The sequence below is a fragment of the Aulostomus chinensis genome, chromosome 1 (genome assembly GCF_037954235.1).
Source record: "Aulostomus chinensis isolate RoL2024-O1b breed Wild chromosome 1, RoL_Achi_v1.0, whole genome shotgun sequence".
Taxonomy (NCBI): Eukaryota; Metazoa; Chordata; class Actinopteri; order Syngnathiformes; family Aulostomidae; genus Aulostomus; species Aulostomus chinensis.
The window spans coordinates 11,603,235-11,675,323 of NC_141320.1; the positions used below are offsets into that span (position 1 = coordinate 11,603,235).

At 45.7% G+C, this 72,089-nt stretch overlaps 6 non-coding genes across 6 annotated transcripts; 4 read left to right on the top strand and 2 right to left on the bottom strand.

Moving 5' to 3' along the window:
• The first annotated feature begins 5,327 nt into the window (after positions 1-5,327).
• On the top strand, positions 5,328-5,410 carry trnal-cag (transfer RNA leucine (anticodon CAG)). The gene has a single exon. It is a non-coding gene; the product is annotated as a tRNA-Leu (tRNA).
• A 5,993-nt stretch (positions 5,411-11,403) lies between these two features.
• Positions 11,404-11,477, bottom strand: trnan-guu (transfer RNA asparagine (anticodon GUU)). Its single transcript has one exon. It is a non-coding gene; the product is annotated as a tRNA-Asn (tRNA).
• Positions 11,478-14,964: 3,487 nt separating this feature from the next.
• Positions 14,965-15,037, top strand: trnar-acg (transfer RNA arginine (anticodon ACG)). Its single transcript has one exon. It is a non-coding gene; the product is annotated as a tRNA-Arg (tRNA).
• A 2,079-nt stretch (positions 15,038-17,116) lies between these two features.
• On the top strand, positions 17,117-17,188 carry trnaq-uug (transfer RNA glutamine (anticodon UUG)). The gene has a single exon. It is a non-coding gene; the product is annotated as a tRNA-Gln (tRNA).
• A 16,841-nt stretch (positions 17,189-34,029) lies between these two features.
• On the bottom strand, positions 34,030-34,101 carry trnam-cau (transfer RNA methionine (anticodon CAU)). Its single transcript has one exon. It is a non-coding gene; the product is annotated as a tRNA-Met (tRNA).
• Positions 34,102-49,423: 15,322 nt separating this feature from the next.
• On the top strand, positions 49,424-49,497 carry trnan-guu (transfer RNA asparagine (anticodon GUU)). The gene has a single exon. It is a non-coding gene; the product is annotated as a tRNA-Asn (tRNA).
• Positions 49,498-72,089: the final 22,592 nt, after the last annotated feature.

Here is a 72,089-nt window from a genome sequence, read left to right on the forward strand (position 1 = left end):
AACTCTTACTACATGACTGTCAGCATCACTTTGAGGTTATTTGAAACGTTCACTCCATTACTGTTAGCATCATTTTGAGATCATTTGCAATTCTTCTAACATCACTGTCGCATCATTTTGAGATCTCTAGCAATTCTTCTGACATCACTGTCGCATTATTTTGAGGTTGGTAGCAACTCTTAGTTCATGACTGTCAGCATCACTTTGAGGTTGTTCGAAACACTTACTACATTACTATAAGCATCACTGACTTGATTAGCAACTATCACTCCATTACTGTTAGCATCATTTTGAGTTCATTACCAATTCTTCCTACAACACTGTTGCATCATTTTGAGTTCATTAGCAATTCTTCCGACATCACTGTCGCAATATTTTGAGGTACGTAGCAACTCTTACTACATTATTGTTGCATTATTTTGTGGTTCGTAGTATCTCTTACTACATTACTGTCAGCATCACTTTGAGTTTTTTAGCAACTATCACTACATAACTGTTAGCATCATTTTGAGTTGTTGAGCAATTCTCACGACATCACTGTAGCATTAAATTGAGTTCATTAGCAACTCTTACTAAATGACTGTCAGCATCACTTTGAGGTTGTTCGAAACTCTTACTACATTACTGTAAGCATCACTGAGTTTCTTAGCAACTATTACAACTATTACTGTCGCATTATTTTGAGGTTCGTAGCAACAATTACTACATGACTGTCAGCATCACTTTGAGGTTATTCGAAAGTTTCACTCCATTACTGTTAGCATCATCTTGAGTTCATTAGCAATTCTTCCGACATCACTGTCGCAATATTTTGAGGTTCGTAGCAACTTTTACTACATTACTGTCGCATTTTTTTGAGGTTCGTAGCAACTCTTTGTACATGACTGTCAGCATCACTTTGAGGTTATTCGAAACGTTCACTCCTTTACTGTTAGCATCATTTTGAGATCATTACCAATTCTTCTGACATCACATTTGCATCATTTTGAGATCTTTATCAATTTTTCCGACATCACTGTCGCATTATTTTGAGGTTCGTAGAAACTCTTACTACATGACTGCTTGCATCACTTTGAGGTTCTTCGAAACACTTACTACATTACTGTAAGCATCACTGACTTGATTAGCAACTATCACTACATTACTGTTAGCATCATTTTAAGTTCATTAGCAATTCTTACTACATTACTGTCGCATTATTTTGAGGTTCGTAGCAACATTTACTACATTACTGTCACATTATTTTGAGGTTCGTAGCAACTCTTAGTACATGACTGTCAGCATCACTTTGAGGTTGTTCGAAACTCTTACTACATTACTGTAAGCATCACTGAGTTGATTAGCAACTATCACGAAATTACTGTTAGCATCATTTTGAGTTCATTAGCAATTCTTCCGACATCACTGTCGCAATATTTTAAGGTTCGTAGCAACTTTGACTACATTACTGTCGCATTATTTTGAGGTTTTTTAGCAACACTTACTACATGACTGTCAGCATCACTTTGAGGTTATTCGAAAGTTTCACTCCATTACTGTTAGCATCATCTTGAGTTCATTAGCAATTCTTACTCCATCACTGTCGCAATATTTTGAGGTTCGTAGCAACTCTTAGTACATGACTGTCAGCATCACTTTGAGGTTATTCGAAACATTCACTCCATTACTGTTAGCATCATTTTGAGTTCATTAGCAATTCTTCCGACATTACTTTCGCATTATTTTGCGTTCATTCGCAATTCCTACGACATCACTGTAGCATTATTTTGAGGTTAGTAGCAACTCTTACAACACGAATGTCAGCATCACTTTGAGGTTGTTCGAAACTCTTACTACATTACTGTAAGCCTCACTGAGTTTATTAGCAACTATCACTACATTACTTTTAGCATCATTTTGTGTTCATTCGTAATTCTTACGACATCACTCTCACATCATTTTGAGATCATTAGCAATTCTTCCGACATCACTGTCACATTATTTTGTGGTTCGTAGCAACTCTTGCTACACGACTGTCAGCATCACTTTGAGTTTATTAGCAACTATCACTACATTACTGTTAGCATCATTTTGAGTTCATTAGCAATTCTTCCGACATCACTGTAACATTATTTTGTGGTTAGTAGCAACTCTTACTACACGACTGTCAGCATCACTTTGAGTTTATTAGCAACTATCACTACATTACTGTTAGCATAATTTTGAGTTCATTAGCAATTCTTATGACATCACTTTCGCATCATTTTGAGATCATTAGGAATTCTTCCGACATCACTGTCGCATCATTTTGAGATCATTAGCAATTTTTACAACATCATTGTAGCATTATTTTGAGGTTATTAGCAACTCTTCCTCCATTACTGTTAGCATCATTTTGAGTTCATTAGCAATTCTTCCGACATCACTGTAGCATTATTTTGAGGTTTTGAGATTCCTTTGTTTGTAACCGATCTGCTGACCAGCGAGACGCCACCACGCACGGCTGTCAGCTCTGTAAAGGAGGGAGAGGAAGTGGAAAGGACGGAGAAGGGTCGGACCAGGTCTACTTCGAGGTGACCACTCACTATCGTCTTCCACACTGCCCCTCATGGTGGGGAGTGTAGCGCCATCCTGCCACAGTACATTTGTTTAATTCTTTTGCTCTTTCACTTTAATTAAAATGGACTTGACTTGAGAATGTTTTGTTTCAAAATATAGATGAATTCCCAGATTTATAGCTAGCATGAGTATGAAGTTGCACTTGCACCCGGTGGGAAAATGTCCTCTGCATTTGACTCTAACTATGTAGGAGCAGTGGTAGCAGTGTCAGCCTGGGGGCTTGGTCAAGATCAATGACAGGAGTAGCAGACAGGTAATATCCATAGCATGCATGTTGTTTGAGAGGAGTAAGGGTACACTGTTGGTCTCTCACCTGATGCGCTGTCATCAGCACAAATGATCTGTTCCTAGACATCAAAATCTACCATCCCCCCTGATTGTTTTTTACAACTGGAGTATTGGTTGACACTTTAGAAAGCCTTCATTCAGAGCTGTGAAGAACCTTGAACCTGATATCCCAGACATCAAAGTGGGCCACTAACTGGCCAGATGAAGCTATGCTAGGCTGCTGTATCCTGAAGAGCTAAAGTAGCAGCTTCTGAGAGGGATGCTAACCTGGATGTGTTCATCTCCTACTTTAATATCAGCGGCCCAACTTGGAGCTCTGACAGCCTCCAGCTTGTTGTTCCTGTTTCTGCTTCAGTCAACAGGGAACTCCAACCTGCAGTAGAATCTTCAACAACAATGGAATAGAAAAGTGAGGAAGAAAAACTAGAATAAACTTACAAAGCTGAGAAATGTTCATGAAGAAGAAAGGCACACGTTATGATTGAGGCCAGAAACTAAAACTCCACACCAAATGTACTTTGACTTGTAGGATAATGAACTTGAATGTGTTGAAACAGCAGATCAATGAATCCACTACCACACAACAAGATGATGACCCCCTACCACAAGATGGCGTCACAGATCCTGACGCTCTGAGCAGGAAACACCGAGCAAAACATTACAACAAAGCTCCTGTTGTTCCCTCCAGGAAAAACTGTGGCTCTGATGAGAAGAAGGATCCCAGCCTCCTCTGAGGATCCATGGCCGCACCATTGGGTAGAAGGACGATGGGGTCGGCACCAGGAGGAACCCTGGTGTCTCCGATGCAGGGAAGATGGAGCAGTGAAGAGGCCACATTGTGGCGTCCTAAAGAGGACATTTGGTGGAGCCTGAGACAGCAAACATCACGCCCCCTTCATCAGAAGAACCACAGCACCAGAAGAAAGAATCCTGGCAGTGACGACAGGGAGGATCAGGGTGACCTCCTCACCTCCACCTTTGAACCTTCAAATGAACTTTAAAAAGCTTTAGAGTGGAGAAGGTTTTTAAAACAACCTCAAAATGTTTTTTTCCTTTCATTCTCATTTGTGCGATTGTCTGATTTATTAGAAATAAACACTGTCTGCTGGGACTGTGATTGACTGTGATTCTCTTTTTGCATGCAAGTTGAAAGTTCTGCCAATAAAAACCACAAGTATTTGAAGACCAAAGGAAGGACCCCCAAAGTCAGGACCCTGAGATCAAAGTGAGCGCTCTGATCTCAGAGGTCTGGGATATTTCCCATCCCATGGCCCTTCAAATAAGAGCCCTGTGTCTCTGTCTCAAAGTTTTCAACCGTATTTGTTTGTTAAATTAAAACCAGACGACCACTGTGGTCCTTTTTTACACGGTAAGTAAAGCACAGATGCCCTGGTGGACCTGTTGGCACCCTGGACTTTGAATCCAGTGACCTGAGTCCAAGTCTCAGTTCCAGCAGGTTTCCTGCAGCCTTCAGCAGAGCTGCCATGTTTCTCTGTAGAGAACTAAGTGATGCTCTCAGCAGGTTGAGGGCACCACCAACAAGTGAGGTATGAACCTCTGACTTCCTTCTTGTCAAACAGGAAACTCCTAATACGTCATTTGAGTAAAGTACCTCATATTCCTGACATCCAAGTAGTAGTGAAGTGGAGGAAGAAGGGAGGAGATCTCCAACAGGATCCTTCTTTCCTCTGTCCTCCTTGATCTCATGGATCACCACAGTCAAGGGGAGACCCAAGCTCCCGGATGGATCTGGCACTCAGGAACTGCTGAGTTTTCCAGTGGACTTTGTTCCATCCATGGTTCAGGAGCAGGACTCCTCCTGGTTAACCTGGTGTCTTTCCACCCAACTGTGGGTTCTTGGAGAATTTTTCATGTCGTGTCAAGAAATCAGGCTGGTGGGTTTTTCAATGAGAGAAATTCTGGTAACTTAATTAAGTGGCATGTTTGTTGAAGCAGTAATTAACTGATAAATTAAGAAAGGCCTGGCCAGTCTTTGCTCCCAGGTCATACGATGGAGTTAGAAAGTCCTGAATAAATCTGGAGTTCCTTGATTTCCTTGTGGTTCATGATCCTTTTGCCAATGTAGTCTGGAACAAGAGCAAGATGAACCTCCAAATATCAACAGGTTGATTGCAGGTGATGTCAAGTGGTATTTTGAGGAACCTCCTCCTTGTGTTTGGTTCCATGATGGAAGGGTGAGAACTCTGGATCCAGTGATCCCAGTTCAAGTCTTGGTGGGACCTTCCTGTCTGGAAGGTGTCCCATGTAACAAACTGATCAAGAGATGCAATGTGGTTCTAATGTTCTGGTTCATTTCTTGTCCTTTAGAAAAATGAAAATCATTTCTTCCTGCCATGAACTCAGACTGTGTGTTTAATGTTAACAATTTAAAAAATTCTACTTTGTCAGTGAATTAATTCAGTCTGCAACTGTCAGTTTCTGTCAGGATGGCCGAGCGGTCTAAGGCGCTGCGTTCAGGTCGCAGTCTCTCCTGGAGGCGTGGGTTCAAATCCCACTTCTGACAAAGGACATTTTCTCCACATTCCTATGCATCCACAGTGGTAAATTCCAAACCCAGTTGAAGCTGCTCTCCACTGATGGGAGTGAGTGGTTGAACTGGCAGCAGAGGAGGCAAAGGAGCTTCCCTGTGATGTCCCAACATCGCCTGGTTTCCTCCAACATGGAGCAGCCACCAAACTCTAACTTCAATGTTGGATCAAAGTCTACTGAAGGAATGTGTTTTCTTTCAATTCACGTTTTGTCCATTAACTTCATAATCAGAGACTCCATCTCATCACATGACTAAAGTCTGGGTTCTGTATTGGTGGTAAACATCCTTCCGTGCCCCTCACTAATTTGCACACAGAAAAGCATATTTTACTGGTTTCAGATCTCTTAGCTTGTTCTCTCTCTTAAACCAGCTGAGGCAGCTTTCATTGTGTGATTGATTTAAAATATAAATATGGAACAGAACCATTGGAATCAGATGTCAGGACATTTGAAGGAATGTCAATCTCCTGTTGAAATGTTGCAGTGTGCAGCTGAGGCTCTCTGGCAGTGGCACCAGGAGCCCCAATGGCAGAACCTGGACCCTCCTGGAGGAGAACCACAGGTGAGGGCCTTCTTGGCTCCAGATTGATGGAAATCAAGTGTCTGAGGCTGTTAGCAGCCATGAAGTTGATCTGGTTGGCACTGGTATTTGTTCTTGCTGCAGCTCAGGAGTGATTCAGGAGAAGAGTTTCAGAACAGCCAAGGTTGGGGACTGGAATTCTAAAATTTCCCCTGGAACCAGACAACCTTGGGAGGTAAAAGCTCCAATCATAGCCACTCAGATGCAGCAGCAGAAAGAAGCTGTCATCTACCCTGACAGTCAGAGCATCAAGTCAAGGAAACATCACCATCTTGTAGTTCCAAACCTCCGCCTGTCAGATTCAGCTACTTCTTATTGTGGGACTTTAAACTTGAACACAATGGAATTTGGACAAGGAGTTTTCCTTCCAGTCCAAACATCATCGTCCAGCCTCCAACCAGAGGTCCATCAGTTATCCTGGAGCCACAGGTGGAGTCTGGATTCTTTTCTAGAATGAGACGGCAATGACAGTCCTGCCAAGTGACATCACTGACATGACTGGATGACTTCAGTCACATGACTGGATGACAGTGTAGATACCAATGTAGAGGTTGGGGAAATAGTCTCTGAGAATCCAGCTTGAAGCCACAGCCTCCTTGTTTTCCAAAAACCCAAACAGCGACCATCAGTCTCCCTCCAATCCTGTACTTGGGTAAACAACAGAAACAGAGTAAAAGTCTCTGGCAACATATTTGTTTCCTGTAGGGTTTCTTCATGTATGTGTGGTGTACCTGCTTTCCCAGAGGACTGCCATCTTTGTTCTGTGGGCTGACATGTTTTAGTGTCAGCACAGGTCATAGCGCTGAGACTGAACTCTCATTCTCCTCCAACTATTATTTCCACCTCACACTCCTGCAGATATTCAAGTGAACAGGGAACACAAATTTATGCTCAACTTCTCCTGTGTATTCATCCACAGTCACTAAACAACAACCAAACCAAACAAAAGAGGTTTGCTAGCATGGCGATCAGCTGTAGTTCACCATCTTATCCAGGTCACATGACTCAGGAGTAGCATGGCCGTCTGGCAACCAAAGGGTGGCTGGTTTGATCCTCACTTTCTCCAGTGACCATGTCAAAGTGTCCTTGAGTAAGATACTGAACCCCTAAATACTTCTGATGAGTAGGTTGGCTCCTTGCATGGCAGCCTTCAGCATCAGTGTGTGAGTGTGTGAATGAGAGGACATTGTTCAGCTCCTTGAGTGCTGCTGAGGTAGAAAGGCTCTGTACAAACTGAGTCCTTTTACCATTTCTTTCCTGCTTCTAGCAGCGCTGTCGTCACTTCCTGTGACCGTGGAGGAAAGGGGTCCCCCTTCAGAATACGTTTGATATCATTGTTACTTCCTCTTCAACATGCCTTTAGCAGACCAACTCAGAGAGCAGCACAGTGAGGTAGTGTGGCCGAGCGGTCTAAGGTGCTGGATTAAGGTTCCAGTCTCTGAGGAGGCATGGGTTCAAATCCCACCACTGTCATCATGTCCCAGGTCACTGGAGACGTGTGGCAGGTCTCTAACTACCTCTCCTCTCTCTTCCACTGAGGTCTTCAAACCTGTGACCAAAAGAAGAACCCTCCTCTGAGTCCACAGACCTGAGCATCGCTGCTCTGACTACCAGGTTACCTCCTGGTGATCAGGGTGAAGTCATGGTGAGGTAGTCAGTTGTTCCTTTGTTTTTTGACAGAGGCTTCATTGTGAATTAAATAATTTTAATTCTTTACTTGTAGTTTCATGCTGTTTCGATTGAAAAAGACCAGTTCCTGGAGAAGATCTTCTAGGGGTCCAGGTTAAAGCGGCGCCCCAGCTGGCACCAGGTGCCGACCCAGGTCCTGCATGGGAGATACTGTCAGTTCTGTTCTGCCCTGCTCACAACCACTGGCTGGTGTTGAGGCCTGCAGCAACCAGGGCCCCAGTCACCAAGAGTATAAAGGCTGGTCATTGTGGCAGTGGGAGGAGTCAAAATGAAGACAGACCAATGTGAGCAGGACGTTCCTGGAGAAGTCAGAAGAACTTGACCATGTTTCCTACAGTACCCAGGAGGCCTGGTAGTTGTTGAAGGAAGCTCCAAAAGCAAAGAGCAGACAGCAGGACATCAAAAGAAAAGATCCAGACACTAAAACTACAAGTAGAAACTAGAAGAAGTACTAAAAGCTTTGGAAAGATACTACAAGGTTGGATATACATTATTATATACACTACTATTCTCACTGACTCCTAAAGAGGGACAGGAAACATTAGAATGTGGATCAGATCAGCTGATTTCAGTGTTGAGTCCATCCCTCCATCCACTTTCTGTTCTTATCCTTTAAGGGTCATGGGGGGGGGGGGGCGATCCCAGGTGACATTGTTCAAGAGGCAGGGTTCACCCTGGACAGGTCAGAATTCCTGATGATGTCATCAGGGCTTTGACAGTAGCTAGAATTCTGTCTTTGATGTCAGGAGGACATGAAAGAAACCCAATTGAGGAAAGTAGAGGAGAACATTCAGCTTCATTAGAGACACTTGAACTGTTGAACAGTAGAATTTGTTTGAAACAGTTTACAACACTGAGTGACAGGATTGAAGAGGGAAGAGTTTTCTACTTTAAACTTAATTCTAACTTTAAACTGTGGATGAACATTTTTAGTAGTTCATATTCTAACATACAGAGGAAGTCATGTCATTCCCTTTTTAAAAAAATAAAAACCATGTGAAGCTCCTCCCCCCAGCTCCAGATGGACAGACAGACATGAGAGTGGCCAGGAAGCAAAGAAGTGTTGTGCTCCTCTCCAGTGCTCTGGTGTTGTTGTGTTCTTCTCAGCTCCATCATGAAGACCTGCTGGCACTGGGCGCTGGTGGAAGTTTGCAGCTCTCACTGGAAAGTCCTGAGGCTCCTCCCACTCTGAAGCAGGCAGTTGCTCCCAGCCAGCCCACACTTTCACTCTCTGGTGTAGGAGTGAAGAACAAAATCAGAATCAAGAACCATCTCTCTTTCATTGGGGCTCCTTTCTCCTTGTTCTGATCCAGAAACTCAACAGCTTCTATCATTGATTTGACAGGAAATGTTGATGACACACTGGGATTTTTGTTCTCCTGCTGTCACTGTCAAGTGCAGCTTAACATGAGAGGTAGCAGGATCATTCATGTGTTCATGTTTCCAGCTGACAAGGAGGAAACCTGGGAGGACTTCAGTGACTTTGATCACTGGTTCTCACTTCATCTTCTCAGTATAAAGTTCAAAGCGAGCCGGCCAGGAGTTGAACCTAGAATCTTCTGATCCGTAGTCAGACGCGTTATCCAATGTACCACCAGCCCTGTGAAGAAGCGGCTGTGTTCATGTGTGCTTGCTTTTACAGAAAATCCCAACAAGGTGGTGGCATTTTCAGGGGACACAATGGTGCAGTGGTCAGCACTGTGGCCTCCCAGCAAGAAGGTTCAGCTCTCCTCCTATTTGGTTGCTAGGAACCTGAATCAGTCCTCAGTGGAGCGGTGCTGCTGAGGCTGAGTGAGGCTGAGTGAGGGACTGAGCAGGAGCCAGCAGGTCCAAGCAGGTTCAGGCAAACTCCCCTCAGTCCACCAACATCAAAGCAGAGGAATTGAGTTCATCTAACAAAATGATTCATATCATCTCCTCTTGGAATGTTCTGGAACTACAAGTACACTTAAAATGGCCGACTTATGACAACAGAAGGAACTTTGAAGTAGATTTGATTTATTTAAGTCAGTGACAGTCATTTTTTCAAGAATTTAGTTCAGGTAACTTGATTGTTTTACTAAGATGAGCTTTAATGTTATACCATTGAAAAAAGACCTTCATGTATTTATGATGACATCACCAATAGGAGCCTTCAGTCTGTCAGGGGGTAGAGTTCAGTCACCACCAATGACATCAGAGTCAGAGTTCAGAGATCAAACACAGACATTAAAGTCTCACATTAAAGCCTCTCTTATTAAAAAAATTAAAGTGTTATATCTTTGAAAATATACTGCAATACATGAAATATTATATTTCCATGAATGGTAACCTCGTTCTTATATTCTTTAATATACTGCAATAGTAATGGACCCTCTATGACACTGTAGTGATGAATCTATCAAGGAGTACAAATGATTATAATCAGAGAATTTTGAAGTAAATTTTGAGATCAGTTTGATCCTCTCTCTCTCTCTCCCTCTCTCTCTCTCCCTCTATCTCTCTCCCTCCCTCCCACCCTCTCTCTCTCTCCCTCCCTCTATCTCTCTCTCTCCCTCTCTCTCTCCCTCCCTCTCCCTCTCTCTGTCTCTCTCTCCCTCCCTCTATCTCTCTGTCTCTCTCTCTCCCCCTCTCTCTCTCTCTCTCTCTCTCTCAGGAGCTTTTAAATGAATATTTTAATAAAACAGAACAGGAGACTGAAGAGTGATCACTCAAACCCACAAGCTGAATGGGACATCTCTTAAAAATATTGAACCACTGAGTAAAACCATGGAAGCGCTCCTGTCTAGTCGGTGCTAACAAGTTAGCTGTTGCGTGAGTCCAGCTGTGCTGTCTAGGAATCCTGGTCAAAAGCCTCCACACATCAAACAGCTGGTGTGTTGGTGGATCTGTGGATCCTGCTGGAAGAAGCAGGGTGGAGCTCTGAATGGTTCCTGTCTCAAAGAGCTCCTCTGTGCAGCTCCCATCAGCTCCTAAAAACAGGAAACCAGCAGATTCACTGTTGAACGGTGGCATTAAAATGTCTCAAAAGCTGTCCTGTCCACCATTTGTTGGTGCAAAGACATTTAAAAACACCAGTTGAACATTTTCCAAAGTTGCTCTCACCTTCTTTCAAACACCTGGAATGATTTCCTCCAAACCAAAAGAAACTGGTAAAAAAAACAACAAAAACTCCTGGAGAATCAAACTCCACCCTCTGCTCCAACTGGACTTGGGACTTCAAATGACCCCCATTAAAAGCCTGCCTGCATCCCCATTCACTGACTGTTGTGCTGTGGGTCTCCTGGACAAACATGGCAGGATCCTCTTGATCTCCAGGAGAATAAAAGAGGGAACCCTAGAAAACAAGTCAGCGTGAAAGAGGAGCAGATTTTAAAACTCCTCATCATTTCCACCTCCAGGAGTGAAGCCTCCCGGGACCCAAGAGGCTCCAGCTGGCAGAGCTCTCACTGGTTTCTCCACCACCTCGCTAACCTGAGGTGGAGCATCTGAGAACCAAACAGTGACCCCCTTCACTCCAGAGCTGACTCCACAAACTCTGAGCCCCCACTTTACCCACAGCCAGCAGGCCTCCTCAACACTGCATGACACACGACGACTAAATTTAAGACTTCTCATCCAGAGATCAGTCACAGGTGTCTGCTGTGGAGGGTCAGTCTGTCCGTCCACATTCAGATCATTAACACAGCGACTCCTAAGCACCAGTAGAGCCTGTTCATCGTCCCTGGGTGGGCTCGAACCACCAGCCTCTCGGTTAACAGCCGAGCGCGCTGACCGATTGCGCCACAGAGACTCTGAGTCTCCTGCTTTTCATGAAGAGTTTTCAGGCTAAATTCAGTGTGTGAGGTCCACACTGCACATTTGAGGGACCATGAAGGACAGAGGAGAGTCTGACTGTTATAATGAAAGCCTTCAGCACTAGAACTGAAACAGCCCCACCATCTTAACCCCCCCAGACCAAACAGGCTTCATCAGAAACAGACCCCCTCCTAGAACATCCAGAGATCATCAGTCTGATTAATAGAACATGACAAACAATCAAGAACTTGTTATTGTTTGATCAGAAGCTGAAACAATGTTTCTATGTTTGTCTGTTCTGGTCTGAATGAAAGAGGAGGTTTTCTTGGTCATGTGACGTGGATGAGAGTTCAACTAGAACTTCCTGATTCAACAGGATTTGAGTTTGTTGGGATTTTGTCAAAGACACCAACCAAACCTCTGAGTGGTGCAGATGTCTCCTGCCTCCTCAGAGCAGACTGGAGCTCAGCCTCACTCACCTGTGGGAGCCCCAGCAGAGCCACCGTGTGATGGAGTTTCAGTTTAGGATCCAAGGTCCTGGATTGAGTTGGTGTTTTGTGTGTTTTTAGGCCTCCTGGCACCGATGAATGAATGAACCATTGTTCCAGAGGGAGCTGGTGTCAGGTCAGTCCCTGTTTCTACAAGACCTCCTGCTGCAGAGCCAAACTGGGAAACATTTGTAACTCAAAATCCTGTTCTTGTCACAATCCTGCTCTCCTAAATCAAGCACTGTTCAGTCAATGGTAGAGCAGAGAGGTGCAGAGGAAGAGAGCTGGGACCAGAACCAGAGGTTGATGGATCAAAACCATCCTCTGCTAGAAGAAGAAAAATAAAATGAACCTGCATCTTTAGAAATGTGTGTCTGTTAAAAAGAGGTTCGTAAGGATTTTTTCTTCCTCCAGAATCACCAACCATTGTGAGAGTTAACAACAGTCCACTTTCTGACTGAAGCAAAAGTAGACTTCAAAAGGTTTTTCTGATTCAACATAGCAGCTAAATTTCCATTTCTCCACTGATTATCTGTTAAGGTTCATGGGGGGGTGGAGCCTATCACAGCTGACATTGGTCGAGGGGCGTGGTTCACCCTGGACAGGGCACCAGTCCATCACAGGACCAACACATAGAGACAGACAACCATTCACACTCACAGTCACACCTACAGTCAATTTAGAGTATCAATCAGCCTCGTCCCCTCTTGATGTCTTTGGACTGTGGGAGGAAGCTGGAGTACCAGAGAGAACCCACACAGGAACAGGGAGAACATGGAGACTCACACAGAAAGATCCTGTGCTCCAGCTGGGACTAGAACCTGGAACCTTCTTGCTGTGAGGAGACAGTGCTGACCACTGCACCACCGTGCTGGATTTTCTGTAACATCAAGTACATCTGAACTGGCACTTGACAGTGACAGCAGGAGAACAAAAATCCCAGTGTGTCATCAACATTTCCTGTCAAATCAATGATAGAAGCTGTTGAATTTCTGGATCAGAACAAGGAGAAAGGAGCCCCAATGAAAGAGAGATGGTTCTTGATTCTGATTTTGTTCTTCACTCCTACACCAGAGAGTGAAAGTGTGGGCTGGCTGGGAGCAACTGCCTGCTTCAGAGTGGGAGGAGCCTCAGGACTTTCCAGTGAGAGCTGCAAACTTCCACCAGCGCCCAGTGCCAGCAGGTCTTCATGATGGAGCTGAGAAGAACACAACAACACCAGAGCACTGGAGAATTACTGTGTTCTCTTTTGGTGTCCCAGTGTTAATTTGAGGATCTAAACCTGATATTTAGAAAATCAGACAGCACAAAAAAAGAAAATGCCACCACATCATTGAAATTTTCTGTTATACAAATGAACGTGTTGACTCTTTTTGTATAAGCCCTGCCACTGAGGTCACCAACATGAGCTGGAGTTGGGAATCTTGAACTGAACCTGGTATCACAGCGACCCCTGCTGCTGCAAAATGGAAATGCAACACTGAACCAAGTACAGGATTGGAGGGAGACTGATGGTCGCTGTTTGGGTTTTTGAAGAACAAGGAGGGTGTGGCTTCAAGCTGGATTCTCAGAGACGATTTCCTCTGCTACTCTTACGTCCACTTCTGTCAACGTGCAGACATCTTTCTCGTTTCTGCGTACTTCAGGTGACAGCAGAGCTGCTGAGATGGCTGGTTGCTGCTCGAGGAAACGGTCCAGCATCTCCAGTGAGCTATTCCAACGTGTCACCACGTCAATCACCATCTTGTGCTCAGGAAGCTCCAGCACCCTTTGCTTCTCTCTGAGGATGCGGCTCGCCGTAGAGCTACGATGAAAAAATGCAGCGATGCGTCTGACTCTGCCGAGCAAGCGTGCAGCTGTAGGGACTTAAATTAAGAAGGTGTGCAAAGCAACCAATGTGCAACAAGCCCGTCATCTCCGCAGCGCGGACAATATTTGCTGCTGAGTTTTCTCGCTGTGTGGCTGGTTTCCACGTCTCTGGTTTGAAGAACATGGCATGCGAGGATCCAGTCGCTAATGTAGTGAGCTGTAATGGTCAGATATGAATGATGATGTCATCAGGGCTTTGACAGTAGCTAGAATTCTGTCTTTGATCTCAGGAGGACATGAAAGAAACACAATTGAGGAAAGTAGAAGAGAGCATGGCAGCATGGTGGTGCAGTGGTGAGCACTGTGGCCTCACAGCAAGAAGGTTCTGGGTTTGAGTCCAGGCTCGGGTGCAGAATCTTTCTGTGTAGAGCCTGCATGTTCTCCCCATGAATGCGTGGGTTCTCTCCGGGTACTCCGGTTCCTTCCCACCGTCCAAAGACGTGTAATTTGGGACGAGGCTGATTGGACACTCTAAATTGACCGTAGGTATGAATGGTTGTTTGTCTCTGTATGTTGGCCCTGTGATGGACTGGTGACCTGTCCAGGGTGAACCCTACCTCTGGCCCGTAGATGCTCGGATAGGCTCCAGACCCCTCGACCATCAATGTGGGTCTTTTGTTAATTGCATGCCACATGAAATTATTGTTGGTCAGTTTTCTAGCGACTGTCTCACAGTGGCAAGACAAGAACAAAAAATGAACAAAAATGACTGTCACTGACTTAAATAAATCAAATCTACTTCAAAGTTCCTTCTGTTGTCATAAGTCGGCCATTTTAAGTGTACTTGTAGTTCCAGAACATTCCAAGAGGAGATGATATGAATCATTTTGTTAGATGAACTCAATTCCTCTGCTTTGATGTTGGTGGACTGAGGGGAGTTTGCCTGAACCTGCTTGGACCTGCTGGCTCCTGCTCAGTCCCTCACTCAGCCTCACTCAGCCTCAGCAGCACCGCTCCACTGAGGACTGATTCAGGTTCCTAGCAACCAAATAGGAGGAGAGCTGAACCTTCTTGCTGGGAGGCCACAGTGCTGACCACTGCACCATTGTGTCCCCTGAAAATGCCACCACCTTGTTGGGATTTTCTGTAACAGCAAGCACACATGAACACAGCCGCTTCTTCACAGGGCTGGTGGCGCAATGGATAACGCGTCTGACTACGGATCAGAAGATTCTAGGTTCAACTCCTGGCCGGCTCGCTTTGAACTTTATACTGAGAAGATGAAGTGAGAACCAGTGATCAAAGTCACTGAAGTCCTCCCAGGTTTCCTCCTTGTCAGCTGGAAACATGAACACATGAATGATCCTGCTACCTCTCATGTTAAGCTGCACTTGACAGTGACAGCAGGAGAACAAAAATCCCAGTGTGTCATCAACATTTCCTGTCAAATCAATGATAGAAGCTGTTGAATTTCTGGATCAGAACAAGGAGAAAGGAGCCCCAATGAAAGAGAGATGGTTCTTGATTCTGATTTTGTTCTTCACTCCTACACCAGAGAGTGAAAGTGTGGGCTGGCTGGGAGCAACTGCCTGCTTCAGAGTGGGAGGAGCCTCAGGACTTTCCAGTGAGAGCTGCAAACTTCCACCAGCTCCCAGTGCCAGCAGGTCTTCATGATGGAGCTGAGAAGAACACAACAACACCAGAGCACTGGAGAGGAGCACAACACTTCTTTGCTTCCGTGCCTCTCTCATGTCTGTCTGTCCATCTGGAGCTGGGGGGAAGAGCTTCACATGTTTTTTCTTTTTTTAAAAAGGGAATGACATGACTTCCTCTGTATGTTAGAATATGAACTACTAAAAATGTTCATCCACAGTTTAAAGTTAGAATTAAACTGAAAATACAAAACTCTTCCCTCTTCAATCCTGTCACTCAGTGTTGTAAACTGTTTCAAACAAATTCTACTGTTCAACAGTTCAAGTGTTTCCAATGAAGCTGAATGTTCTCCTCTTCTTTCCTCAGTTGTGTTTCTTTCATGTCCTCCTGACATCAAAGACAGAATTCTAGGTACAAATAAAGACACCATCAAAGCCCTGATGACATCATCATCAATTCTGACTTTGATCTGTGTCTGTCCAGCTTGTCCTGAGTGGATCCAAAAGTTTCCCATGGGTGACTCTGTCATGGTCTCTCTCCTGCTGCCTGCAACTCTCAGAGTGCTACTACTGGTTTCTCTCCATCGTCCCTGTTGCTAGGCAGAGCACTGGTGAGGACTGAGGCCAGTGATGTCATCACCTCCAGCTGAGACCTGCCAGGTGGTCCTCCTTCATTCAACTCTGCTGCCTCTGCCACTGCCCTGACTGGTGAGGCTGACAGCAGGTTCTCTCTCATCTAAACTCTCTGTTTACAATAGAGGCTGAAATCCTTGTGATTGGTGGTTCAATCATCAGGTCTGTTGAACTCCCAGGTGCCATCACCTGCTGTCTTCCTGGTGCCAAAGTTGTGGACATTATTGAACGTCTCCAGGACTCATCGATCTCCCCCCCCTCAGCTCACATCCTGATTATACAGGTGTGTGTGAATGACATCACGAAGAGGCAGCCAATCATACTTCATGACCAGCTTGAGTCTCTTGCTAGTTCAAATCAGAGTCTGGGTAAATTCTGTGTTTTTTCTGGCTCCATCTCTGCTCCTTCCAGAAGCAGGGAGCATTTCAGCCTCTTTCCAGTCTGCATGAATGCTGAAAGGCTTCTGTACTGTTTGGCTTTGCTGTTCCCTGCAGCTTGGACATCAGATTAGAACGAACCACACTCACTAACTCACCTGTTCTTAACCACTGAGAGCTGATTGGGTTAAACATGGAAAAATACTGACTCACTATGAGGATGTTCTCCTGCCCTGTGTGGGTGGAGCCAAGAGAGTAAAAAGACTGAGACCCAGAAATCAGGGCTTCTTCTCCTCCAGCTTAAGGTGGTTAGACTGAAGTCTCAGCTCTGACTCTGGATCTGTTCTCTGTGTGCCAACATAAATGTGATTGGACCAGAGAAGTTGATGAGGATTTTGTTAACCTGAACCATGATAGAAAATTGTTTTAGTTTATTTGACAGCTGATTGAAGACGTGGGTCAAAACTGACCGTTACCATAGAGATGGGAACATGAAGCTGACACAAGAGGAAGGTTCCAGCTCTGAAAAAGGAGTCTGCAACCATTAACAGGAATGAGCGGAAGACAATGGATGAATGGATGGATGTTTGTGAAAATTAAAACCAGACAACCACTGTAGTCCCTCCTACATGATAAGCGCCATAATTTTTCTCACTCATGTCTTTTTCTTAGACTGGTTCCATGGTGTAATGGTTAGCACTCTGGACTTTGAATCCAGTGATCCGAGTTCAAATCTCGGTGGAACCTCCAGCAGGTCTCTGACGGACTTTGAAAGAGGAATTGGATTTTTCTATGGCCAACTCCTGCTACTTGGCTGTGGCTGGTTGGGAGGAGGCTCAGGCCCTAACAACGCTGCCACCACCTTCAATTAAGACCTCAGTTTTGTCCTGGTTGAGCTGGAGAAAGTTCTCTGTCACCATGACAGGTAAATGGACATCAACTGGTCCTGAGTCATCAGGAGACACGGCGATGTGAAAAGGAAAGAATCGCTGCAAGCTTGACAAATAACTGGCACAAACCAGGTTCAAGCCTGGACTTTGGACACTGGTATCTCCCATCAACTCCTAATCTAGCATCTCTGCTGAGGGTCCAACTATTTTACAGAACATTTGAGCATCACAACACTTAGCAGGACCTTCAAGTTGGATTCTCAGAGACTATTTCCCCAACCACTACATTGGCATCTACACTGCCCAGATAGCAGGAGTCTTTGGGCCAGATCCGTTTGAAAGCTTCCTGATCCGGCTGTGGTGCACACATGACGGTTGTGGCCCACACATGAAATTCAGGTTTTAACCCGAAAGCGCCAAAATCCAAGGTGAAATGAAAATGTGTGGAACTAACTGGATTCGGTCCGAACATCCGAAGGTGCCAAATACTAAAGTAAAATCAGAACTGGACCAATCCTGGGTCTGGTGTGGTGCTGATCTGCAATCGGGATGCGGGCCGTTTTTGGGCCATCGTGCGTCGAGACACTGTTTGTGTTCAAAGTTAAAGTCCCACAATAAGAAGTAGCTGAATCTGACAGGTGAAGGTTTGGAACTACAAGATGGTGATGTTTCCTTGACTTGATGCTCTGACTGTCAGGGTGGATGACAGCTTCTTCTGCTGCTGCATCTGAGTGGCTAAGATTTGTGTCCAACCAGATCAACGTAAAGAGCTTCAACAGACAAACTGTCCAGTTTAACAACAAATACCAGTCAGTAGGGCTGAGTATCGATTCAGATTTTCCTAATCGATTTGATTCGATTTTCCGAGGTCCGATTCAATTCAATTCACGATTCAATTCGATATCCATTTATTTATTTATTTAAACCTGACCAAGTGACTGACAACACAAAAAAATGAATGAATATAAATCAAATTAAAATAAATTACAAGATAGACAATGTAAATTATGTATATGTATATATACAATGTATATTATTCAAGTATCTCCAAAGATGACACACATAAACAGGACACTCACTTAGCTACAACTGTCTCACAGCTTCTGTGCAATAACACTACAATGGTTGTGACAACTGCATCAGAACAGAATTAACAGCCATCTGTTGACTCAAATAAATATAGGCAAATTAAAATAGCGCCAATATCTCCATTTTTTGGAACATGGTCTGTATATTTGAAACATACAATGTAAACTGAAAAACACCATCAGACAAGTGGTGACATTCCATCTTGTTTTCCAGGCATTCTGAACTTCCTGTTTGGGTTTGGTTTGTTTTTCATTCATGCAAAAAAGAAAAGTATTTACAAGTCTAAACAGCTCTGAATTACTCCTTAAAGGGTTTTCTTGACACACGAATGAAAAAGATCTTGTAAACTTCTGAACAATAATCACAAACCTAAGTCCATAAAACTTCAAGACCTGTCATCCCTTTTCTTACTTGTTGGAGAGAGTAAGATTTTTCTGCATGAAAAGGAGTTGATCAACATGTTGAGGAGTAAGGCAGCTCCTTTTTGCCGTCACAACATCCCCAGTGGTGGAAAAAACCCGCTCGGACGGGACACTGGTACCAGGTACACAAAGGTACTGTTTTGCTTGGTGGGCCAATAGGGGATCCTGCTTTGCATGTGTTCTCCACCAGTTGAGAGGATTCTCAGAGAGTGGAATGGGTGTTACTTCCCTGTATATTTTGATTTCATCCTGGGCCTTTTCAAATACAGTTTTCTGTGTAACTGTGTCTTTCCGCATGTAGGCTGACCCTAGGAGAGACATCAGTGCTGAGGATTCCTTTGGTCTCTTTGGTGGAGCAACATCTTCAATGGGATCAGGCACAGCTTCTTCTTTTCCACCAAAAGCAGATGTTTGCTGTTTGAAAATAGCAAGAAAATGATCTGGAAAGTCACTTGGAACACAATTCAGAATGCAACTGCTTAATATTAAAATAATGAAGACAAATTAAATTTGAGTTGAATACAGTAAAGTACAAAAACTGTAGGAAATAAGGTTTTTTTTGTGTCAATAACTTACATTAGATGCCTCCGCCTGTGCCACAACAGAAGCTTCAGTCACCAGTCGGGAGAATGTGTGGTTCCGGGCCTCATCAGACAAGAAAGGCAGAGCCTTGAAACGAGGGTCTGACGCTGAAGCAACATAGAGCCTGTCCTTCAAGGCACGAACCTTGAAAAGATATATTTGATCACTTAAATATAATTTAATTGGAAATGAATGTGCATGAATGCACACGCATTCACCTACATACTTTTTAAGCTTACCTTGAATTGAGGTTGTTGTCTGCTGCTGTCCTGACCTCTTTGATGACTGTTGAATCCTGGGGGACACAGCGCATCTCTTCCAACAGTTGTGCATGCAAGGGTGCAATGATGGACAGAGTCGGGGATTTTTCCTCAGACGTGGCAAGAGTGGCTGCTTTCAGTGGCTGAAGGGCTTTGACCACATCCTCTGCTACTCTTTCGTCCACTTCTGTCAACGTGCAGACATCTTTCTCGTTACTGCGTACTTCAGGTGACAGCAGAGCTGCTGAGATGGCTGGTTGCTGCTCGAGGAAACGGTCCAGCATCTCCAGTAAGCTATTCCAACGTGTCACCACGTCAATCACCATCTTGTGCTCAGGAAGCTCCAGCACCCTTTGCTTCTCTCTGAGGATGCGGCTCGCCGTAGAGCTACGATGAAAAAATGCAGCGATGCGTCTGACTCTGCCGAGCAAGCGTGCAGCTGTAGGGACTTTCAGCGCAGTTTGTGAGGCTAAATTAAGAAGGTGTGCAAAGCAACCAATGTGCAACAAGCCCGTAATCTCCGCAGCGCGGACAATATTTGCTGCATTGTCAGTTCCGATGGCTGGCACCTTGTTCGTAAGCTTCCACTCGCCTATTGCACTGAATAACAGTTCACTGAGTTTTCTCGCTGTGTGGCTGGTTTCCACGGCTCTGGTTTGAAGAACATAGCATGCGAGGACCCAGTCACTAATGTAGTGAGCTGTAATGGTCAGATATGAATCTGTTGCTCTTGACGTCTAACAATCACAAGTCAATGCTACGTTCTCTGCTGAGTGAAGCGAAGTTTCGATGCTTTGTTTTAAGCTTGCGTTCATGTTTGGTATTGTCACTTCACTTAGGTGTTTGCAAGTCGGCAAAATGTAGCGCGGCTCCAAAGTTTTTATGAGACCTCGGAAACCGTCGTTTCCTCGACGCTGTAAGGTCGGATGTCTTTGCATATAAAAACTGCGACAGCCTCGGTTATCTTATACCTGCTCCAGGCTGCGTTGTTTGAGCCGTGTCGACTGGTTTTCTGCTGGGTGATGTCTTGACAAGTGGAGATTTGTCGTATTCCCACAGTACTTTACCATCCCGTTGCATAGGTTGCATATTGCTCCCCCCCCCCCCAAGTCGTCGTTTTCTCCGTCCTTAAAACAAAAGTGCACCCAAACATCGGCCTTTAATCTTGCCGGGGGTGCCTTCAGGGTTGTGCTTCCTTCCGCCATGTTTGCTTGACTGGTAGTAAATTCTCGCGAGATCACATTCCATTAAAACTGCCACGCTGATCACGCGAGACTGCCAGAGTTGATACACAGGCTGTTCTCTGCGAGTTGGAAATCGATCTGTGGGTTTTATGAATCGATATCAAACCATGAAAAGGAAAATTGATTCAAATGGATTAAATCGATTTTTTAAACCCAACCCTACTCATTAACGATAAATCTTCCATGCAAACCAAAGTTAAACACGGTGTTCCCCAAGGTTCAGTGCTGGGGCCGATACTCTTCACTTTATATATGCTTCCTTTAGGTCATATTATTCAAAAACACTCCATCCATTTCCATTGTTTCACAGATGATACTCAATGATATTTATCAATAAAGCTGGATGAAGGCCAACAGTTATCCAATCTACAAGCATGCATTCCAGACATGAAGGCCCGGATGACTTATAACTTGTTACTGTTCAACTCTGATAAGACAGAAGTTCCTGTGCTTGGCCCAAAACCCCTTAGAGACATTATCTAGTGATGTCACTGCTCGATTGTAACTCTTAATTATCATATATTTTTATTTACTTTATTATCAGGCTGTACTAACAAGTGGTTGAAGACTCTGCAGCTGGTCCACAATGCAGGTGCACACATAGAAATAAAGCGTAAAGCATAGACAAGAAGCATAGACAGGAACTAGGAAGAGAGAGCACATCACGCAAATCTTAGCTTCGCTGCACTGGCCTCCAGTAAAATCCAGAGTAGCGTTTAAAATCCTTCTCCCAGCTTGTGAAGCTCTTAAAGGACAATTCCAGTGCAAAACAAACCTAATGTGTGTTCTTGTATTATTAATTATTTTTGAAGAATTGCAGGGATGTATTTTTGCAACATCCAAAAGTAACCTGGTTTGGTTGCATACTGCAAATTAGCTCTCAACACAGGTTTAACAGAAAAGTCACGCAGAATCTCGTGTCTTTCATGATGTTTCTTGTGTTGCAGCAGGTATCTGGAGGGTGGGGAGCTGTTCATTCCTCCGAGTTGGAAGCACCTGGGCCCATTTTTGATTTATCGTGGTGTTTTTTTTAGTTAAATACATTCATTATTGGCTTTCAACCTGCGTCTCCCACTCTTTTGTCATGGCTTCAGTGTCATGTTTGGAAAAATGGTTTCTCCCCACTGTGCATTCTCATGTGTCTTTTCAGTTGTGCCTTTATCAAGAATCTTTTAGCACAAAGTGAGCAGGGGAATGGTTTCTCCCCAGTGTGCGTTCTCATGTGTTTTTTCAGATTTCCACTGTCTGACCATCTTTTTCCACAAACTGAGCAGGGGAATGGTTTCTCTCCAGTGTGTGTCCTCATGTGGTTTTTCAGATATCTCTTTTCTGAGAATCTTGTGCCACAAATTGAGCAGAGGAGTGGTTTCTCTCTAGTATGTGTTCTTATGTGGCTTTTCAAATATCCTTGAACAGAGAACATTTTTCCACAAATGGAGCAGGGGAATGGCTTCTCCCCTGTGTGAGTTCTCATGTGCATTTTCAGATGCCCATTTTCTGAAAATCTTGTGCCACAAACTGAGCAGGGGAATGGTTTCTCCCCATTGTGCATTTTCATGTGTCTTTTCAGACCTCCCTTTTCTGAGAATCTTTTGCCACAAACTGAGCAGGGGAATGGTTTCTCTCCAGTGTGTCTTCTCATGTGTCTTCTCAAATTACCCTTTTCTGAGAATCTTCTGCCACAAACTGAGCATGGGAATGGTTTCTCCCCAGTGTGTGTTCTCATGTGATTATTCAAACTCCTTCTGTTCCTAAAACCTTTACTACATGTTGAGCACCTAAAAGGACGCTCATCCTCACTGACTTCTGTCTCAGATTCAGAAGGACCAAAGTTCACGTTCCTGACGATATCTGATTCTCTTTCAGTCTTAACTCTTTGCTCTTTTGAGCTGCAATGAGTCACTTCCTGTCCTGGGCTCAGTTTCTGAAGCAAATTCCTCCTTGAGGTGGCCGTGTTATCAGGTCTGACCCAATCATCCTCACTGACTTCAGTCTCAGCTTCAGAAGAGTCTGATATCTGGTCATCAGTCTCAGGTTGTACAAGTGGATCTGGATCTACCTTGCTGGCTGGTTCTGGTTCTGGTCCTCCACACTCTTCTCCATCAGCTTCTGTTTTCAGAGGATGAACTGGGCTGCTGCTCAGAGACTCTTCTTTCAAGTTCTCCTCAGTTAGACTCTGGTGAAGCTGTGGGAACTGAGGTTTCTCTTCGTCCCCTTCACTCTTCACAGGGACCAGAGTGAAAGGGAACGTGGTGATATCAGCCTCCTCCTGCCCTTGAAGCGGCCCTCCCTCCTCACTGGTCCAGAGCTCCTCCCACTCCTCTTTAATGTGGGGGGGCTCTGGGTCCTGCAGCTCAGGGGGAACCTCTTCTTTAATCACCAGCAGCTGCTCCACATCTGCAGGACACAAACAGCAACATCAGAAATCTCTTCATTTGACTCTGAAACAGCGGAGCAACAGACAGAAACAGAAATCAACTCAATGAAAAGAGACGTCCTGCTACTGAGGACCAGTCAGCAAACTGGGAACAGAAACGCTGGCTTCAGATGTTTGGATCAACGTTGTGTCACCCAGGTCAAAGGTCACTGGTCCCCTCCACTGAATGGTTTTGTCCATTCATAATCACAAGGTGAGGTTTAACCACTCTAACAACACCAAATAGCCGTCAGCTATTAAAATCTTCTATGTTTTTACATTCCTACTCAGTTGGAACACAATGGCCCGCATTACAGACACAACAAGACCAGAGACACTTGCTGGCTACCATTAGCATGAGTGCCGCCTCCCCGTGTCCTGGTCAGTGTGTGGGGTCCAGGGATGTCCTCTCCACTGGGAAAAGTGGGACAATTCTTGAATGGCCGGTCCAGCCCAGGCCAGCTGGGCAGGGAACAAAAATAACTTTTTAAAAGGCCTGTATAGTTTCTATTATAGGAGGCACAGTGGTGCAGTGGTTCAACCTGTCACCTCACAGCAACAAGGTTCTGGGTTCAAGCCCCGGCTCAGGCACAGGATCTTTCTGTGTGAGTCTGCATGTTCTCCCTGTTCCTACGTGGGTTCTCTCCAGGTTTTCTGGCTCTGCATTTGTATTCCACATGTAGCTGAGTCAATGCCTATGATATCATTTTACTCTTAATTTGGTGAACTTTCTAAACCTCTAATACTGTAATATTGTAGTAGTAACAGTGTGATAGCCTTTTATTTAGAAGTGGAAACTCTTCTCATTGTTCTGTACTGTTGATGAATGGTTGATGGTCTTCAAGGTTCCTGTTCATGTTGGAGCACTGGAGGTCTGAACCAGTGAGACACTCAAAGAGCTGCATGAGTGACGTCACTTCAAGCTGGCAGAACGACTCCAGCCAGGGTCCTGCTGAGTGTTGTGATGCTCCGTGTTTAGCTGTCAAGCTAGCAGCTCTGGACTCACTGATCTGGACTGAAACTGCATTGAAATGAAACAACAGAGCTTCACTGGTGTCTGCAGGAGGTTTGCCTTTGGATTTTGTCCCCTAAAGCTGCTGTAACATTGGTTCATTCTGACGGGACTCATTTGGATATCATGTGACTTGCTGCAGGAGACAGAGAGACTGCTGACACGTGTGTGTGTGTGTGTGTGTGTGTGTGTGTGTGTGTGTGCGCTGACTGTTTTGATGTTGAGGTGTTAATTGTCATGTTGTATGCATTTCTTTGAAGGTTTTAAATTAAATTAGTAACAACAGGAAATAAACCAATTGTTTCAGGTCGACTTTGTTTCCTGAGTTCCTAAAACTTCCCTTTATGTTGGTAACAATGCAGCTGGAGCCTGGTTCACATTCTGGTCCACAAGTTAGCAGCAGTTGGTGATCCAGTGTGAACGTCATTCAGGCGAGGTGTTGTTGTGGTTCAGTTCAATGGTAACACGCTGCTACTGATTGTTAAGGCAGGGCTTCTTAACAGGACCCAGGAATGAGGGGCCCAGCAGGTCCGGGGGACTCACCTGCTCTGTCCAGCCTGACTCGGGGCTTCAGCACGGCATCGAGCAGCAACCTCTGCCGGCGGTTCTCCCGCTCGTACTCCGCCACGGTTTCCTCCAGCAGAGCCACGATCTGCTCCGCGGCCGCCGCCAGCCGCTCGGTGAGCAGCGCTCTCAGCACCGGGACTCCAGCCGCTGAGTCTCCTTCTCCCAGCTGCAGCAGGAAGTCTTCAGCGGCGGCGAGGATCCGCTCCTGGACCGACACCCGCAGCAGCTGCGCGGCGCACATGTTGAGGTTCTACCGGCGCCACTCAGCCTTCAGGAGACAAAGACCGAGGCCGGGGGTTCACGGACTTCTCCTTCTTTCCTTGTTGTGTTCAAAGCTTCCCGCGTCTTCTTGTTGTTTTGTGAAGCGCGTATTGATGACGTATGTGGTGACGTCCAAAGCCTCTTCAGCCGGCAGTGACCACGTGACTGATTCAGGACCTGCTTCTCCGGCTTGGCCTGAGATTCTAAATGTAAAGCAGCGAAACGCCGTGGTTTCCTCCCTCTGGTTCGCGCGTCTGTTGGAGCTCCACGGCAGGAGAAATCGCTTCAAGAAACCCAACAGACTTGATTTGAAAACGTTGGAAAAACTTCTTTTTTTCATAAAAATTGTAAAAACAGAGCCCACAAGCGTCCTCAGTCCCATCACTTTCACTGAGACTTTCACATCATGGTCCCATTGTTCAAAGACATGGAACGATCCAGTAGGAACGCAAAGACTTCAATGATCTCATTGTGTTCACGGGTCATCAAATCAGTGTCAGTTCAGTCGGTCAAGCCTGCAGGGATGTTTACAGTCCAGCAGGTGTCAGTATTCAGTGACAGTAACACAGTGTCATGGCGTCCACAGGCTTCATGACGCCTCATCCACCCTTCACTCCTGTCTCGTCCTTGTGTGCTCACTCCAGCCCGTTGATGCACAGTTCCTGCCACAGCCTCTACCTTGTTAATGCAGCCGTGCCTGTCTTGTGTTCTTCAGCCTCTGAGAGTTTTTGAAAGTTTTATCCGATAGTCTCGATTTAGTGGATACGTTTGCAGCCGTTTGGTTTCTCTGCTCGGAGTACAAGAACATCAACGTCCCTTGCCGTGAACCCTGCTTCTGTCCTGAGTCTGAGCCTGGTCCTGTCAATCACAATGATCCAATTTTTGGAACTGACCATATCTTTCTTTCAAAAACAAAAGAAATCAAGAGAGCGATTCCTCAGTGATGGCATGAAAAGATCTTCCTCACAAACGTGGACGATACAAAGCTCTCTTCCTCTTCATCTCCAATTATTTGACCAAATTTGGCCGTCAAACTGGAGAGAAAACTCAGCCCTGTTGAACTCTGGCACCTTTCCATTTACAAATAACACGTGTCCACGTGACAAAGTGTGTGAGCAGGAAGGAAGGGAGGAGGGGGGCTGAGAAAATAACAGCAGATCCCTGGATGGAGACCCCGTGCTCTTCTCTCCACCTCTCTTCCTCCCTGCTCTCTCCACCCCTCTTGAACAACACTGCAGGTGAACAGTTAGCATTGCTCTGTTTGATGAAGCTGCGTTCAGGGAATGAGCAAGTTTCCCTTTGTGTCACTGCTTCTCTACTAATCTGATCTCTGATCAGTTCACCAAGAAGAGTCTGGGGTCAGGGGCTTGATGAGTAGAGCTGTTTAGTCAGGAGGAGGCTGCTCTGATTGGTTCCTGACACTGAAACAAGGCCAAAGCTCAAGTACACAGGCTCACATATTGAAGTATTCTCAGTCTTCCCACTTCAAGTATTTTCTCACTTCAAGTATTTTCTACTCTGCACACCAAGTTACCTCTTATGTTAAGTTACTAGCTGAGAGTTGTGCAGGACACTTGGATGGAAACATAACCTTTTTCTCTAATCAGCACAACAATGTGGGCGTGTAGTGAATCAACACCATAACAGTGACGAGGAATGAACGCAGCAGCCATCTTGGAATCACCAGGTTTACAAGGCTTCCACTCGGTGAGAGCAACCCCTCGATGGAGGAGAAGAAGCCGGACCATCAAGAAGACCTGAAAGAAGACAGCAGAGGCAGGAAGAGGAACCAGAGACACACAAACAGACACAACACTGCCACCTTCTGATCTGATGACATCAGAGTTGAATGTGTGGACTGATTTGGAGGCCAAGCCTCACAATAAAAGAAGCATTTTCATGGGAATGTGTTCCATCCAGGGCTTCACAATTAAAGCATTTGAAATGTTGAGTCATTTTAACAGATGTTTGTGTGTATCGGTTGTTATATGAGTCACAGCAGGTTGACAGTTTGGGGAGAAACTCTTGAAGACTGGGACTTCAGGTCAAGCAGTGACATCACGGTGTGACGGTGAGTGTTGATGACAACCTGACTCTCAAACAGAAAACAGAACAGGAGACTGAAGAGTGATCACTCAAACCCACAGGCTGAATGAGACATCTTTTAAAAACATTGAACCACTGAGTAAAACCAGAGAAGCACTCCTGTCTAGTCGGTGCTAACAAGTTAGCTGTTGAGTGAGTCCAGCTGTGCTGTCTAGGAATCCTGGTCAAAAGCCTCCACACATTAGACAGCGACTGCACGGTGGTGCAGTGGTCAGCACTGTCGCCTCACAGCAAGAAGGTTCAGGGTTCCAGTCCCGGCTCCAGCACAGGATCTTTCTGTGTGAGTCTCGATGTTCTCCCTGTTCCTGTGTGGGTTCTCTCTGGTACTCCAGCTTCCTCCCACAGTCCAAAGACATCAAGAGGGGAAGAGGCTGATTGATACTCTAAATTGACTGTAGGTGTGACTGTGAGAGCGAATGGTTGTTTGTCTCTATGTGTTGGTCCTGTGATGGACTGGTGACCTGTCCAGGGTGAACCCCGCCTCTCGCCTGAAGATACTGGCATAGGCTCCAGCCCCCCCCCCCCCCCCCCCCGCGATCCTTAACATAAGGAATAAGCAGAAGACAATGGATGGATGGGATGGACATCAAACAGCTGGTGTGTTGGTGGATCTGTGGATCCTGCTGGAAGAAGCAGGGTGGAGCTCTGAATGCTTCCTGTCTCAAAGAGCTTCTCTGTGCAGCTCCCATCAGCTCCTAAAAACATGAGACCAGCAGATTCACTGTTGAACGGTGGCATTAAAATGATGCCAGTTCTGGTTGTCTCTGTCTATGGGCTGTGAGGGCGTCCAGCTGCAGCCAGGAGACAAACAGGGACGCTGCTTGAGGACATCATCCAGGAGGCTCTCCATGGTGTGGAGCTGGGGTCTCAGACAGGACCTTGGAGAAGAACTTCTCAGGAGGAAACTCATCATGGTGGCTCAGTGAAGAAAACTAGACCTGAGCTGCCTGCTGGAACCTAGCAGGTGAAGGACAGAGCTCCACCTCTTTGGAGACACCACCACTGTTGGCTCATGTCATATTTTGGGTTCTGGCTTGTTCTGCTTTTCATTTTGTGTTTGTATTAAAGTTCTGTTGCTGAAAAAGAGACTTTTTCTCTTTTTCTTGAAGTAAATTTATGAGGGTCTAAACTGACCCATAACACCATGGATGTTCCAATAGTTAATGATATTAAAATGAATAATAAATCAAACCAGTCCATGTCAGAGATGTGTTCTAACACCCTCAGTAACGGTCAGGAAACACAATAACCTTTTGTTTATTTCTAGGATTTCTTGAGGTTCATTTTACCATTTTTTAAACTGAAATCGAGGGTTTAGTGACTAAAAAAAGGTCCAGAGGCCCACAACTAAATCTTCAAACCAATATTTCCATGGATAAGGAAGCCTAACAAGGTCACCAAGAGATGGAAACAACTTGGAGGATAGAAAATTGTTTTAGTTTATTTGACAGCTGATTGAAGACGTGGGTCAAAACTGACCGTTAACATAGAGATGGGAACAGAAAGCTGACACAAGAGGAAGGTTCCAGCTCTGAAAAAGGAGTTTGATCAAAATCTTGAACTGACAGCAGAAATATCCTTTTGTATGTTGACCTTTGTTGACAGAAGTCACTTTGGCTTGGCAGTGACAAGAATGGCTGCTAGCTTGACAAAGAACTGCACAAACCAGGTTCAAGCTGGACTTTGGACCCTGGTATCTGCAACGACTCCATCAACTCCTAATCTAGCAGCTCTGCTGGGTCCAACTATTTTACAGAACATTTGACAGACCTGTGGAGCAGTGAGGACAGACATGAGTTGATCACATGATCCACTGAAGCACCATTTTACCTGCCACTGAGGTCACCAACATGAACTGGAGTTGGGAATCTTGAACTGAACCTGGTATCACAGCGACACCTACTGCTGCAAAATGGAACAGCAACATTGAACCCAAGTACAGGATTGGAGGGAGACTGATGGTCGCTGTTTGGGTTTTAGAAGGACAAGGAGGGCGTGGCTTCAAGCTGGATTCTCAGAGACTATTTCCCCAACCTCTACATTGGCATCTACGCTGTCATCCAGTCATGTGACTGAAGTCATCCAGTCATGTCAGTGATGTCACTCAGCAGGACTGTAATTGCCGTCACATTCTAGAAAAGAATCCAGACTCCACTTTTATGAGGCAGTTTTGGTCTTTAAACACTTGACAGTTCCAGGAGATTTAGTCTGGCTCAAGATCTTCAGATCAACCCAGGACAGAAGGCTATGACTCCATTGGATTGTATAGTTGGAGCATTCAGAGATCTGGTGGATCTCAGTAGGAGCTGTATTTATCCACTGAATGATCCTGGTCAATGTGATCCTGCTCCTCCATCTCTAAGGCTGACAGAGCAGGAGGACCTGACTGAGAAGAAAGCTGCCCTTGAGCAGCTTCAGTCTCTGAGTGACAACACACAGGCAGAAAACCAGAATTTGAGGGAACAAGTTTCTACTCTTGAACGTGAGAATAAAAGAGCAATCCAGGAGCTACAGAACCTCACTGCTGTGGTGGCCAACCTCCAAACGGTCCAGGACAAGAACCAGACTCAGATAGAAGATCTGAACGCAACAGTCCACAGTCTTCAGTGTGAGGGGAGGAAGGTTGATGGAGAGAACAATGAGCTCAGAAAAGAACTGACCCAGGTTCAGTCTCTGAGGGAGAGTGAACAGGTGGAGATGAAATGTCTTGAGGAAGACCTGACTGAGAAGAAAAGTGCTCTTGATCAGCTTCATTCTCTGTGTGACAAGAGATGGACAGAAAACCAGAATTTGTGGGGACAGGTTTCTAGTCTTGGACAAGAGAAGATCATTGCATATCAGCTGGTAGAGAACATGTCTGCCATGGTGGGCAACCTTGAATCTGTGAGGGAGGAGAATCAGACTCAGATCAGAGACCTGAACACACAAGTCCACAATCTTCAGCTTGAGGTGAAGATGGTTTACAAGGAGAAGTGTGACCTCAAGTGTGAGCTCAACTCCATCCAGGCAGAGAAGAACAAAATGAGAGAAGAACTCACTGAGAAGAAGACGACTCTTGAACAGCTGAGGTCCCAGAGTGAGGAGAGAGAGGAAGAAAATGGATGTTTGAGGAGACGAGTTTCTACTGCATCTCAGGAGACAGAGACCTTCACTGCTGAGTTGGCCCACCTTGAATCAAGGAAGGACCAGGACCCCACAAAGACTGGCAGTCTGAAAGGTGAAGTTCAGAGTCTTCTATGTGCAGTGAGAACACAAAAGAAGAAAAGGAGCAGTGCTCATTGGGAAATCCTGGGAAATCTTCATGATTTAAAAAGCTGTTTGAAAGAGGAAAATCATGACCTTCAAGCGAAGGTCCAGCAAACTTCTGAAGAGCAAACAGACTCTCCCCTACGTCCAGCCAGAGAAGAGCAAGCAGACTCTCCCCTACGTCCAGCCAGAGAAGAGCAAGCAGACGCTCTCACATGTTCTTCTGCAGAGGAGCCATGGGATTCTGCTGCATGTCCTGCGACTGAAAAGCAGAATGATGGGGGCACCCTGGAGACTGGACCTGCTGCGGGTCAAACCAGAGGTCTGCTGAGCCGTGTGACATCTGGTGTAGAAGATGCTCTGTTCATGTTCATAGTTTTTTCTTTGTGTGCTTTTCCTCAACTTTGTTTTCTTTGTTTGTTATATATGTTGATACCTTGATCACCACAGCAGTTGATCCCAGCTTGATTAGCTGAGTGCTTTGCAGTCTAAAGCACTTTAGTGATACCTGTGGGGTCCCTTATCCTCCCTGACCACAGGGATTCAGCCTCACTGAAGGAGAGTGAACGTTCCAGGTTGCAGCTCCTAGACTCTGGAACGCTCTCCCACTGGACATGAGGACGCTGAGGACACCTTCAGAAAGAAGCTAAAGACCCATTTGTTTAGTAATATTATTGTTCATGATGGAATTGTCCCTCTGTACCTGCCCACACAGGTCAAGAGGTCAAATGATTCCCTCTTTAAAACAGCTCTTCATCACATGGATGTGCATCCCAACAGTCAGAGCTCACAGACGCTCCTATTCCCTCCAGTGTGAGGCACAACGAGTGACTGATGAGGGTCAGGGGGGTCAGGCTAGTCCAGATAGTGGGTCTGTACGAGGATGTTAGGGAGGGATAAGGTAGTGGCAGAGTTCAGGCTGTAGTTGTGCTCCAACAGTTGAGACAGGGCAGGACAAAAATGACCTCCTGATGGCGTTAGGAGTGATTCTTACAAGAACCAATCCATAAAAGTGGGTGGTGACCTGCTCATGTGACGCTTGTGTTGATGATTACTGCGTCTCCTCCATGCTCATTTATCATGAATGAATCCCTCTGAGTAAAACACCTGATAACTCCTGAGTTGTTTCACAAAATGTGTGTGTGTATGTGTGTGTGTGTGTGGGCAATATGTGTTATGGTTGTTTTGGAGTTTATGGTTATTATCTCTGTTTCTTGTGTCTTTGTCTTTGTCATCCTCCCCTTCGTCCGTCCTGGATTTTTGACCTTGGTTGCAGGAAGCGTGTGACCTCAACTCCTTTTTCTGTGTAGCTGAACGTAGAGCCTTGCTTCATTGTGCTCGCTAAAGTGTGATCCTCCCTGCTAATTCCTTATTTCGTTGACTAATTACCCACCAAAAATTAATCCCTAATTGCTTTATTTGGCTGAAGTTTAAAAGACCATCATTCTTGTAGCAACAGTCTTTGTGCCTTGTAAACACGCTAAGCTAACGATGGCTTCTCCCTCTTGTTCTCCTCTCTCCTGCTCAGGGTGCCACATGTTTTGTTCCTCCTCTGCCTCCTTTAGTGATACTGATAAGTGTGTTAAATGTAGTTTTCTTGTTGTGTTGGCGGTGAGGCTTAGCGATGTTGAATTGGACCTGCAGCGGCTCTGCACCAAAAGCTGCAAGAGCTAGCCAGCCCTCATTAGCTGGTGCAGACCACCTTAGCTTAGCTCCTAGCTTAGGCCCAACTAGCGCTTCCCCAGCAGCTCCCAAGCATCTGGGAGAGCGCCAAGAAAAGTTGGGCCTAAGCTAGGATGTGCTTGCTCATGAAGAATAGTTGGGTGTAAATTCATTTAAGGAGTGTGGAACTGGACCTTTTCTACTTGTAAAGTGTAACTTTTGTTATTTGGTGCTTTACAGGGTTATGACTTGACTTCATTGCAGCTTTGAACTGAGCAGGTGTTTATTCACATCTCAGTAACAGGGGACACTTTATCACACCAGTGGACAAACATCAGCATTCATCACCCAGCAGCTCCTCTGATCAACAGAACAAGCTAAAGTATTCTGGAGAATGAGGGCATCGATCCCTCTACCTCTCACATGCTAAGCGAGCGCTCTACCATTTGAGCTAATTCCCCTGTTAAGGAGCACAGCAGATGATGCAGCTTGACCTTCATGGTTGAATGAGCGTCACCAGTTGAAGCTTCTCTGGTTGACCAATGTAATGGAGACCAAGGGTTCCATGACATCAATGATTAATTGAAGGTAGCATTTGTCTTGGTATTAACAGTTTATGTAAATTAGAGGCACACACACATTTTAATGGTAAGGTTTATTGAATCAGCAAACATGTGAAACATTTTCGATGCCATGTGTTCCAGGGAGGGACCTGGGAAGCACAGGGGGACCGGCCATCCTGCCTGTGGAAAATGAAGACCCCAGTGTCAGTCAGTGGTAATCACTGTGCAAGGCCTGGTATTTAGTGTTGATCTAGTTTGTCTCATGTAAATGTGGCAGTTTCAGTCGTCACGTCAGTCCTCACCTCTTCCTGGTGGTTTCCTTAAAGGGGGTGGAGCCAAAAGGGGAGAGTGGCCCAAGGAAGCTCCTTAAGAGCTGTAGGTGCAAACCTTTGCTCCCAGATGGGGGAGGGGGTACAATCACAGGCAAGGTTCATTCGAGTGATTATGTGGATGTATGATTGAGTTGGTGTAGTAGTCTGGAATCATGTATATATTTCGTCAGGTTATGTTATTGAGATGGTGCTGGTTTGATGTAAATATTTTTTTTGTCTCAAATATTGTGGAGCATGGTTGTGGTCTCACCTCCACTCTATGGGCCATCCATCGTCATCTTCTGCTTATTCCTTACGAGTAAGGGTCGCGGGGGGGCTGGAGCCTATCCCAGCATCTACGGGCGAGAGGCGGTGTTCACCCTGGACAGGTCGCCAGTCCATGGCAGGGCCAACACACAGAGACAAACAACCATTCACAATCACATCTACGGTCAATTTAGAGAATCCAATCAGCCTCGTCCCCAAATTGCATGTCTTTGGACTGTGGGAGGAAGCTGGAGTATCAGAGAGGACGCACGCAGGGACGGGGAGAACATGGAGACTCCACACAGAAAGATCCCGCGCCCGAGCCAGGACTCGAACCCGGAACCTTCTTGCTGTGAGGGCACAGTGCTAACCACGGCACCACCGTGCAGCCCCACTCTAGGGGCTGGTCTGTCTAATTTCCTGCAGCCAGGAGGGAATTAAAGGCAGTCAGGGGTTTTTAATTTAAGTTGATGGTGTCTCATGCCATCTCTTTCAATACTCCAGTGGTGGTTTAAGTGAAGAAAAACATGGGTTAGTCAGTAGGACTCTGTGTGTTTGTGTGTGTGAGAAGTGGACTGTTGTTAACTCTCACAATGGTTGGTGATTGTGGAGGAAGAAAAAGTCCTTATGAACCTCTTTTTAACAGACACACATTTCTGAAGACACTGGTTCATTTTATTTTTCTTCTTCTAGCAGAGGATGGTTTCGATCCATCGACCTCTGGGTTATGGGCCCAGCACGCTTCCTCTGCGCCACTCTGCTCTACCATTGACTGAACAGTCCTTGTTGTAGAAGAGCATTATCTGTCTTTGTCTCTGCCCTGCTCTCCTGCTCTCTTTCCCCTCACTTAGTCCTTGACATGATCCATGCTCTACAGCTCTGCAGGTGGAATGAAGACCTGCGTCTGCTCTGCCCGTGCCGTCCTTCGTCTCAACCTAAATTGTTTGACCCACCTTTATAATGATCGGACTCGCTCCATTGTGTGTGTGTGTGTGTGTCTTTGTCTTTGTCTCATTGAGTGTCTTTGTCTTTGTCTCATGTCTTTGTCTCATTGAGTGTTAGGGTGAACAGCTGTTGAACAGCTGAGGCGCGACTGCGGCGGCCCCTGATGCAGGAGACGGGTCAGGCCCCGTTCAGAAGGTGGTGGATATTATTCTTGGTGTTTTGAGGGCATGTTTCGGCCTGTCAAATCCTGATCGGGGCCAGTTTGGTTGTGTTGTCTGCAGCGCCTGGCGCGCTCAGCGGGAGCGAGTCCGATCATTATACAGGTGGGTCAAACAATTTAGGTTTAGACAAAGGACGGCACGGGCAGAGCAGACGCAGGTCTTCATTCCACCCGCAGAGCTGTAGAGCATGGATCATGTCAAGGACTAACTGAGGGGAAAGAGAGCAGGAGAGCAGGGCAGAGACAAAGACAGATAATGCTCTCCTAAAACAAGGACTGTTCCGTCAATGGTAGAGCAGAGTGTCGCAGAGGAAGCGTGCTGGGCCCATAACCCAGAGGTCGATGGATCGAAACCATCCTCTGCTAGAAGAAGAAAAATAAAATGAACCTGCATCTTTAGAAATGTGTGTCTGTTAAAAAGAGGTTCATAAGGATTCTTTCTTCCTCCACAATCACCAACCATTGTGAGAGTTAACAACAGTCCACTTTCTGACTGAAACAAAAGTAGACTTCAGAAGGTTTTTCTGATTCAACATAGCAGCTAAATTTCCATTTCCATTTCCTGAACAGGACAGGTTAAAAAAAGGGAATGTCATGACTTCCTCTGTATATTAGAATATGAACGACTAAAAATGTTCATGCCCAGTTTAAAGTTAGAATTAAACTGAAAATACAAAAACCTTCCCTCTTCAATCCTGTCACTCAGTGTTGTAAACTGTTTCTAACAAATTCTACTGTTCAACAGTTCAAGTGTTTCTAATGAAGCTGAATGTTCTCCTCTGCTTTCCTCAATTGGGTTTCTTTCATGTCCTCCTGAGATCAAAGACAGAATTCTAGGTACAAATAAATATACTATCAAAGCCCCCTGATGACGTCATCATCAATTCTGACTTTGATCTGGAGGCTCTTGCTTTAATCTTGGCTTTGATCTGACTAATGTTTCCTGACAGGTTGCTGTTTGCACTCCAGAGCAAACAGTAGTTGATCCTATCAGACCAGTCTGATGAACGAAGCTTTTCACTGTCAGTGGAATCACTGGGAAAAGAAACTCCTCCTGTCAGATGAAGGCTTCACAGTGTTGAGGAGGGTTTCTTCAGATGATTCTGGAAGAATAAATCAAAACCTCATCATTGAACATGAACATTAATCACTGATGACTGTTTTAACTGAACCTACTGGATACTGTGGTGCCTGATGAGGAGACAACTTGGGTACAAAGTTGAAGAAGAGGGTTTTTGGAGAGGAGATTTAGATGAGATGGTTTCCAAATCAAATCGGTTGTCACAAGGAAAAGTCTGCATGGAAACACACACACACAAACACACACACACACACACACACACAGAGTCCTACTGACTAACCGATGTTTTTCTTCACTTAAACTTACTTAAAAAGTATTGAAAGAGATTGCATGAGACACCATCAACTTACATTAAAAACCCCTGACTGCCTTTAATTCCCTCCTGGCTGCAGGAAATTAGACAGACCAGCCCATAGCGGGGCTGCACGGTGGTGCAGTGGTCAGCACTGTGGCCTCACAGCAAGAAGGTTCCGGGTTCGAGTCCTGGCTCGGGCGCGGGATCTTTCTGTGTGGAGTCTCCATGTTCTCCCCGGGCCTGCGTGCGTCCTCTCTGATACTCCGGCTTCCTACCACAGTCCAAAGACATGCAATTTGGGGACGAGGCTGATTGATACTCTAAATTGACCGTAGGTATGAGTGTGAATGTTTGTTCGTCTCTGTGTGTTGGCCCTGCGATGGACTGGCAACCTGTCCAGGGTGAACACCGCCTCTCGCCTGTAGATGCTGGGATAGGCTCCAGCCCCCCCCCCCCCATGACCCTTACTAGTAAGGAATTAGCAGAAGATGACGATGGATGGCCCATAGAGTGGAGGTGAGACCACAACCATGCTCCACAATCAATATTTACATCAAACCAGCACCATCTCAACAACTTAACCTGACTAAATATATACATGATTCCAGACTACTACACCAACTCAATCATACATCCACATAATCATTCAATGAACCTTGCCTGTGATTGTACCCCCTCCCCCATCTGGGAGCAAAGGTTTGCACCTACAGCTCTTAAGGAGCTTCCTTGGGCCGCTCTCCCCTTTTGGCTCCACCCCCTTTAAGGAAACCACCAGGAAGAGGTGAGGACTGACGTGACGACTGAAACTGCCACATTTACATGAGACAAACTTGATAAACACTAAATACCAGGCCTTGCACAGTGATTCCCACTGACTGACACTGGGGTCTTCATTTTCCACAGGCAGGATGGCCGGTCCCCCTGTGCTTCCCAGGTCCCTCCCTGGAACACATGGCATAGAAAATGTTTCACTTGTTTGCTGATTCAATAAACCTCACCATTACCATGTGTGTGTGCCTCTAATTTACATAAACTGTTAATACCAAGACAAATGCTACCTTCAATTAATCATTGATGTCATGGAACCCTTGGTCTCCATTACATTGGTCAACCAGAGAAGCTTCAACTGGTGACGCTCATTCAACCATGAAGGTCAAGCTGCATCATCTGCTGTGCTCCTTAACAGGGGAATTAGCTCAAATGGTAGAGCGCTCGCTGAGCATGTGAGAGGTAGAGGGATCGATGCCCTCATTCTCCAGAATACTTTAGCTTGTTCTGTTGATCAGAGGAGCTGCTGGGTGATGAATGCTGATGTTTGTCCACTGGTGTTATAAAGTGTCCCCTGTTACTGAGATGTGAATGAACACCTGCTCAGGTCAAAGCTGCAATGAAGTCAAGTCATCACCCTGTAAAGCACCAAATAACAAAAGTTACACTTTACAAGTAGAACAGGTCCAGTTCAACACTCCTTAAATTAATTTACACCCAACAATTCTTCATGAGCAAGCACATCCTAGTTTAGGCCCAACTTTTCTTGGCGCTCTCCCAGATGCTTGGGAGCTTCTGGGGGAGCGCTAGTTGGGCCTAAGCTAGGAGCTAAGCTAAGTTGGTCTGCACCAGCTAGTGAGGGTTGGCTAGCTCTCGCAGCTTTTGGTGCAGAGCCGCTGCAGGTCCAATTCAACCTCGCTAAGCCTCACCTCCAACACAACAAAAAACTACATTTAACACACTTATCAGTATCACTAAAGGAGGCAGAGGAGGAACAAAAGATGTGGCACCCTGAGCAGGAGAGAGGAGAACAAGAGGGAGAAGCCATCGTTAGCTTAGCGTTTTTACAAGGCAGAAAGACTGTTGCTGCCAGAATGATGGTCTTTTAAACTTCAGCCAAATAAAGCAAGTAGGTATTAATTTTTGGTGGGTAATTAGTCAATGAAATAAGGAATTAGCAGGGAGGATCACACTTTAGCTAGCACAATGAAGCAAGGCTCTACGTTCAGCAACACAGAAAAAGGAGTTGAGGTCACAGGCTTCCTGCAACCAAGGTCAAAAATCCAGGAAGGACGAAGGGGAGGACAACAAAGACAAAGACACAAGAAACAGAGATAATAACCATAAACTCCATAACAACCATAACAAATATAACCATACAGAACATATATAACAAATATAACAAGAAAAGTATGAAAAGATATGTCACCTCTGGTCAAATACCCTGATTTGCATTTGTGTCTGTCAGCATTTTCATTTTCATGTTAAAGCCTCCAGAATGAGGGGAGGGGTCAGGGGCAGTTTTCTGTGTTGTCTGCAAACTGAATTACAGGAAACCTGAACTTCCACTGTCAATGTATCCAACTGATTCATAATTTTTTGATCTATACATAGATAACTTGTAGTTATTGCCCACACACACACACACACACACACACACACACACACACACACACAAATATTTTGTGAAACAACTCAGGAGACATCAGGTGTTTTACTTAGAGGGATTCATTTATGATAAACGAGCATGGAGGAGACCCAGTAATCATCAACACAAGCGTCACATGAGCAGGTCACCACCCACTTTTATTGATTGGTTCTTGTAAGAATCACTCCTAACGCCATCAGGGTGTCATTTTTTATCCTGCCCTGTCTCAACTGTTGGAGCACAACTACAGCCTGAACTCTGCAACTACCTTATCCCTCCCTAACAACCTCATACAGACCCACTATCTGGACTAGCCTGATCCCCCCTGACCCTCATCAGTCACTCCTAGTGCCTCCCACTGGAGGGAATAGGAGTATCGGTGAACTCTGACTGTTGGGATGCACATCCATGTGATGAAGAGCTGTTTTAAACAAGGAATCATTTGACCTCTTGACCTGTGTGGGCAAGTACAGAGGGACGATTCCATCATGAACAATAATATTACGAAACAAATGGGTCTTTAGCTTCTTTCTGAAGGCGTCCACAGCGTCCTCATGTCCAGTGGGAGAGCATTCCAGAGTCTAGGAGCTGCAACCTGGAAGGTTCACTCTCCTTAACTGAGGCTGAATACCTGTGGTCAGTGAGGATAAGGGACCCCACAGGTATCACTAAAGTGCTTTAAACTGCAAAGGACACAGCTGATCAAGCTGGGATCAACTGCTGTGGTGATCAAGGTATCATCATATATAACAAACAAAGAAAACAGAGTTGAGGAAAAGCACACAAAGAAAAAAACGATGTACATAAACAGAGCATCTTCTACACCAGATGTCACACGGCTCAGTAGACCTCTGGTTTGACCCATAGCAGGTCCAGTCTCCAGGGTGCCCCCATCATTCTGCTTTTCAGTTGCAGGACATGCAGCAGAATGCCATCGCTCCTCTGCAGAAGAACATGTGATAGCATCTGCTTGCTCTTCTCTGGCTGGACGTAGGGGAGAGTCTGTTTGCTCTTCTCTGGCTGGACGTAGGGGAGAGTCTGTTTGCTCTTCTCTGGCTGGATGTAGGGGAGAGTCTGTTTGCTCTTCTCTGGCTGGACGTATGGGAGAGTCTGTTTGCTCTTCTCTGGCTGGACGTATGGGAGAGCCTGTTTGCTCTTCTCTGGCTGGACGTATGGGAGAGTCATTTTGCTCTTCTCTGGCTGAACGTAGGGGAGAGTCTGTTTGCTCTTCTCTGGCTGGACGTAGGGGAGAGTCTGTTTGCTGTTCTCTGGCTGGACGTAGTGGAGAGTCTGTTTGCTCTTCTCTGGCTGGACGTAGGGGAGAGTCTGTTTGCTCTTCTCTGGCTGGACGTAGGGGAGAGTCTGTTTGCTCTTCTCTGGCTGGACGTAGTGGAGAGTCTGTTTGCTCTTCTCTGGCTGGACGTAGGGGAGAGTCTGTTTGCTCTTCTCTGGCTGGACGTAGGGGAGAGTCTGTTTGCTCCTCTCTGGCTGGACGTAGGGGAGAGTCTGTTTGCTCTTCTCTGGCTGGACGTAGGGGAGAGTCTGATTGCTCTTCTCTGGCTGGACGTAGGGGAGAGTCTGCTTGCTCTTCTCTGGCTGGACGTAGGGGAGAGTCTTTTTGCTCTTCTCTGGCTGGACGTAGGGGAGAGTCTATTTGCTCTTCAGAAGTTTGCTGGACCTTCGCTTGAAGGTCATGATTTTCCTCTTTCAAACAGCTTTTTAAATCATGAAGATTTCCCAGGATTTCCCAATGATGAAATCATCAATATGTGCTGTCACTGCACATAGAAGACTCTGAAATTCACCGTTCAGACTGCCAGTCTTTGTGGGGTCCTGGTCCTTCCTTGATTCAAGGTGGGCCAACTCAGCAGTGAAGGTCTCTGTCTCCTGAGATGCAGTAGAAACTCGTCTCCTCAAACATCCATTTTCTGCCTCTCTCTCCTCACTCTGGGATCTCAGCTGTTCAAGAGTCGTCTTCTTCTCAGTGAGTTCTTCTCTCATTTTGTTCTTCTCTGCCTGGATGGAGTTGAGCTCACACTTGAGGTCACACTTCTCCTTGTAAACCATCTTCACCTCAAGCTGAAGATTGTGGACTTGTGTGTTCAGGTCTCTGATCTGAGTCTGGTTCTCCTCCCTCACAGATTCAAGGTTGCCCACCATGGCAGACATGTTCTCTACCAGCTGATATGCAATAATCTTCTCTTGTCCAAGACTAGAAACCTGTCCCCACATATTCTGGTTTTCTGTCCATCTCTTGTCACACAGAGACTGAAGCTGATCAAGTGCACTTTTCTTCTCAGTCAGGTCTTCCTCAAGACATTTCATCTCCACCTGTTCACTCTCCCTCAGAGACTGAACCTGGGTCAGCTCTTTTCTGAACTCATTGTTCTGTCCATCAACCTTCCTCCCCTCACGCTGAAGACTGTGGACTGTTGCGTTCAGATCTTCTATCTGAGTCTGGTTCTTGTCCTGGACCGTTTGGAGGTTGGCCACCACGGTAGTGAGGTTCTGGAGCTCCTGGATTGCTTTTTTATTCTCACGTTCAAGAGTAGAAACTTGTTCCCTCAAATTCTGGTTTTCTGCCTGTGTGTTGTCACTCAGAGACTGAAGCTGCTCAAGTGCAGCTTTCTTCTCAGTCAGGTCCTCCTGCTCTGTCAGCCTGAGAGATGGAGGATCAGGATCACATTGACGAGGATCATTCAGTGGATAAATACAGCTCTTACTGAGATCCACCAGATCTCTGAATGCTCCAACGATACAATCCAATGGAGTCATAGCCTTCTGCCCTGTGTTGATCTGAAGATCTTGAGCCAGACTAAATCTCCTGGAACTGTCAAGTGTTTAAAGACCAAAACTGCCCCAGAAATGAGGAGACTGGATTCTTTTCTAGAATGTGACGGTAATTACAGTCCTGCAGAGTGACATCACTGACATGACTGGATGACTTCAGTCACATGACTGATGACTTCAGTCATGTGACTGGATGACAGTGTAGATTCCAATGTAGAGGTTGGGGAAATAGTCTCTGAGAATCCAGCTTGAACCCACGCCCTCTTTGTTTTTCAAAAACCCAAACAGCGACCATCAGTCTCCCTCCAATCCTGTGCTTGGGTTAAATGTTGCTGTTCCATTTTGCAGCAGCAGGTGTCACTGTGATACCAGGTTCAGTTCAAGATTCCCAACTCCAGCTCATGTTGGTGACCTCAGTGGCAGGTAAAATGGCGCTTCAGTGGATCATGTGATCAACTCATGTCTGTCCTCACTGCTCCACAGGTCTGTCAAATGTTCTGTAAAATAGTTGGACCCAGCAGAGCTGCTAGATTAGGAGTTGATGGAGTCGTTGCAGATACCAGGGTCCAAAGTCCAGCTTGAACCTGGTTTGTGCAGTTCTTTGTCAAGCTAGCAGCCATTCTTGTCACTGCCAAGCTAAAGGGACTTCTGTCAACAAAGGTCAACATACAAAAGGATATTTCTACTGTCAGTTCAAGATTTTGATCAAACTCCTTTTTCAGAGCTGGAACCTTCCTCTTGTGTCAGCTTCCTGTTCCCATCTCTATGTTAACGGTCAGTTTTGACCCACGTCTTCAATCAGCTGTCAAATAAACTAAAACAATTTTCTATCCTCCAAGTTGTTTCCATCTCTTGGTGACCTTGTTAGGCTTCCTTATCCATGGAAATATTGATTGATTGATTGATTGATTGATTGTTTGTGTTTAGATTCATGTGTGACACTTGTGTGTGTTCTCTGCAGAGATGTTCCTTCAGTTGAAGCACCATCCGTCCGTCCTGCTGTCCTGATTGCTTGGGCAGTCCTGACCCTCTTTCTTCTGGAACCAGATCCTGAGTGGGGTTGTGGCTGTGGCTGTTCTGGTTGGTGTTGAGGCAGGGCTGCTGAGGAGGATGCTGTTGCACTCTTGGTGGATGTGGGTCCACAACACAAATGCATTCTATGCAGACACATCAAGGATGGTCTTTGTTTGTTATGTTGTTGTGCAGGTCGATGGGAGAACGAGGCTGATGAGAGTCCCTGAAGCTCCCATGACTGGGAGAGGAGCTGCTGGCAGTGTTGCTGACAGTGCACTTCTGACTTCAGGTTTGGCTCTGATTGTTGCTTTGTCATCTTATTTTGATAACTGGGTCTAAACCAATGCTAATGATTTTATAATTCAGTGAAAAACATTTTTTCTTTTATTTTGTTGAACTAGAGGTTCCTGACAAAGTCAAAAATCCTTGATACAATAAACAAATTGATGTGGTTCTTTGATACATTTAAATCCTAAAACAGGTCCCACAGGAGGAAGGTTAAATCATGTGACCATCATCATAACAGCTGTTGACCTTGTTTAACTAGTTGGTGGTGCTAAATATCACCAGCTTGCTAACGTTAACTAGCTAACGTAGCCAGCTAGCTAATATTATTTTCTAACTTCAGGCCTAAATTTTGGATTGACTGTTAAAATTGCTCACCTCACCTTTGTAACACCACGTTTTGTCTCGATGATGTCACTGTCACTGCCTTTCTGATTCTAAAATATAAATGCATCCAAAATAAAAATGTCAAACTGCCCCTCCATGGAAACATCATATTTAACATACTGCAATATTCTTTTCCAGTGTACTTCACTATATTTTTGTTTTATCAGAGAGGCTTTAATGTCTGTCTTTGATCTCTAAACTCTGACACTGATGTCATTGGTGTTGACTGAATTCTACCCCCTGACAGACTGGGAAGGCTCATATTGGTGATGTCATCATAAATATATGAAGGTCTTGTTTCAAAGTAACTTGTTATTTTGTTCTTGGTTGTCATGGTGACTCGTGGTATCGGGGCTCCATTGATGATGTCATTTTGTCCTGGTTGTGCACGTGTGACACTCAAGGTGAACGTACTCACAGTTGATTGGACCAACTCAGATCAGCTGTTCTGAACCTGATACTCAGAGTTTCCATCTCAGTGTCAACTCAGGAGTGACTGAGGAGAAGAGTTTCAGAACAGCCACAGTTGGAGGACTTCCATCCAGCAGCCATTTTCTATCCCTGTAAGGGAATGAAGGGATCTGGAGCTGCTGGGTTCAGGTGGATCCAGAACACAAGATGGAGGTCAGTCAGGACCCCAGAAGGAGACCAGCATCTGGAAGGTGGAGATGCTTTAATCTGACACCGTTGTGTCAACAGTTCAACAGAACAAAAATAAACAGTCGTATTTCCACCTGCTACACCTGCATGTATTCAAGTGAACAGGAACACAGATTCATGCTCAACTTCTCCTGTGTGTTCATCCACAGTCACTAAACAACAACCAGACTGAAGAACTCCTTCATCCCCCGAGCCATTAAACTGTTCAACTCCTCACTGGAGGGGGGAGGGCTAACAGAAGGACTGTTGGAGAGGGCTGAGCACCATTAGCTTAACCCAATAACAACTGGACACTCGTGCAATATAAGAGACTGTACATTATTATTATTATTATTATTATTATTAGTAGTAGTAGTAGTAGTAGTAGTATCATTATTATTTTATTATTTTTTATTATTATTATATAATTCTTGTTACTACTGCTATTATTATTTTATTATATGTTTTATATTATATCATCATCATTATTATATTATATCATCATCATTATTATTGTTATAATAACAATTAAGAACAATTAATATTATGATTATTCCTGTCACTATGCACATATACATAACCATCCAGGTACACACAGGCACCCGCACATGTATATATGCATATATATATATATATATATATATATATATATATATATATATATATATATATATATATATGATAGATAGATATATAGTCTTTGTTTTTTCTTCTTTGCTATTTTTAGTCTAATCTATGGTAACAGTGCTGTGAATGTATGTTGAGGAGAGTGCAATTTCCCTTGCAGAACGTCCAAAAGGGATTAATAAAGTAGTCTGTCTGTCTGTCTGTCTGTCCAAACCAGACAAAAGGGGGTTTGCTAGCTTGGCGTGCTGAGGTAGAAAGGCTCTGTTTAAATTGAGTCCTTTTTCCATTTCTTTCCCGGCTTCTTCAAGCGGTGCTGTCGTCACTTCCTGTGACCGTGGAGGGAAGGGGTCACCCTTCAGAATAAGTCTGATACCATTGTTACTTCCTCTTCAACATGCCTTTAGCAGACCAACTCACTAACTAGCTCAGTGAGGTAGTGTGGCTGAGCAGTCTAAGGTGCTGGATTTAGGCTCCAGTCTCTGAGGAGGTGTGGGTTCAAATCCCACCACTGCCATCATGTCCCAGGTCTCTGGAGAGGTGTGGCAGGTCTCTCCTCTCTGTGCTGGAGGTGTTGGCTGCTTTTATCACTCTGGGAAGAAAATGTCCTGAACTTGAGGTGTTCTCCTCATCTTGAACTCTCCAAAACAACAATGTGCAGTAACGCTGAGCTGCCTTCAAGCCAACAACATGGGCACAGTGTACCCAGAGCCACAGGCTCCTCCCAGTATATACAGCACTGCCAGTGACCTCTGCTTCAGTGTAACGGTGACTCTCCAAACTGAAGCTGATCCAGGACCAGCTCAGGAGGAGCCATGGAGCAGACAGGCTCTCTGATTTAATGCTGCTGTCTATTGAGAGGAACATCCCAGTTGACTCAAACAAGGCTGCTGATGTCTTCAAACCCAGGACCAGAAGAAGAACCCTCCTCTGAGTCCACAGACCTGAGCACCACTGCTCTGACTACCAGGTTACCTCCTGGTTATCAGGGTGAAGTCATGGTGAGGTGGTCAGTTGTTCCTTGGGTTTTATTCCAGAGGCCTGGGAGTTAAACACTGAATTAATTCATTTTAATTCTTTACATGAAGTTTCCTGCTGTTTAGCTGGAAATGTTTGACAACTTCCTCCATGCTGGTGCCCCATCACACACAACAGGTGCACTTGTCCTCTTTTCACCTCTGACCCTCAAACATTCCACCAGTGAACGTCCAGAAATTGAAGCATCAACAGTTCAGCAACAATGAATTCTTCAAATCACCTCTGAAATAAGAGATGAATCTTTACCTGCTGAGGCTTCAGAGCCACATTGTGAACCTTCAACACTCACATTCCTGTTCTTGTCTCAGTCCTGCTCTCCTAAATCAAGACCTGTTTAATAAATGGTAGAGCAGAGAAGAGCAGAGGAAGAGAGCTGGGCCCAGAACCCAGAGGTTGATGGATCAAAACTGTCCTCTGGTAAAGGAAAAGAACAAAATAAACCTGTTAGTTTAGAAATGTGAATCTGATAAAAAGGGGTGGAAAACAAATTGATCTTACATCAGAATCACAAACCATTGTGAGTTAATAACAGTCTCCTTTCTGACTGAAGCAAAAGTTTACTTCAAAAGGTTTTTGTGATTCAACATAGCAGCTAAATTTCCATTTCTATACTGATTATCTGCAGTGGTTCATGGGGGGTGTAGCCTATCACAGCTGACAATGGATGAGAGGCGGGGTTCATCCTGGACAGGTCACCAGTCCATCCCAGGACCAACACATAGAGACAGACAAGCATTCACACTCACAGTCACACCTACGGTCAATTTAGAGTATCAATCAGCCTCGTCCCCTCTTGATGTCTTTGGACTGTGGGAGGAAGCTGGAGTACCAGAGAGAACCCACACAGGAACAGGGAGAACACGCAGACTCCCAAAGAAAGATCCTGTGATGGAGCCGGGACTAGAACTTGGAACCTTCTTGCTGTGAGGCAACAGCACGAACCATTGCACCATATTGTCCCCTGAAAATGCCACCAGAGTGTTTGGATTTTCTGTAAAATCAAGTACACATGAACACACTACAGTGATCTCAGGGGTAGTGGCACACTGGATAATGTGTCTGACTACAAATCAGAAGCTTCTAGGTTCAACTGCTGGCCAGCTTAATTAAAACTTTACACTGAGAAGCTTTCATTTCCTCTCCTTCTTCCCAGGATGGTTCCACCTCAGTGGAAAGGTTCACTAAATACTCATCAACTTCTCTGGTCCAATCACATTTATGTTGGCACACAGAGAACAGATCCAGAGTCAGAGCTGAGACTTCAGTCTGACCACCTTAAGATGGAGGAGAAGAAGCCCTGATTTCTGGGTCTCACAGTCTTTTTTCTTGGCTCCACCCACACAGGGCAGGAGAACATCCTCATAGAGAGTCAGTGTTTTTCCATGTTTAACCAAATCAGCTCTCAGTGGTTAAGAACAGGTGAGTTAGTGAGTGTGGTTCGTTCTAATCTGATGTCCAAGCTGCAGGGAACAGCAAAGCCAAACAGTACAGAAGCCTTTCAGCATTCATGCAGACTGGAAAGAGGCTGAAATGCTCCCTGCTTCTGGAAGGAGCAGAGATGGAGCCAGAAAAAACACAGAATTTACCCAGACTCTGATTTGAACTAGCAAGAGACTCAAGCTGGTCATGAAGTATGATTGGCTGCCTCTTCGTGATGTCATTCACACACACCTGTATAATCAGGATGTGAGCTGAGGGGTGGAGATCGATGAGTCCTGGAGACGTTCAATAATGTCCACAACTTTGGCACCAGGAAGACAGCAGGTGATGGCACCTGGGAGTTCAACAGACCTGATGATTGAACCACCAATCACAAGGATTTCAGCCTCCATTGTAAACAGAGAGTTTAGATGAGAGAGAACCTGCTGTCAGCCTCACCAGTCAGGGCAGTGGCAGAGGCAGCAGAGTTGAATGAAGCAGGATCACCTGGCAGGTCTCAGCTGGGGGTGATGACATCACTGGCCTCAGTCCTCACCAGTGCTCTGCCTAGCAACAGGGACGATGGAGAGAAACCAGTAGAAGCACTCTGAGAGTTGGAGACAGCAGGAGAGAGACCATGACAGAGTCACCCATGGGAAACTGTTGGATCCACTCAGGACCGGCTGGACAGACACAGATCAAAGTCAGAATTGATGATGATGATGTCATCAGGGCTTTGACAGTAGCTAGAATTCTGTCTTTGATGTCAGGAGGACATGAAAGAAACCCAATTGAGGAAAGTAGAGGAGAACATTCAGCTTCATTAGAAACACTTGAACTGTTGAACAGTAGAATTTGTTTGAAACAGTTTACAACACTGAGTGACAGGATTGAAGAGGGAAGAGTTTTCTACTTTAAATTTAATTCTAACTTTAAACTGTGGATGAACATTTTTAGTCGTTCATATTCTAACATACAGAGGAAGTCATGTCATTCCCTTTTTAAAAAAGAAAAACATGTGAAGCTCCTCCCCCCAGCTCCAGATGGACAGACAGACATGAGAGTGGCCAGGAAGCAAAGAAGTGTTGTGCTCCTCTCCAGTGCTCTGGTGTTGTTGTGTTCTTCTCAGCTCCATCATGAAGACCTGCTGGCACTGGGCGCTGGTGGAAGTTTGCAGCTCTCACTGGAAAGTCCTGAGGCTCCTCCCACTCTGAAGCAGGCAGTTGCTCCCAGCCAGCCCACACTTTCACTCTCTGGTGTAGGAGTGAAGAACAAAATCAGAATCAAGAACCATCACTCTTTCATTGGGGCTCCTTCCTCCTTGTTCTGATCCAGAAATTCAACAGCTTCTAACATTGATTTGACAGGAAATGTTGATGACACACTGGGATTTTTGTTCTCCTGCTGTCACTGTCAAGTGCCAGTTCAGATGTACTTGATGTTACAGAAAATCCAGCACGGTGGTGCAGTGGTCAGCACTGTCTCCTCACAGCAAGAAGGTTCCGGGGTTCCAGCCTCGGCTCCAGCACAGGATCATTCTGTGTGAGTCTCCATGTTCTCCTGTTCCTGTGTGGGTTCTCTCTGGTACTCCAGCTTCCTCCCACAGTCCAAAGACATCAAGAGAGGACGAGGCTGATTGATACTCTAAATTGACTGTAGGTGTGACTGTGAGTGTGAATGGTTGTCTGTCTCTATGTGTTGGTCCTGTGATGGACTGGTGACCTGTCCAGGGTGAACCACGCCCCTCGACCAATGTCAGCTGTGATAGGCTCCACCCCCCATGAACCTGAACAAATAATCAGTGGAGAAATGGAAATTTAGCTGCTATGTTGAATCAGAAGAACCTTTTGAAGTCTACTTTTGCTTCAGTCAGAAAGTAGACTGTTGTTAACTCTCACAATGGTTGGTGATTCTGGAGGAAGACAAAATCCTCATGAACCTCTTTTTAACAGACACACATTTCTAAAGATGCAGGTTCATTTTATTTTTATTTTTCTAGCAGAGGATGGTTTCGATCCATCGACCTCTGGGGTCTGGTCCCAGCACGCTTCCTCTGCTCCTCTCTGCTCTACCATTGACTGAACAGTCCTTGTTTTAGGAGAGCAGGATTGTGACAAGAACAGGAAGCTGAATTTCAAACGTTTCACAATGACAGGCTCCAGCCCCCCCCCCCCCCACACACACACACACACACACAAAACCCAAAAATGGATGGATGGATAAGTGGACGAAAATGGATGGATGGATGTTTCCCAATGTGGCTCTGCAGCAGGAGGTCTTGTAGAAACAGGGACTGACCTGACACCAGCTCCCTCTGGAACAATGGTTCATTCATTCATCGGTGCCAGGAGGCCTAAAAACACACAAACACCAATTCAATCCAGGACCTTGGAGCCTAAACTGAAACTCCATCACACGGTGGCTCTGCTGGGGCCCCCACAGGTGAGTGAGGCTGAGCTCCAGTCTGCTCTGAGGAGGCAGCAGACATCTGCACCACTCAGAGGTTTGGTTGGTGTCTTTGACAAAATCCCAACAAACTAAAATCCTGTTGAATCAGGAAGTTCTATTTGAACTCTCATCCACGTCACATGACCAAGAAAACCTCCTCTTTCATTCAGACCAGAACAGACAAACATAGAAACATTGTTTCAGCTTCTGATCAAACAATAACAAGTTCTTGATTGTTTGCCATGTTCTATTAATCAGACTGATGATCTCTGGATGTTCTAGGAGGGGGGTCTGTTTCTGATGAAGCCTGTTTGGTCTGGGGGGGGGGGTTAAGATGGTGGGGCTGTTTCAGTTCTAGTGCTGAAGGCTTTCACCATGACAGCCAGACTCTCCTCTGTCCTTCATGGTCCCTCAAATGTGCAGTGTGGACCTCACAAACTGAATTTAGCCTGAAAACTCTTCATGAAAAGCAGGGGACTCAGAGTCTCTGTGGCGCAATCGGTCAGCGCGCTCGGCTGTTAACCGAGAGGCTGGTGGTTCGAGCCCACCCAGGGACGATGAACAGGCTCTGCTGGTGCTTAGGAGTCGCTGTGTTAATGATCTGAATGTGGACGGACAGATTGACCCTCCACAGCAGACGCCTGTGACAGATCTCTGGATGAGACGCTTCAGTGTTCAATTTAGTCGATGTGTGTCATGCAGTGTTGAGGAGGCCTGCTGGCTGTGGGTAAAGTGGGGGCTCAGAGTTTGTGGAGTCGGCTCTGGAGTGAAGGGGGTCACTGTTTGGTTCTCAGATGCTCCAGCTCAGGTTAGCGAGGTGGTGGAGAAACCAGTGAGAGCTCTGCCAGCTGGAGCCTCTTGGGTCCTGGGAGGCTTCACTCCTGGAGGTGGAAATGATAAGTTTTAAAATCTGCTCCTCTTTCACGCTGACTTGTTCTCTTGGGTTCCCTCTTTCATTCATGTGTGATTTTAGTCTCAGCTCTCTAAACCTGAATGGAGCCAGAACCCATTTTAAAAGAGCTGCTCCTCTTAAACTCCTGGAGATCAAGAGGATCCTGCCATGTTTGTCCAGGAGACCCACAGCACAACAGTCAGTGAATGGGGATGCAGGCAGGCTTTTAATGGGGGTCATTTGAAGTCCCAAGTCCAGTTGGAGCAGAGGCTGGAGTTTGATTCTCCAGGAGTTTTTGTTGTTTTTTTTTTCACCAGTTTCTTTTGATTTGGAGGAAATCATTCCAGGTGTTTGAAAGAAAGTGAGAGCAACTTTGGAAAATGTTCAACTGGTGTTTTTAAATGTCTTTGCACCAACAAATGGTGGACAGGACAGCTTTTGAGACATTTTAATGCCACCGTTCAACAGTGAATCTGCTGGGTTTTTTTTTTTTTTAGGAGCTGATGGGAGCTGCACAGAGAAGCTCTTTGAGACAGGAACCATTCAGAGCTCCACCCTGCTTCTTCCAGCAGGATCCACAGATCCACCAACACACCAGCTGTTTGATGAGTGGAGGCTTTTGACCAGGATTCCTAGACAGCACAGCTGGACTCACGCAACAGCTAACTTGTTAGCACCGACTAGACAGGAGCGCTTCTATGGTTTTACTCAGTGGCTCAATATTTTTAAGAGATGTCCCATTCAGCCTGTGGGTTTGAGTGATCACTCTTCAGTCTCCTGTTCTGTTTTATTAAAATATTCATTTCAAACCTCCTGCTTTCATTTGAACACAGCTCTTCTCAACAGCCAGACTTTTAGAAGTGCCTCTTTACCTTCCAATGACCTCATCAGAACCTTCGTCCTGTCTCTTAGATAAATTCCTACTTGGCTGCTTCAGGAAGTCTTCCCTCAGTGAGCACCTCTTTATTCAATCTGATTCCTCTGTCTGTAGTAACAGGACATGAACCACAGTCCTTGAAGGGAGCTGTCATTAAACCACTGCTTCAGAAGCCTCCTCTAGACCCTGAGGTTCTAGCCAACTATGGACTGATAGCTAACCTCCCCTCCTCTCTAAAATCCTGGAGAAAGCAGCTGCTAATTAGCTGAGTGACTTCCTCCATAACAAGAGTTGATTTGAGGGTTTCAGTCTGGTTTTAGAGCCCAGCCCAGCACAGAGACAGCACTGTAGAAATGACTAACACCTTTAATTCATCAGATGATGGCTTTGAGTCTGTCCTGGTCCTGTTAGACCTCAGTGCTGCCTGTGACACAGCTGACCATCAAATCCTGCTACACAGACCTGAACTCTAAGTTGGCATTCAGGGAACATTAAAGTGGTTTCAATCGTATTCATCAGGTTGATTTCAGTTTGTAGACGTTAATGATAAATCTTCTATACAAACCAAAGTTAAACACGGTGTTCCTCAAGGTTCAGTGCTGGGGCCGATACTCTTCACTTTATGTATGCTTCCTTTAGGTCATATTACTGGAAAACAGTCCATAAATTTCCATTGTTACACAGATGATACTCAGTTATATTTATCAATAAAGCTGGATGAAGGCCAGCAGTTGTCTACAACTCCATGCATTTGTTCCTTCTAGGCTGGACTATTGTAGTTCTTTATAATCAGGCTGCACTAACAAGTGGTTAAAGACCCTGCAGCTGCTCCAGAATGCAGCTGCTTGCGTAATGACAGGAACTAAGAAGAGAGACCACATCACCCTGTGTTAGCTTCATTGCACCGGCTTCCAGTGAGATGCAGAATAGAGTTTAAATCCTTCTCCTCACTTTAAAGGTCTAAAAGGAAAATTTAGGTACAAAAACAAACCTAAGGTCTGTTCTTGTTTTATTATTATTATTATTATTTCAAAAAATTGCAGGGATTTGGTTTTACAGCATCCAAATGTAACCCAGTTTCACTGCATACTGCTAATTAGCTCCCAATGCCCAGTGGGGCATCAGATGAACAGAAAAATAATAAAATAACACACTCAAAATAGTAAAACACCACATGGTGATACAAGTAGAGGCTCTCCATGTAAACACAAGAGAAGCACTGAGAATGAACAGTATGAACACATCTCCTCACAACACTTACCAAGTTAGCTGAATATGAACCCAACATCCACCGAGCACAAGCTAACAATTAGCTCCTTTTAATGCTAATTTCTGAAATAAACAGGAACTAAAGCAATCATTTTCAGAGTGCAAACACAGTTCTAACACTGCTGAACACAAAGTAAAAGGTTCTCAGTCTCACATCGTCAGTTTGCAACATTATAAAAGCAACTTACATCTTCAGTGACTCCTGCACTGCTGCTGACTGAAGGACAAAAGGATAACAAGAGGCAGGAAGTGCAGACTACCTGAAGCCCTTACAAAATAAAATACTTTCAATATAAAGCTTCATCAACTGAATTGTTTATTGTGAAGAATTCTAAACAGGCTGTTTACACTTTAATTCAGCTGTAGAAGAAGAAGAAGACCTTCACTGTGAAAACTCATCCTGTGTTACAGCCGCCCCTCCAGGACGGTCAGGGACCAACTTCAGTCCTGGTCCTGATCCACCAGAAATCCAACCAATTCCTCCCATAGGAACCATGTATTTGTTTGAGTGGTGCCCAGCAGCACAGCACCCTGCCTGAGCCGGACCACTGTGACTGTGTACGAGCCGGTACTGAGCGTATACTGCATGTGTACTACTACTAAAAGTACTTCACCAGAGGCTCCAGCTGATGTCCCATATTTCTCCATCAGCTGGATGACATCACTGACATCAGAGACTCCACCCACTCAATTATGTTCACTTATTCAGTGTTTGATCAGGATCAATACTTCATTATAAAGATCAGTACTTGGTGCCAAGTGGATCTTTGATGGTGACCTCAGAGAAATCAGATCAGCCCTCACACCCTCCTGTCCAATGGTGGCTCCATGATTTCAGCTTCATCCTGTTTGGACAAAGGAAGTTTCTCTGTTGCGTCATCTCATCTTTTCTTGATCTGAGGAGCTTTGTTAACTAACTCAGCAAGACTGATGTCTCTCAGCTGTGTGTTCTCATCATTGTTCTCCATGTAGACACGTTGTCTACACTGACCATAATCCACTCACCTTCCTTCATTCGTTGCAGTGTCCCAACCAGAGACCAGTAAGGTGGTCTCTGTTCCTGCAGTCATCCTGCTTGGATATTTCCTATGTGAAGGGGACGACAACATGGTGGTGGACGTGTTGTCTAGTTCCCTCTCTTCCTCCTCATCCATCATCTCTTCCTTGCACTTACCTTACACTCACACACAACCACAACCATAGACTTCACTGACAATGACATCGCTCACTGAGTTAATCTTTGATGTATCATTGGTTTAAATAAAGTCATTATTTGGCCTTCAACCTACATCTCCCACTCTTGTCTGCTTCAGAGCTGTCAAGACAAGAGGTTCGACCCCAGTGTGCGTTCTCAAGTGTCTTTTCAGAGATGCCTGTCGTGAGAATCTTTTCCCACAAACTGAGCAGGGAAATGGTTTCTCCCCAGTGTGCGTTCTCATGTGTCTTTTCAGAGTTCCCTTTTCTGAGAATCTTTTGCCACAAACTGAGCAGGGGAATGGTTTCTCCCCAGTATGTGTTCTTATGTGTGTTTTCAGGGATCCCATAGAGGAAAATCTTTTGCCACAAACTGAGCAGAGGAATGGTTTCTCCCCAGTGCGAGTTCTCATGTGTCTTATCAGACGTGTGTTTTCTGAGAAGCTTTTGTCACAAACTGAGCAGGGAAATGGTTTCTCCCCAGTGTGTGTTCTCATGTGTACATCCAAACTCCTTCTGTCACTGAAACCTTCACTGCATGTTGAGCACCTAAAGGGACGCTCATCCTCACTGACTTCAGTCTCAGCTTCAGAAGAGTCTGACATCTGGTCTTCAGTCTGGGGTTGTACAAGTGGATCTGGATCTACCTTGCTGGCTGGTTCTGGTTCTGGTCCTCCACTCTCTTCTTCATCAGCTTCTGTTTTCAGTGGATGAACTGGGCTGCTGCTCAGAGACTCTTCTTTCAAGTTCTCCTCAGTTAGACTCTGGTGAAGCTGTGGGAACTGAGGTTTCTCTTCGTCCCCTTCACTCTTCACAGGGACCAGAGTGAAGGGGAATGTGGTGATATCAGCCTCCTGCTGCCCTTGAAGCTGCCCTCCCTCCTCACTGGTCCAGAGCTCCTTCCACTCCTCTTTAATGTGGGGGGGCTCTGGGTCTTGCAGCTCCGGGGGAACCTCTTCTTTAATCACCAGCAGCTGCTCCAAATCTGCAGGACACAAAAAGCAACATCAGAAATCTCTTCATTTGACTCTGAAACAGCGGAGCAACAGACAGAAACAGAAATCAACTCAATGAACAGAGACGTCCTGCTACTGAGGACCAGTCAGCAAACTGGGAACAGAAACGCTGGCTTCAGATGCTTGGATCAATGTTGTGTCACCCAGGTCAAAGGTCATAGGTCCCCTCTGCTGAATGGTTTTGTCCATTCATGATCACATCTGCTAGTCAGAATGTTCATTTCTAGAATGAGACCCTGTAGGAGAATGAGAGTTCAGTCCCTAGAACCAGAGGGAACCTGTACCGATGCTAAACATGTCAGCCCACCTACACTCACAGCCAGGGAGGTGCTGGCCACTGGGAGAAGTGGAATGATGATGATCAGTGGAGAAAAAAAGGTTGTTTTTAATGGGCTGATATAATTTCCAGTGTAAAGGGTCATCTTTTAACAAGGTAGCACTGTAGCAGCCTCCAGAAGAACGACACAAGGACACCAACATGCACAGCATGCTGGGCCAGCCTGTCACACACGACTCAGTTAGCAGGAGTTAGCAACACAGTGTGAATGTCCCCTCAGCTTGGTCTTGTCTTGGTTCAGTCCAATGGTAACATGCTTCTGATGCCTGTCAATGGGAGTGTTCTTAACATTGACCATTGACAGTGACTCACACCTCAGGTTCCAGCCCTGGAATGACGATTCCTGAGATCCACTGATGCGTCAGGTCTTTGTTTCTTTCACTTCATGATCCTCATGGCGCCATCAAAAAATAACAACACAAAAACACCTACACAGGAAATACTTAGCTCTCTGGCACACATAACGTCTGGACCAATATTAATATTAATATTTATATATAAAAAAGAATAAATGGCACACAAACAAGCAACCGGCGGCGCTCCCACGCCCTGGGTGCCTCCCTGAATTTTAACTACATTCTAGTCATCCACACCATCACATCTACACTCCCACGCACAACACAAACCCTGCACCCATGTTGGGATGGGGGGGCAGCTGGGGCGGGGAGTGGGTCCATTGCTGCCCCTTTTGTTAACTGCACCAGCGCGGGCCTGGGGGCCTGACAGGTGTTCTTGGGATGGGTGCTCTTCCTCCCAGTATGGTGGTTGGGCTGGGGTTGGTCGCAGGTCTTGCTGTTGGGTGGTGGACTCTCTCTCTCTCTTTGGTCTATTTTTAGGGCCTGAGCCAGAAGGTACTTCAGGCGAAGACCCTATGGTGTTTCTAAGCACACTCAAATACTAAAAACTCTAAAAAAATCCCACTAAACTAGCTCCAAATCTCACCAAATTTCACAGGCAGGTCAGGGGACGGGAGAGGGGGTGAGGTTTAACATTGGTTTCAATAGGGGGCCAAGAGAATATCTGTTTCGCAAGGAATTGTTTCTTTCTTTATTATTCTTTCTTATAACGTCACTTCGATCCTTAATTTGACCCCTAAACAGCTCCGAATTTTGGCACACACGTCAGTGATGGCGAAAAATTTGATATTCTGAAAAAAATCTGGAAAAACTCAATAGCACCACCTAGAGACACAAAAAACACCATAACACACCGTACGAATGTCCTAGAGACACGGGACCGACACCGTTGGATTCGTCTCGTCGAGACCGAAAAATCACAATGGGGAGCAGATCTCCTCTCAGGTACATCGTCTCAAACAATCACTGATCACATCTAAATTACAACTCCCATAGCTTAGAGAAACACACCGTTGGATTCCTGACAAAAATCCCTACAAGACTATGCTATCTGATGACACTTTGGGCCAGGATCTGAGGAGATATTAGGCTTTGAAACAGTAAAAGTGTCTCAGTCCTCCTCTGCTCTCCACTGTGACACAGCTGGTAGAGAGCAGGGGGGGGAGGGTTTATTTGAAGGCCAGCTCTCAGCTCAGCACTCAGACCAAGCATCGCACTGAGGCTTCTATCTCCTCAACTACAAGTCGCACCGATTGGGTTCTCACACCGTTGGATTTGGGCCGGCATTTGGCACCCGGCTGCGGGTGCCACGGGCTCAGGCCCAAACAACGCTGCTTGCAGCTTTAATTATATTTCGTCACTTGGTGACCAGGAGAATTTCCAATCGAATCCTCGATAAATCTCTGTTGTTATTGTTGTTACTGTTTTTGTTTGTTTGTTTTTCTCCTATTGTTGTCCCCCCCCCCTTGTCCTCCCTGTCCTGTCCCTGCTCTCTCTTCCTGTCCTCTCCTGAGCCTCAGTCCGGTAGCTTCATCAATGAACCAACACCATTCCTAATAAAGTTCAACACAGAAGGTGATAGGAGGAGTTTATCAGGTTCCTCCTTAGCAGAGTAGAACTGCTTCAGTCCAACATGGCACCAGGAACATGGATGCTGCTGCTGAACAGGACAGGGTAAAAACTACAAAAGAAGGCTGGACAACAATCCACAGAAAAACTAGTTTACCCTTTGATTTTGACCTTTGAATTTTTACATTTTACCTTTCAGACGTTCACACACAACCCGGAAATGGCTTTTTTACACCTAAAATCCCCTAAAATGCTATCTGAGGACCTCTGCAGCTCCACTTCCTGGCTGAATGAGGGGCCCAGCAGGTCCCTGCGGGACTCACCTGCTCTGTCCAGCCTGACTCGGGGCTTCAGCACGGCATCGAGCAGCAACCTCTGCCGGCGGTTCTCCCGCTCGTACTCCGCCACGGTTTCCTCCAGCAGAGCCACGATCTGCTCCGCGGCCGCCGCCAGCCGCTCGGTGAGCAGCGCTCTCAGCACCGGGACTCCAGCCGCTGAGTCTCCTTCTCCCAGCTGCAGCAGGAAGTCTTCAGCGGCGGCGAGGATCCGCTCCTGGACCGACACCCGCAGCAGCTGCGCGGCGCACATGTTGAGGTTCTACCGGCGCCACTCAGCCTTCAGGAGAAAAAAGACCGAGGCCGGGGCTTCACGGACTTCTCCTTCTTTCCTTGTTGTTTGAAAACCTCCCGCTTCCTTCTTTTTCTTCTTCTTCTCCTCCCTATTCTTCTTCTTCGGTTGGCCTCCAGCTTATTGGCTCATTACCGCCACCTTCTGTTCCGGAGTGTGGACCACACGGTAACTCCCAGTCTTCCTATCCTAACCAGATCTCCAATATTCCACCATCACGTCTATCATTAAACTCCTGATCCACTCCTGTGTCCCCTACTGCCTCCCTGTTCTCTCATAGGGTTTCTCTCTGTTCTCTCATTCACTCCTCATAGTGAACGTGTCTGACTAGAATGATCTCTTGTTCCAAGATGGCACTGTTCTTTTCTTCCTCAGTCTGATGAAGAGCTTGTGAGCAGCAAACGCCTCTCCCTCTGATGACTTCATGCTGTAGAACATGGAGGACCAACACTTCCTCCACTCATGAAGACTGCAGTGTGTCACTGAGACTGGAACCTAACAAAGAACCAGCCTCCCCTCTCACTGCTGTCCTTCATCAACACTAATTTGAAAATGAGCACCGAAGACTTCAGCTCTGGAGCTGAAACAGCCCCCACCATCTTAACCCCCCCAGACCAAACAGGCTTCATCAGAAACAGACCCCCCTCCTCTACCATCCAGAGATGAACCAAACTGATTCATAGAACATGCTAACAAACTAGAACATGTGATTGGAGGATCAGGTGCTCAAATGTTTCTATGTTTGTCTGTTCTGGTCTGAATGAAAGAGGAGGTTTTCTTGGTCATGTGACGTGGATGAGAGTTCAACTAGAACTTCCTGATTCAACAGGATTTTAGTTTGTTGGGATTTTGTCAAAGACACCAACCAAACCTCTGAGTGGTGCAGATGTCTGCTGCCTCCTCAGAGCAGACTGGAGCTCAGCCTCACTCACCTGTGGGGGCCACAGCAGAGCCACCGTGTGATGGAGTTTCAGTTTAGGTTCCAAGGTCCTGGATTGAATTGGTGTTTTATTTTATTTTCCACTTTTATTGATTGGTTCTTGTAAGAATCACTCCTAACGCCATCAGGATGTCATTTTTTGTCCTGCCCTGTCTCAACTGTTGGAGCACAACTACAGCCTGAACTCTGCCACTACCTTATCACTCCCTAACAACCTCATACAGACCCACTATCTGGACTAGCCTGACCCCCCTGACCCTCATCAGTCACTCGTAGTGCCTCACACTGGAGGGAATAGGAGCATCTGTGAGCTCTGACTGTTGGGATGCACATCCATGTGATGAAGAGCTGTTTTAAACAGGGAATCATTTGACCTCTTGACCTGTGTGGGCAGGTACAGAGGGACGATTCCATCATGAACAATAATATTACTAAACAAATGGGTCTTTAGCTTCTTTCTAAAGGCGTCCACAGCGTCCTCATGTCCAGTGGGAGAGCGTTCCAGAGTCTAGGAGCTGCAACCTGGAAGGTTCCCTCTCCTTCAGTGAGGCTGAATCCCTGTGGTCAGGGAGGATAAGGGACCCCACAGGTGTCACTAAAGTGCTTTAGACTGCAAAGCACTCAGCTAATCAAGCTGGGATCAACTGCTGTGGTGATCAAGGTATCAACATATATAACAAACAAAGAAAACAAAGTTGAGGAAAAGCACACAAAGAAGAAACTATGAACATGAACAGAGCATCTTCTACACCAGATGTCACACGGCTCAGTAGACCTCTGGTTTGACCCCTAGCAGGTCCAGTCTCCAGGGTGCCCCCATCATTCTGCTTTTCAGTTGCAGGACATGCAGTAGAATCCCATCGCTCCTCTGCAGAAGAACTTATGAGAGCGTCTGCTTGCTCTTCTCTGGCTGGACGTAGAGGAGAGTCTGCTTGCTCTTCTCTGGCTGGACGTAGGGGAGAGTCTGTTTGCTCTTCTCTGGCTGGACGTAGGGGAGAGTCTGCTTGCTCTTCTCTGGCTGGACGTAGGGGAGAGTCTGCTTGCTCTTCTCTGGCTGGACGTAGGGGAGAGTCTGTTTGCTCTTCTCTGGCTGGACGTAGGGGAGAGTCTGCTTGCTCTTCTCTGGCTGGACGCAGGGGAGAGTCTGTTTGCTCTTCTCTGGCTGGACGTAGGGGAGAGTCTGCTTGCTCTTCTCTGGCTGGACGTAGGGGAGAGTCTGCTTGCTCTTCTCTGGCTGGACGTAGGGGAGTGTCTGTTTGCTCTTCTCTGGCTGGACGTAGGGGAGAGTCTGCTTGCTCTTCTCTGGCTGGACGTAGGGGAGAGTCTGTTTGCTCTTCTCTGGCTGGACGTAGGGGAGAGTCTGCTTGCTCTTCTCTGGCTGGACGCAGGGGAGAGTCTGTTTGCTCTTCTCTGGCTGGACGTAGGGGAGAGTCTGCTTGCTCTTCTCTGGCTGGACGTAGGGGAGAGTCTGTTTGCTCTTCTCTGGCTGGACGTAGGGGAGAGTCTGTTTGCTCTTCAGAAGTTTGCTGGACCTTCACTTGAAGGTCATGATTTTCCTCTTTCAAACAGCTTTTTAAATCATGAAGATTTCCCAGGATTTCCCTCTGAGCACTGCTCCTTTTCTTCTTTTGTGTTCTCACTGCACATAGAAGACTCTGAACTTCACCATTCAGACTGTCACACTTTGTGGGGTCCTGGTCCTTCCTTGATTCGAGGTGGGCCAACTCTGCAGTGAAGGTCTCTGTCTCCTGAGATGCAGTAGAAACTCGTCTCCTCAAACATCCATTTTCTGCCTGTCTCTCCTCACTCTGGGACCTCAGCTGTTCAAGAGTCGTCTTCTTCTCAGTGAGTTCTTCTCTCGTATTGTTAATCTCTGCCTGGATAGAGTTGAGCTCACACTTGAGGTCACACTTCTCCTTGTAAACCATCTTCACCTCAAGCTGAAGATTGTGGACTTGTGTGTTCAGGTCTCTGATCTGAGTCTGGTTCTCCTCCCTCACAGATTCAAGGTTGCCCACCATGGCAGACATGTTCTCTACCAGCTGATATGCAATAATCCTCTCTTGTCCAAGACTGGAAACCTGTCCCCACAAATTCTGGTTTTCTGTCCATCTCTTGTCACACAGAGACTGAAGCTGATCAAGTGCACTTTTCTTCTCAGTCAGGTCTTCTTCAAGACATTTCATCTCCACCTGTTCTCTCTCCCTCAGAGACTGAACCTGGGTCAGCTCTTTTCTGAGCTCATGGTTCTCTCCATCAACCTTCCTCCCCTCACGCTGAAGACTGTGGACTGTTGTGTTCAGATCTTCTATCTGAGTCTGGTTCTTGTCCTGGACCGTTTGGAGGTTGGCCACCACAGCAGTGAGGTTCTGTAGCTCCTGGATTGCTCTTTTATTCTCACGTTCAAGAGTAGAAACTTGTTCCCTCAAATTCTGGTTTTCTGCCTGTGTGTTGTCACTCAGAGACTGAAGCTGCTCAAGGGCAGCTTTCTTCTCAGTCAGGTCCTCCTGCTCTGTCAGCCTTAGAGATGGAGGAGCAGGATCACATTGACCAGGATCATTCAGTGGATAAATACAGCTCCTACTGAGATCCACCAGATCTCTGAATGCTCCAACTACACAATCCAATGGAGTCATAGCCTTCTGTCCTGGGTTGATCTGAAGATCTTGAGCCAGACTAAATCTCCTGGAACTGTCAAGTGTTTAAAGAGCAAAACTGCCCCAGAAATGTGGAGTCTGGATTCTTTTCTATAATGTGATGGCAGTGACAGTCCTGCAGAGTGACATCACTGACATGACTGGATGACTTCAGTCACATGACAGGATGACAGTGTAGATGCCAATGTAGAGGTTGGGGAAATAGTCTCTGAGAATCCAGCTTGAAGCCACGCCCTCCTTGTTCTTCAAAAACCCAAACAGTGACCATCAGTCTCCCTGAAATCCTGTACTTGGTTCAATGTTGCTGTTCCATTTTGCAGCAGCAGGTGTCGCTGTGATACCAGGTTCAGTTCAAGATTCCCAACTCCAGCTCATGTTGGTGACGTCAGTGGCAGGTAAAATGGCGCTTCAGTGGATCATGTGATCAACTCATGTGTGTCCTCACTGCTCCACAGGTCTGTCAAATGTTCTGTAAAATAGTTGGACCCAGCAGAGCTGCTAGATTAGGAGTTGATGGAGTCGTTGCAGATACCAGGGTCCAAAGTCCAGCTTGAACCTGGTTTGTGCAGTTCTTTGTCAAGCTAGCAGCCATTCTTTTCACTGCCAAGCTAAAGTGACTTCTGTCAACAAAGGTCAACATACAAAAGGATATTTCTACTGGCAGTTCAAGATTTTGATCAAACTCCTTTTTCAGAGCTGGAACCTTCCTCTTGTGTCAGCTTCCTGTTCCCATCTCCATGGTAACGGTCAGTTTTGACCCACGTCTTCAATCAGCTGTCAAATAAACTTAAACAGTTTTCTATCCTCCAAGTTGTTTCCATCTCTTGGTGACCTTGTTAGGCTTCCTTATCCATGGAAATATTGGTTTGAAGATTTAGTTGTGGGCCTCTGGACCTTTTTTTAGTCACTAAACCCTCGATTTCAGTTAAAAAATGGTAAAATGAACCTCAAGAAAATCCTAGAAATGAACCAAAGGTTGTTGTGTTTCCTGACCGTTACTGAGGGTGTTAGAACACATCTCTGACATGGACTGGTTTGATTTAGTATTCATTTTAATATCATTAACTATTGGAACATCCATGGTGTTATGGGTCAGTTTAGACCCTCATATATTTACTTCAAGAAAAAGAGAAAAAAAGTCTCTTTTTCATCAACAGAACTTTAATACTAACACAAAATGAAAAGCAGAACAAGCCAGAAGCCAAAATGTGGATTTGGAAGGTCAACAAACAACAACCAACAACAAGCAAACCAAACCAACAGAAACCAGTTACCGGTTCAAAACCAGTAAAAAACAAAAACAGAGGAAAAGTCTCTGTGTGTAAGAACATGCATGCATGTATGTGTGTGTGTGTGTGTGTGTGTGTGTGTGTGTGTGTGTGTGTGTGTGTGTGTGTGTGTGTCAAATACTGACCCACTTCTTTTGCCAACATGAGCCCACAGTGGTGGTGTCTCCAAAGAGGTGGAGCTCTGTCCTTCACCTGCTAGGTTCCAGCAGGCAGCTCAGGTCTAGTTTTCTTCACTGAGCCACCATGATGAGTTTCCTCTGAGAAGTTCTTGTCCAATGTCCCCAGTCTGAGACCCCAGCTCCACCCCATGGACAGCCTCCTGGATGATGTCCTCAAGCAGCATCCCTGTTTGTCTCCTGGCTGCAGCTGGACGCCCTCACAACCCTTAGACAGAGACAACCAGCACTGGCATCATTTTAATGCCACCGTTCAACAGTGAATCTGCTGGTTTCCTGTTTTTAGGAGCTGATGGGAGCTGCACAGAGAAGCTCTTTGAGACAGGAAGCATTCAGAGCTCCACCCTGCTTCTTCCAGCAGGATCCACAGATCCACCAACACACCAGCTGGCTGATGTCCATCCCATCCATCCATTGTCTTCTGCTTATTCCTTATGTTAAGGGTCGCGGGGGGGGGGGGGGGGGGGGGGGGCTGGAGCCTATGCCAGTATCTTCAGGCGAGAGGCAGGGTTCACCCTGGACAGGTCACCAGTCCATCACAGGTCCAACACATAGAGACAGACAACCATTCGCTCTCACAGTCACACCTACAGTCAATTTAGAGTCTGGATTAACCTGGTCCCTCTTGATGTCTTTGGACTGTGGAGGAAGCTGGAGTACCAGAGAGAACCCACACAGGCACAGGGAGAACATGGAGACTCACCCAGAAAGACCCCGTGCTGGAGCCAGGACTAGAACCAGGAACCTTCTTGCTGTGAGGAGACAGTGCTGACCACTGCACCACCGTGCAGCCCTGGATGGAACACATTCCCATGAAAATGCTTCTTTTATTGTGAGGCTTGGCCTCCAAATCAGTCCACACATTCAACTCTGATGTCATCAGATCAGAAGGTGGCAGTGTTGTGTCTGTTTGTGTGTCTCTGGTTCCTCTTCCTGCCTCTGCTGTCTTCTTTCAGGTCTTCTTGATGGTCCGGCTTCTTCTCCTCCATCGAGGGGTTGCTCTCACCGAGTGGAAGCCTTGTAAACCTGGTGATTCCAAGATGGCTGCTGCATTCATTCCTCGTTACTGTTATGGTGTTGATTCACTACACGCCCACATTGTTGTGCTGATTAGAGAAAAAGGTTATGTTTCCATCCAAGTGTCCTGCACAACTCTCAGCTAGTAACTTAACATAAGAGGTAACTTGGTGTGCAGAGTAGAAAATACTTGAAGTGAGAAAATACTTGAAGTGGGAAGACTGAGAATACTTCAATATGTGAGCCTGTGTACTTGAGCTTTGGCCTTGTTTCAGTGTCAGGAACCAATCAGAGCAGCCTCCTCCTGACTAAACAGCTCTACTCATCAAGCCCCTGACCCCAGACTCTTCTTGGTGAACTGATCAGAGATCAGATTAGTAGAGAAGCAGTGACACAAAGGGAAACTTGCTCATTCCCTGAACGCAGCTCCATCAAACAGAGCAATGCTAACTGTTCACCTGCAGTGTTGTTCAAGAGGGGTGGAGAGAGCAGGGAGGAAGAGAGGTGGAGAGAAGAGCACGGGGTCTCCATCCAGGGATCTGCTGTTATTTTCTCAGCCCCCCTCCTCCCTTCCTTCCTGCTCACACACTTTGTCACGTGGACACGTGTTATTTGTAAATGGAAAGGTGCCAGAGTTCAACAGGGCTGAGTTTTCTCTTCAGTTTGACGGCCAAATTTGGTCAAATAATTGGAGATGAAGAGGAAGAGAGCTTTGTATCGTCCACGTTTGTGAGGAAGATCTTTTCATGCCACTCTTGATTTCTTTTGTTTTTGAAAGAAAGATATGGTCAGTTCCAAAAACTGGATCATTGTGATTGACATGACCAGGCTCAGACACAGGACAGAAGCAGGGTTCACGGCAAGGGACGTTGATGTTCTTGTACTCCGAGCAGAGAAACCAAACGGCTGCAAACGTATCCACTAAATCGAGACTATCGGATAAAACTTTCAAAAACTCTCAGAGGCTGAAGAACACAAGACAGGCACGGCTGCATTAACAAGGTAGAGGCTGTGGCAGGAACTGTGCATCAACGGGCTGGAGTGAGCACACAAGGACGAGACAGGAGTGAAGGGTGGATGAGGCGTCATGAAGCCTGTGGACGCCATGACACTGTGTTACTGTCACTGAATACTGACACCTGCTGGACTGTAAACTTCCCTGCAGGCTTGACCGACTGAACTGACACTGATTTGATGACCCGTGAACACAATGAGATCATTGAAGTCTTTGCGTTCATACTGGATCGTTCCATGTCTTTGAACAATGGGACCATGATGTGAAAGTCTCAGTGAAAGTGATGGGAATGAGGACGCTTTGTTTTTACAAATTTTTATTAAAAAAAGAAGTTTTTCCAACGTTTTCAAATCAAGTCTGTTGGGTTTCTTGAAGCGATTTCTCCTGCCGTGGAGCTCCAACAGACGCGCGAACCAGAGGGAGGAAACCACAGCGTTTCACTGCTTTACATTTAGAATCTCAGGCCAAGCCGGAGAAGCAGGTCCTGAATCAGTCACGTGGTCACTGCCGGCTGAAGAGGCTTTGGACGTCACCACATACGTCATCAATACGCGCTTCACAAAACGACAAGAAGACGCGGGAAGCTTTGAACACAACAAGGAAAGAAGGAGAAGTCCGTGAACCCCCGGCCTCGGTCTTTGTCTCCTGAAGGCTGAGTGGCGCCGGTAGAACCTCAACATGTGCGCCGCGCAGCTGCTGCGGGTGTCGGTCCAGGAGCGGATCCTCGCCGCCGCTGAAGACTTCCTGCTGCAGCTGGGAGAAGGAGACTCAGCGGCTGGAGTCCCGGTGCTGAGAGCGCTGCTCACCGAGCGGCTGGCGGCGGCCGCGGAGCAGATCGTGGCTCTGCTGGAGGAAACCGTGGCGGAGTACGAGCGGGAGAACCGCCGGCAGAGGTTGCTGCTCGATGCCGTGCTGAAGCCCCGAGTCAGGCTGGACAGAGCAGGTGAGTCCCCCAGGGACCTGCTGGGCCCCTCATTCCTGGGTCCTGTTAAGAAGCCCTGCCTTAACAATCAGTAGCAGCGTGTTACCATTGAACTGAACCACAACAACTCCTCGCCTGAATGACGTTCACACTGGATCACCAACTGCTGCTAACTTGTGGACCAGAATGTGAACCAGGCTCCAGCTGCATTGTTACCAACATAAAGGGAAGTTTTAGGAGCTCAGGAAACAAAGTCGACCTGAAACAATTGGTTTATTTCCTGTTGTTACTGATTTAATTTAAACCCTCCAAAGAAATGCATACAACATGACAATTAACACCTCAACATCAAAACAGTCAGCGCACACACACACACGTGTCAGCAGTCTCTCTGTCTCCTGCAGCAAGTCACATGATATGCAAATGAGTCCCGTCAGAATGAACCAATGTTACAGCAGCTTTAGGGGACAAAATCCAAAGGCAAACCTCCTGCAGACACCAGTGAAGCTCTGTTGTTTCATTTCAATGCAGTTTCAGTCCAGATCAGTGAGTCCAGAGCTGCTAGCTTGACAGCTAAACACGGAGCATCACAACACTCAGCAGGACCCTGGCTGGAGTCGTTCTGCCAGCTTGAAGTGACGTCACTCATGCAGCTCTTTGAGTGTCTCACTGGTTCAGACCTCCAGTGCTCCAACATGAACAGGAACCTTGAAGACCATCAACCATTCATCAACAGTACAGAACAATGAGAAGAGTTTCCACTTCTAAATAAAAGGCTATCACACTGTTACTACTACAATATTACAGTATTAGAGGTTTAGAAAGTTCACCAAATTAAGAGTAAAATGATATCATAGGCATTGACTCAGCTACATGTGGAATACAAATGCAGAGCCAGAAAACCTGGAGAGAACCCATGTAGGAACAGGGAGAACATGCAGACTCACACAGAAAGATCCTGTGCCTGAGCCGGGGCTTGAACCCAGAACCTTGTTGCTGTGAGGTGACAGGTTGAACCACTGCACCACTGTGCCTCCTATAATAGAAACTATACAGGCCTTTTAAAAAGTTATTTTTGTTCCCTGCCCAGCTGGCCTGGGCTGGACCGGCCATTCAAGAATTGTCCCACTTTTCCCAGTGGAGAGGACGTCCCTGGACCCCACACACTGACCAGGACACTGGGAGGCGGCACTCATGCTAATGGTAGCCAGCAAGTGTCTCTGGTCTTGTTGTGTCTGTAATGAGGGCCATTGTGTTCCAACTGAGCAGGAATGTAAAAACATAGAAGATTTTAATAGCTGACGGCTATTTGGTGTTGTTAGAGTGGATAAACCTCACCTTGTGATTATGAATGGACAAAACCATTCAGTGGAGGGGACCAGTGACCTTTGACCTGGGTGACACAACGTTGATCCAAACATCTGAAGCCAGCGTTTCTGTTCCCAGTTTGCTGACTGGTCGTCAGTAGCAGGACGTCTCTTTTCATTGAGTTGATTTCTGTTTCTGTCTGTTGCTCCGCTGTTTCAGAGTCAAATGAAGAGATTTCTGATGTTGCTGTTTGTGTCCTGCAGATGTGGAGCAGCTGCTGGTGATTAAAGAAGAGGTTCCCCCTGAACTGCAGGACCCAGAGCCCCCCCACATTAAAGAGGAGTGGGAGGAGCTCAGGATCAGTGAGGAGGGAGGGCAGCTTCAAGGGCAGGACGAGGCTGATATCACCACGTTCCCCTGCACTCTGGTCCCTGTGAAGAGTGAAGGGGACGAAGAGAAACCTCAGTTCCCACAGCTTCACCAGAGTCTAACTGAGGAGAACTTGAAAGAAGAGTCTCTGAGCAGCAGCCCAGTTCATCCTCTGAAAACAGAAGCTGATGGAGAAGAGTGTGGAGGACCAGAACCAGAACCAGCCAGCAAGGTAGATCCAGATCCACTTGTACAACCTGAGACTGATGACCAGATATCAGACTCTTCTGAAGCTGAGACTGAAGTCAGTGAGGATGATTGGGTCAGACCTGATAACACGGCCACCTCAAGGAGGAATTTGCTTCAGAAACTGAGCCCAGGACAGGAAGTGACTCATTGCAGCTCAAAAGAGCAAAGAGTTAAGACTGAAAGAGAATCAGATATCGTCAGGAACGTGAACTTTGGTCCTTCTGAATCTGAGACAGAAGTCAGTGAGGATGAGCGTCCTTTTAGGTGCTCAACATGCAGTAAAGGTTTTAGGAACAGAAGGAGTTTGGATGTACACATGAGAACACACACTGGGGAGAAACCATTCCCATGCTCAGTTTGTGGCAGAAGATTCTCAGAAAAGGGTAATTTGAGAAGACACATGAGAAGACACACTGGAGAGAAACCATTCCCCTGCTCAGTTTGTGGCAAAAGATTCTCAGAAAAGGGAGGTCTGAAAAGACACATGAAAATGCACAATGGGGAGAAACCATTCCCCTGCTCAGTTTGTGGCACAAGATTTTCAGAAAATGGGCATCTGAAAATGCACATGAGAACTCACACAGGGGAGAAGCCATTCCCCTGCTCCATTTGTGGAAAAATGTTCTCTGTTCAAGGATATTTGAAAAGCCACATAAGAACACATACTAGAGAGAAACCATTCCTCTGCTCAATTTGTGGCACAAGATTCTCAGAAAAGAGATATTTGAAAAACCACATGAGGACACACACTGGAGAGAAACCATTCCCCTGCTCAGTTTGTGGAAAAAGATGGTCAGACAGTGGAAATCTGAAAAAACACATGAGAACGCACACTGGGGAGAAACCATTCCCCTGCTCACTTTGTGCTAAAAGATTCTTGATAAAGGCACAACTGAAAAATCACATAAGAACGCACACTGGGGAGAAACCATTCCCCTGCTCAGTTTGTGCTAAAAGATTCTCGGTAAAGGGACACCTGAAAAGACACATGAGAATGCACAGTGGGGAGAAACCATTTTTCCAAACATGACACTGAAGCCATGACAAAAGAGTGGGAGACGCAGGTTGAAAGCCAATAATGAATGTAAATAACTAAAAAAAACACCACGATAAATCAAAAATGGGCCCAGGTGCTTCCAACTAGGAGGAATGAACAGCTCCCCACCCTCCAGATACCTGCTGCAACACAAGAAACATCATGAAAGACACGAGATTCTGCGTGACTTTTCTGTTAAACCTGTGTTGAGAGCTAATTTGCAGTATGCAACCAAACCAGGTTACTTTTGGATGTTGCAAAAATACATCCCTGCAATTCTTCAAAAATAATTAATAATACAAGAACACACATTAGGTTTGTTTTGCACTGGAATTGTCCTTTAAGAGCTTCACAAGCTGGGAGAAGGATTTTAAACGCTACTCTGGATTTTACTGGAGGCCAGTGCAGCGAAGCTAAGATTTGCGTGATGTGCTCTCTCTTCCTAGTTTCTTGTCTATGCTTCTTGTCTATGCTTTACGCTTTATTTCTATGTGTGCACCTGCATTGTGGACCAGCTGCAGAGTCTTCAACCACTTGTTAGTACAGCCTGATAATAAAGTAAATAAAAATATATGATAATTAAGAGTTACAATCGAGCAGTGACATCACTAGATAATGTCTCTAAGGGGTTTTGGGCCAAGCACAGGAACTTCTGTCTTATCAGAGTTGAACAGTAACAAGTTATAAGTCATCCGGGCCTTCATGTCTGGAATGCATGCTTGTAGATTGGATAACTGTTGGCCTTCATCCAGCTTTATTGATAAATATCATTGAGTATCATCTGTGAAACAATGGAAATGGATGGAGTGTTTTTGAATAATATGACCTAAAGGAAGCATATATAAAGTGAAGAGTATCGGCCCCAGCACTGAACCTTGGGGAACACCGTGTTTAACTTTGGTTTGCATGGAAGATTTATCGTTAATGAGTAGGGTTGGGTTTAAAAAATCGATTTAATCCATTTGAATCAATTTTCCTTTTCATGGTTTGATATCGATTCATAAAACCCACAGATCGATTTCCAACTCGCAGAGAACAGCCTGTGTATCAACTCTGGCAGTCTCGCGTGATCAGCGTGGCAGTTTTAATGGAATGTGATCTCGCGAGAATTTACTACCAGTCAAGCAAACATGGCGGAAGGAAGCACAACCCTGAAGGCACCCCCGGCGAGATTAAAGGCCGATGTTTGGGTGCACTTTGGTTTTAAGGACGGAGAAAACGACGACTTGGGGGGGGGGGGAGCAATATGCAACCTATGCAACGGGATGGTAAAGTACTGTGGGAATACGACAAATCTCCACTTGTCAAGACATCACCCAGCAGAAAACCAGTCGACACGGCTCAAACAACGCAGCCTGGAGCAGGTATAAGATAACCGAGGCTGTCGCAGTTTTTATATGCAAAGACATCCGACCTTACAGCGTCGGGGAAACGACGGTTTCCGAGGTCTCATAAAAACTTTGGAGCCGCGCTACATTTTGCCGACTTGCAAACACCTAAGTGAAGTGACAATACCAAACATGAACGCAAGCTTAAAACAAAGCATCGAAACTTCGCTTCACTCAGCAGAGAACGTAGCATTGACTTGTGATTGTTAGACGTCAAGAGCAACAGATTCATATCTGACCATTACAGCTCACTACATTAGTGACTGGGTCCTCGCATGCTATGTTCTTCAAACCAGAGCCGTGGAAACCAGCCACACAGCGAGAAAACTCAGTGAACTGTTATTCAGTGCAATAGGCGAGTGGAAGCTTACGAACAAGGTGCCAGCCATCGGAACTGACAATGCAGCAAATATTGTCCGCGCTGCGGAGATTACGGGCTTGTTGCACATTGGTTGCTTTGCACACCTTCTTAATTTAGCCTCGCAAACTGCGCTGAAAGTCCCTACAGCTGTACGCTTGCTCGGCAGAGTCAGACGCATCGCTGCATTTTTTCATCGTAGCTCTACGGCGAGCCGCATCCTCAGAGAGAAGCAAAGGGTGCTGGAGCTTCCTGAGCACAAGATGGTGATTGACGTGGTGACACGTTGGAATAGCTCACTGGAGATGCTGGACCGTTTCCTCGAGCAGCAACCAGCCATCTCAGCAGCTCTGCTGTCACCTGAAGTACGCAGAAACGAGAAAGATGTCTGCACGTTGACAGAAGTGGACGAAAGAGTCCCAGAGGATGTGGTCAAAGCCCTTCAGCCACTGAAAGCAGCCACTCTTGCCACGTCTGAGGAAAAATCCCCGACTCTGTCCATCATTGCACCCTTGCATGCACAACTGTTGGAAGAGATGCGCTGTCCCCCAGGATTCAACAGTCATCAAAGAGGTCAGGACAGCAGCATACAACAACCTCAATTCAAGGTAAGCTTAAAAAGTATGTAGGTGAATGCGTGTGCATTCATGCACATTCATTTCCAATTAAATTATATTTAAGTGATCAAATATATCTTTTCAAGGTTCGTGCCTTGAAGGACAGGCTCTATGTTGCTTCAGCGTCAGACCCTCGTTTCAAGGCTCTGCCTTTCTTGTCTGATGAGGCCTGGAACCACACATTCTCCCGACTGGTGACTGAAGCTTCTGTTGTGGCACAGGCGGAGGCTTCTAATGTAAGTTATTGACACAAAAAAAACCTTATTTCCTACAGTTTTTGTACTTTACTGTATTCAACTCAAATTTAATTTGTCTTCATTATTTTAATATTAAGCAGTTGTATTCTGAATTGTGTTCCAAGTGACTTTCCAGATCATTTTCTTGCTATTTTCAAACAGCAAACATCTGCTTTTGGTGGAAAAGAAGAAGCTGTGCCTGATCCCATTGAAGATGTTGCTCCACCAAAGAGACCAAAGGAATCCTCTGCACTGATGTCTCTCCTAGGGTCAGCCTACATGCGGAAAGACACAGTTACACAGAAAACTGTATTTGAAAAGGCCCAGGATGAAATCAAAATATACAGGGAAGTAACACCCATTCCACTCTCTGAGAATCCTCTCAACTGGTGGAGAACACATGCAAAGCAGGATCCCCTATTGGCCCACCAAGCAAAACAGTACCTTTGTGTACCTGGTACCAGTGTCCCATCCGAGCGGGTTTTTTCCACCACTGGGGATGTTGTGACGGCAAAAAGGAGCTGCCTTACTCCTCAACATGTTGATCAACTCCTTTTCATGCAGAAAAATCTTACTCTCTCCAACAAGTAAGAAAAGGGATGACAGGTCTTGAAGTTTTATGGATTTAGGTTTGTGATTATTGTTCAGAAGTTTACAAGATCTTTTTCATTCGTGTGTCAAGAAAACCCTTTAAGGAGTAATTCAGAGCTGTTTAGACTTGTAAATACTTTTCTTTTTTGCATGAATGAAAAACAAACCAAACCCAAACAGGAAGTTCAGAATGCCTGGAAAACAAGATGGAATGTCACCACTTGTCTGATGGTGTTTTTCAGTTTACATTGTATGTTTCAAATATACAGACCATGTTCCAAAAAATGGAGATATTGGCGCTATTTTAATTTGCCTACATTTATTTGAGTCAACAGATGGCTGTTAATTCTGTTCTGATGCAGTTGTCACAACCATTGTAGTGTTATTGCACAGAAGCTGTGAGACAGTTGTAGCTAAGTGAGTGTCCTGTTTATGTGTGTCATCTTTGGAGATACTTGAATAATATACATTGTATATATACATATACATAATTTACATTGTCTATCTTGTAATTTATTTCAATTTGATTTACATTCATTCATTTTTTTGTGTTGTCAGTCACTTGGTCAGGTTTAAATAAATAAATAAATGGATATCGAATTGAATCGTGAATTGAATTGAATCGGACCTCGGAAAATCGAATCAAATCGATTAGGAAAATCTGAATCGATACTCAGCCCTACTGACTGGTATTTGTTGTTAAACTGGACAGTTTGTCTGTTGAAGCTCTTTACGTTGATCTGGTTGGACACAAATCTTAGCCACTCAGATGCAGCAGCAGAAGAAGCTGTCATCCACCCTGACAGTCAGAGCATCAAGTCAAGGAAACATCACCATCTTGTAG